Source organism: Mustelus asterias, chromosome 26 (genome assembly GCF_964213995.1).
Source record: "Mustelus asterias chromosome 26, sMusAst1.hap1.1, whole genome shotgun sequence".
Lineage (NCBI taxonomy): Eukaryota > Metazoa > Chordata > Chondrichthyes > Carcharhiniformes > Triakidae > Mustelus > Mustelus asterias.
In genome coordinates, this window is record NC_135826.1 from 24,793,535 (window position 1) to 24,865,623 (window position 72,089).

A 72,089-nucleotide genomic window follows, 5' to 3' on the forward strand; every position below is an offset into this window, starting at 1 on the left:
GGCACAGTTGTTCGATTTCCAGCTTGGGTCACTGTCTATGCGGAGTTTGCACATTCTCCCCATGTCTTCATGGGCTTCCTCCGGGTGCTCCGGTTTCCTCCCACATTTTGAAAGACGTGCTGGTTAGGGTGCATTGACCCGAACAGGCGTCGGACTGTGGGCGACTAGGGGAATTTCACAGTAACTTCATTGCAGTGTAAGCCTACTTGTTACACTAATAAATAAACTTTAAACATTATTATTGACAGCCAATTGCGCACAGTGAGATTTCACAAACAGCAACAGATAAATGATCAGTTAATGGTGTTGCAATGAATGAAGAGGGGGATAGATTTAAGATCAATATCAGACAGAGTTTGGGGTGGGGATTGAAGGGTGAGAACAGGTTGAAGATTTTTAGAAGGGGCAATGCTGTTAAGGGATTTAAACATGAGAAAGAAAGTTTCAAAAAGACAAACTGAAATATTGAGTTAATGTAGGACATCAAGCACAGTAGGACATCAACCATTGCCCATGGTTTGGGATTGGATAGAGGGTAAGAGGGAGGAAAACTGGTCAAGAGAGCATGAGAATAGTCAGGTCTTGCGGTGGACTTGGGCAGAATTTGTGATGGAGAATATATGGGTTTGAATTGTTCACCCGCTGGGTACATACGTTCAGTGGGCTTGGAATTGGTGTGCTCCCAGCAGGGATCAGCCCCGGAATGCAATTCCACGCTGACTGGCCAATTAACGGCCATCCAATGCGACATGCGCACTGTGAAAGGTTGAGCACTGCCAGGGAGGACGGGAAGAAGGCGGAAAGAGGGCAGGAATAGAGCATGATGATGGTGGGAAGAAGATAGGATGAGAGCGGGTGGGAAGAGAGCAGGAAGTGGAAGGGAAGAGGGTAGGAAGAAGGCAGGAAGAGAGCATGTTGATGGTCGGAAAGAGAGCGGGAAGAGGGCCAGCACTGAGAAAAGGGAGCTGTGGGCTGACACTTCGAATGTACTCCCTCAAGGGGACAGTCACTGCAGAGCAGTCTCAGGGAGATGCTGACCCATGAAAAATGAATATCAACTTTGAAAATGAATATTAAAATTTTGCCATGAGTGTCTGGGCAGTGCGAACATACACATTTGTTAATTTTATTTCAGCCTGGACATTTCATCCTGCCCTGGATCGAGGTTGCAGATTAAACGTAAAGGCCGTCTGGCCAATCGACCTGTCCGCCAGCCATAAAGGCAGGCAGGCCACATAAAATCCCAGCCAACTGATGCTTAATGCATTTAAACTGTCCTCTTGATTGTTGGCTGTCAATCTTTTACTTGCATGTGTGCCCACCGACTGAAATGTCACGCGAGGGCACGATGGCACCTGATGTCTTCTTGTGTGATTTTACATGCTTCCACATGGAGCACTGGCCCGGACTTCATACCTAACATTCTAACAACATGGAGTTGTATATTAATTGAAGGTCTGTATAAATGGCATTGGGGGGAGGAGGGTTAAGGTTAAATTACACCGCACCTGATCTAATCTGCCCTTATTCTTTGTCACTTCTGATAATATCTAAGAACAGATCATTTGTTTAAAATATTTATTTCTGGAAATGAAACTTCTATTCCTCTGTTTTGAGCTGGGTGGGGTCCAGATTCTGGTTGCTTTTTTAACTGAAAATGCAACTTCACCAGTTTCATGCTGGACTTGTGGCTGCAGGTGACAAATTGTCTCCGTCACCAGAACCATCGTTTCCTAATCAGTCCCACGTTAGACCTTCAGCTGACAATGAGGGAGTTTGAAGGTTATTTATTTATTAGTCACAAATAGTCTTACATTAACACTGCAATGAAGTTACTGTGAAAATCCCGTTGTCGCCATACTCCGGTGGCTGTTCGGGTTCACTGAGGGAGAATTTAGCATGGCCAATGCACCTAACCAGCACGTCTTTCAGACTGTGGAAGGAAACGTCCGGAGAAAACCCACACAGAGACAGGGAGAATGTGCAGACTCCACACAGACAGTGGCCCAAGTCGGGAATCGAACCCGGATCCCTGGCACTGTGAGGCAGCAGTGCTAACCACTGTCAAGGTGCTGCATTTCTGGAGATGCTGGGGCCTAAATCTATTCGCATGAGTTGTCCATCCTAACTAGGCTCTTGTCCTCAGTACCATAATACTGGGAGGCTGCAGATGTCAATCAGGTGACTCGATGCAGCTCGCTGGTTGGGGCCTAGCCAATTTCAGACATTGACTGAGGTCCACGTATGCCTTGATGTGTTTGGGTCAAATGGGAAGTGGGTATTAGCAATTGGGAGCCAGATGAACACGTGACAACAGTTCATAGAATCATCGAATCCCTACATTGCAAAAGATACATTCGGCCTTACAAGTCTGCACCAACTTGCTGACAGAGTTTCTTACCCAGGCCCACTTCCCCACCCTATTCCGTAACCCCACACATTTCTCAGGCTAATCCATCTAGCCTATACATCTTGGGACATTTAGCATGGCCAATCCACCTAACCTGCAGATCTAGAGGTGGCACCATAGCACAGTGGTTAGCACCACTGCCTCACAGCTCCAGGGACCTGGGTTCAATTCCCGGCTTGGGTCACTGTCTGTGTGGACTTTGCACGTTCTCCCCGTGTCTGTGTGGGTTTTCTCTGGACACTCCAGTTTCCTCCTACAGTCCAAAGATGTGCGGGTTAGATGGATTGGCCATGCCAAATTGCCCCTTAGTGTCCAAAGATGTGTAGGGTTGATGGATTGGCTATGTTAAATTGCTCCTTAATGTCCCGGGATGCGAGGGTTAGAGGGATTAGCAGGGTAAATATGTGGGGTTACGGGGATAGGGCCTAGAAGGGATTGGTGTCGATGCAGACTCGATGGGCCGAAAAGCCTCCTTCTGCACTGTAGGGATTCTATGAACTTTGGACTGTGGGAGGAAACTTGAACACCCGGAGGAAACCCGGGCAGAACATGCAGACTCTGCACAGACAGTGACCCAAGGCTGGAATTGAACCTGGATCCATGGAGCTGTGAGGCAGCAGTGCTAACCACTGTGCCACCGTGCCGCCTTAATATGGGGAAATCCTGCTCCTTCTGGTTCTACATTGAGGTAGGCCTCATTAAGGACTGATTAGGCTACTTTGATGCCTGAACAGGTTGATGCGAGTTATTGAACGGGTCTGGAACTGGGTGTGAATCTGTCATTTGCAACATTAAAATGTACATATTTCAGAAATGGCTAACGGTGCTGCCTCGCTAAATCCCTGCTGAATTTAGCAATGGTCTAGACGTTAAACCAAATCAGGAAGAGGTATTCTCATTGCTAAATTTGTCACTGCTGTGCCTGTTTCATATCTGTAAAATGGACACAACAGTGTTGAAATTCCACATGACTGGGCAGCACAGTGGCACAGTAGTTAGAGCTGCCCCATGGTGCCAGGGACCCGAGCTCGATTCCAGCCTCGGGTAACTGTGTGGAGTTTGCATGTTCTCCCCGTATCTGTGTGGGTTTCCTCCGGGTGCTCCAGTTTCCTCCCACAGTCCAAAGATGTGCGGGTTAGGTGGATTGGCCATGCTAAATTGCCCCTTAGTGTCCAAAGATGTGTAGGTTTGGTGGATTGGCCTTGCTAAATTGTCCCTTAATATACAAAGATGTGTAGATTTGGTGGATTGGCCATGCTAAATTGTCCCTTAATATACAAAGATGTGTAGATTTGGTGGATTGGCCATGCTAAATTGTCCCTTAATATCCAAAGATGTGTAGATTTTGTGGATTGGCCGTGATAAATTGTCCCTTAATATCCAAAGATGTGTAGGTTTGGAGGATTGGCCATGCTAAATTGCCCCTTAGTGTCCAAAGTTGTGCAGGTTAGGGGATATTAAGGTCTTTATATCTCCCCAAACTTCTGCAATCCACAATTCATCCAGCTTCAAATCCCACCAACCTGCAATCGCCGGCCCTCCAGTGCCTCAAATTTTAAATTCCTTACTTTCTTGTTTAAACCCATGACCTTGCAGCTGCCTGGCTCCCGAGGCTTGAACCTGTCACAAAACCAGTCCACGGACAGCCACCATGGAGCCTGATCTTGTCTCCACTTGACAAGACAAAGATGCAGGTTGTGGAATTAACATTATCTGCTGCTCTCAGGTAACTTACCGGAAATGCGTCAAGGAGGAAAGCCAGATTCTCATGTATGCACCGCTTAAAAACATCGACGCTTCAGAATGCATGTTACATGCAAAATAAAATGACCCTGAAATCTAGAGTCTCCAGTTATGTCGACAAACAAGGCATTTCGACAGAAATGACTAATTTGTGATATGAACATTCATAACGTCACTTTTGTGAGTGTTTCTCAGTAAATGAGTTGCTGAATCCAAATGTGGTAATCCTCAACTAGTTGCAATATTATTTTAACCAAATGTTGGTCAAAAGGCCACTAGCACATACGAGGTTCCCTCCTCTTGACTGTTGGAGCATTGAGCCATTACTAAAGCTTCCAAAGACTTATTATTATCGAATCCCTACAGTACAGATGGAGGCCATTCGACCCATCGAGTCTGTACCGAACACAATCCCACCCAGGCCCTATTGCCGTAATCCCATGCATTTACCCTGCCAATCCCCCTGACACTAAGGGTCAATTTAGCACGGCCAATCAACCTGACCTGCGCATCTTTGGACTGTGGGAGGAAACCGGAGCACCCGGAAGAAACCCATGCAGACACGGGGAGAATGTACAAACTCCACACAAACAGTGACCCGAGGCCGGAATTGAATCTGGGACCCTGGTGCTGTGAGGTAGCAGTGCTAACCACTGTGCCACCGTGCCACCCACTTCTTTTAAATCTATTCCGTATTTGAAAGTTTATCTGTCCTTTCCCTTTGAGTGATTTTGATTTGGGGTTCTCACTAAAAAGAAATCTTATATTTTACAAGCAAAGGGTAGCAAAAGGCAAATAAATAAAAACAGGCTTGCATTTATAAAGTATCTTTCCGAATCACAGGGAATCTCAAAGCACTTCTTATTCATAAAAGTACTTCTGGCATGGGGTGGGTAGGGATGGTGAGGTGCGGGAGAGAGTTGGGGGAGAAGGGGGGAGGGTGTGGGGTGGGGGGGCAGGGTTGAGGGGAGGTGGAGGGGGGCTGCAGGGCAGGGGAAAGTGTGGGAGACGGTGGATGGAGGATGCAGGGAGGGTGAAGAGGAGGGTGTATGCTGGAGGGGGGATGGGCGTGAGGTAGAAGAGGGGGGTGGTGTAGGATAGGGAGAAGGTGTGGGGGAGGGAGAGGGAGCCTGGGTGGAGGGGGGAGGCTGCAGGAAGGGTGAAGGGGAGGGTGCGAGGTGGAGGGAGAAAGGTGCGGGATGGAGGGGAGAGAGTGTGGGAGAGGGAAGTGGAAGTGGATGGAGAGGGTTGATGTGGGGAGGGGGAGGCTGTGGGGGGGGGGGAGTTTGGGGTGGAGGGGAGTGGGTGAGAGGGGGGGTTGGGTTCATTGTGGAGGATGCAGGGAAAGGTGTGGGGGAGGAGATGGTGCAGGGGACATTGTGGGGGAAGTTGGTGGTGGAGTGGTGAGGATGTGGGGAGGGTGTGATGAAGGGGGAGATTGCAGGGGAGGGTGTGGGGGAGGGTGTGGGTGGGGAGGGTGTGGGGAGGGGGAAGGTGTGGGGATGGTGTGGGGGACTGGGGAGGGTGTTGGGGAGGGTGTAGGGGAGGGGGAGGGTGTGGGTGGGGAGGGTGTGGGGGAGGGTGTGGGGGAGTGGGGAGAGTGTGGGGGAGTGGGGAGGGTGTTGGGGAGGGTGTGGGGGAGGGTGTGGGGAGGGGAAGGGGGAGGGTGTGCGGGAGGGGGAAGTTGTGCGTGAGGGGGAAGGTGTGGGGGAGTGGGGGAGGGGGAGGATGTGGGGGGTGGGTGTAGGGGAGGGTGTGGGGAGGGGGGAGGGTGTGGGGGAGGGAGGAGGGTGTGGGGGAGGGGAAGGTGTTGGGGAGGGTGTGGGGGAGTGGGGAGGGTGTGAGGGAGGGGGTGGGGAGAGGGAGAGTTTGGGGAGGGTATGGAGGAGGAGGAAGGTGTAGGGGAGTGGGGAGGGTGTGGGGGAGTGGGGAGGGTGTGGGGTGGGTGTGGGGGTGGTTGTGGGTGAGGGTGTGGGAGAAGGTGTGGGGAAGGGTGTGGGGGAGGAGGGAGGGTGTGGGGGAGGGGGGAGGATGTGGGGGAGGGGGAAGGTGTTGGGGAGGGTATGGGGCAGTGGGGAGGGTGTGGGGGAGGGTGTGGGGGAGGGAGGAGGGTGTGGGGGAGAGGGGATGTGAGGGAGGGGGAAGGTGTGGGGGAGTGGGGAGAGTGTGGGGGAGGGGGGAGGATGTGGGGGGGAGGATATGGGGGAGGGGGAAGGTGTGGGGCAGCGTGTGGGGGAGAAGGGAGGGTGTAGGGGAGGGTGTGGGGGATGGTGTGGTGGAGGGGGAGGGTGTGGGGGAGGGGGAGGGTGTTGAGAGAGTGCGGGAGAGAGGGAGGGTGTGTGGGAGGGTGTGGGGGAAGGGAGAGGGTGTGGGGGAGGGGGAAGGTGTGGGGGAGGAGGGAGGGTTTGGGGGCGAGGGAGAGGGAGAGTGTGGGGGAGGGGGAAGGATGTGGGGGAGGGTGTGGGGGAGGGTGAAAGTGTGGGGGAGGGGGGAGAGTGTGGGGGCAGGTGTGGGGGAGGGGCAGGGTGTGGGGAAGGGGGGAGGCGTGGGGGATGGGTTGCAAGGTGGAAGGGGTAGTCAATATTTGAATCTTAGAATACTCCAACTCAGGAGAAGGCCTTTCGAGTCCGTGCCTCAGGTGACATGAAACTCGCATTTGCATATCACCCTTCATGACCTCGAGATCTCCGAAAATGCTTCATTGCCAGTGATGTACTTTGTGAAGTGCATTCACTGAACATATGAGCACAGCTGGTGCCTGAAGTTCTGAAATATGTTGCTGACAGGGCCCAGGAGCAGCCTGAGTCAATAAAAAAACTCCTCCAGTGTCAACATTGAGCACTCATGGGTCAGGTATGGTGCACAGCTGAGGGAAAGTTCAACAACCAGTGCTCCCTTCAAAAGGGTACAACACTGGAGCATTGACTCTTGGTTACTCGATCCGCTCGCCATGGGGAAGACAATTAAAGTCACTTAATTTTGTCCCTGACGCGGAGTAATGTGGTTCTCAGTCTTGAATAGTGTCAATCTGACCAAAACATCACTGGGTAAGCAAAAGCAGAAGGTAGTCCTGTGTACAGACTTCCCGGCTCCCCAGCCACTTCATGCCCCACTCAAATTCCCCGAGCTGATTTTCCACATCCAGCACTCATATACAGTGTGAGGGTATACATAATACAGTGAAACGTAATTTAATTTTATCCTTGTTTCCTGCTCACTACCACCCATCGCCAAGTTAGCATTAGCAAGGCTATCATCAGCTAAGAAGGGATCATTCTAAATTGTCCCTTAGTGCCCAAAGGGGAGGTAGTGGTATTGTCGCTAGGCTAGTAAGCCAGATTCCCAGGGTAATATTGTGGGGACTCAGGTTCAAATCCCACCACGGCAGGTGGTGGAATTTGAATTCAATAAAAAAAAATCTGGAATTAAGAATCTGCTGGTGACAATGAAATCATTGTCGAGTTTTGGAAGAGCCCACCTGGTTCACTAATGTTTTTTAGGGAAGGAAATCATCCCGTCCTCACCCAGTCTGGCCTACATGTGACTCCAGAGCCATAGCAATGTGGTTGATTCTCAACTTCCCTTGAGCAACTAGGGAAGGGCAATAAATGCTGGCCAGCTATGTCCCATGAATGAACAAAAATAAAGTTGTGTAGGTTAGCCATGATAAGATTAGATGGTTAGACTGGCCATGGTTAGATTAGCCATGGTAAATGCCCAGGGTTTTAGGACGGACGGGAGGGCCTGGGTGGGCTGCTCTTTTAGAGCGCTGGTGCAGACTCGATGGGCCGAATGGCCTCTTCCCTCACTGTAGGGCTTCTATAGTTCTTCAGTCTGATTGTCCATTCCATTGCTCACGATGGAATTGCATTCAATGCTGCAAAACTGCAGGATTTCATTCACGAGGATAAAGAAGGATAGGAGATTAGCAGACACAGGGGGTGGGATTTTCCGGCCACACTCGCCCCAAAGCCGGAAAATTCCGCCCGAGGTCAACGGACCTGTGCATGGTCAAATGTCCCGCCTGCTGCGACGGGATGGTAAAATTCCGGTGCGAGTATCTGTTCCTATCACCAGCCTTATTTACAAGTCCAGATATACCTATTTACCATGATTGAGGTGTATAAGATTATGAGGGGTATGGACAGGTTGAGAGGTCAATCACAAGGGGGCATAGTTTTAGGGTAAGGGGCAGGAGATTCAGATGGGATTTGAGAAAACAAAATTCACTCAGAGGGTGATGGGAAACTGGAATGCGCTGCCTGGGAAAGTAGCGGAGGCCGGAAATCTTCCAACCTTTAAAAATTATTTGGATATACCTTTGAAATATCAAAATATTCAAGAATTTAAAGATTTAGACAGTTACATGGGTAAGATGGGTATAGAGGGATATGGGCCAAACGTGGACAATTGGTTCTAGCTTAGGGGTTAAAAACTGGGCACCGTTGACAAGTTGGGCCGAAGGGCTTGTTTCCATGCTGTAAACCTCGATGACTCTGTGACTTTAATATGGGACAAGTGCAGGAAAATGGGATTAACGCACCTTTAGTGGTAGCTTTCGTCGGTGCAGATTCGATGGGCCGAAGGGCCTTTTCTGCACTGTATGACTCTATGGATGGGATTTTCCAGCCACACCCGCTCCAAGACTGGAAAATGGACCTTTTCATGGTCTGCCCCTCACCCGCTCCTATTCCCATCGCGGGCGGGACGGTAAAATTCCAGCCAATGACTCTATGATCTGAAAATGGTAGAGGAAAGTCTGCCTTCACGGACACTGAAGCCAACAGGCAATCAATTGCAGAGCTGTGTCTTCTGGTGCAGCTAACACCAAGCAAAAGATCAGCCCTGCCAGTGACGGTCAAAGCCATGGCATCCTCTGTTAATATATCTCCACCTCCATTCAACATAGCACAGTGGACAGCTGTAGTACCAGTCAGATGGATCAGAACCATCACTTACTGTTCACACAAAAAACTGATGTAAGTATGATGGAACAACCCAGTTTCACCACAATGCTGGATTACCCCAAAGTACAGGAGTATGTTGATGCCACCAATCAGGTTATTAGTCCCCTTCTGGCATCATAACTGGCTTCTTCTCTTCTCTTGTGCCTCAAACAATATGTCATCCTCCAGTCCACGGTATTTCCCCCACTGTGTGTCTCTGGTCACAGAATCTCTACAGTGCAGAAGGTCATTGGGCCCATCATGTCTGTATCTGGTTCCCCGAATTAGCATTGTGAGTTAGAGCTCTTTCCCTGTCTTTTCCCCATACCCCTGCACATTGTTTCAGTGCAAATAATCATCTAATACCCTCTTGAATGCCTCGATTGATGGTGTTGTTGAGTGTTGGATGAGAAGGATACAATATCCTGGCTTGCTCAGGATCACTGGGTTGCTTTCCATTGGCTGTGTCTCCAAATCGGGCTTGTATTGCTATGCGTTGCATGTGATTACGTGATAGGCTATCAGACTGGAAAAAGAACAAGATAAAAAAGTGCAGGTTGGTACGAGTCCTGAGGTTGACTTTACTTTCCCCAAATTGTGTTGCTTTCAAGAGCAAGGCCCCCTCAAATGAAGTTAAGTGCTTGAAATCTGCTCCCTTTAATGTACACAATTTTTCTTGTACTGAATGGTGTACTCATAGTGCATACTGTGATCTACATATAACCAAACTACATGTGTATCATACTGCTATGTGGCTTCATGATTTGATTTGATTTATTATTGTCACATGTATCGGGATACAGTGAAAAGTATTGTTCCTTACACGTGATACAGAAAAAGCACACCATTCATCGAGTACATAGGGGAGAAGGAAAAGGATAGGGTGCAGGATATAGTGTTGCAGCTACAGGTAGGGTGAAGAGAAAGATCAGCTTAATATATGATAGGACCTTTCAAAAGTCTGATGGCAGCAGGAAAGAAGCTGTTCTTGAGACTGTTTGTACGTGTTTTCAGACTTTTGTATCTTTTTCCTGACGGAAGAAGGTGGAAGAGAATATGTCCGGGGTGTGTGGGGTCCTTGCTTATGCTGGCTGCTTTTCCAAGGCAGCAGGATGTGTAGACAGAATCAATGGATGGGAGGCTAGTTTGCGTGATGGATTGGGCTTAGTTCACAACCCTTTGTAGTTTCTTGCGGTCTTGGTCAGAGCAGGAGCCATACCAAGCTGTGATACAACCGGAAAGGATGCTTTCTATGCTGCATCTGTAAAAATTGATGGGAGCCATATTGGACTTGCCGAATTTCCTTAGCTTTCTGAGAAAGTAGAAGCGTTGGTGAGCTTCCTTAACTGTTGCGTCAGCGTGGAGGGTCCAGGACAGATTGTTGGTGATCTGAACACCTAGGAACTGGACGCTCTCGATATGAATTCAAAAGACTAAATGGTTATATAAAGGAATTGGCAGAGTGAGCAGTGGTAATCCTACTGGTTCTGAGGACACATTTCTTTGGCTCTCAACCAGAATTTTGCTGTAAAAATAAAACTGGTGACATTAACATCATGTCATCATTCCTCAGGGTTCCTATCTTCACCGACTGCGAGCTCCCACAGGCAAGCTCCCGCTGTGAGGGAAGTCAACCGTGAATATACAACTAGCGGCAGAAAAGACATGGATACCAAGATCAGCAAGATCTCCCCCCTCAGCCTTGCCGAGTGATGGCCAAAATAAAACAAGAGTTTAAGTTTACTTATTAATGCCACAAGTAGGCCCACACTAACACTGCAATAAAGTTACTGTGAAAATCCTCTAGTCGCCACACTCCGGGACCTGTTCAGGTACACCGAGGGAGAATTTAGCATGGCGAATGCACCTAACAAGCATGTCTTTCGGACAGTGGGAGGAAACCAGAGCACCCGGAGGAAACCCACGCAGACAACGTAAAGACCCCACGCAGATAGTGAGCCAAGCTGGGAATCGAACCCGGGTCCCTGGCGCTGTGAGGCAGCAGTGCTAACCACTGTGCCACCGTGCCGCCCAAGAGGCCAGGTGAAAGGCAGAAAGGAGAAACGCCACGCAACTGCAGCAATAGGGGAAAACCTCCTAATCTCGTGAGAAGGGTTGCATTTCTGTGGGTCACTCATGGCCTCTCAAAGTGCTTTACAGCTGTTGAAATACTTTCAAAGTCATCACTTTTGTAATACAGGAGATACTGCAGCTCATTTGTACAAAGCAAGTTTCCCCAAAATAGAAAAGTAAATAACCAGGTCATCAGTTGGTTGAGGAATGAATGTCGGCTAAAGACATCGGCAGAACGCGCCTGCTCTTCTTCACCGTGGTTTGATTTGATTTGATTTGATTTATTATTGTCACATGTATTGGGATACGGTGAAAAGTATTATTTCTTGCATACCATACAGAGAAAGCATACTACTCATAGAGTACATAGGGGAGAAGGAAAGGAGAGGGTGCGGAATGTAGTGTGAGGAATCTGTGACACTTAGCTGAGAGGGCAGATGGAGTCTTGGCTTCATCTGAAAGACAAATATGGGGTGACGATGGTCTAGTGGTATTATCGCTATACTATTAATCCAGAAACTCAGCTAATGTCCTGGAAACCCGGGTTCGAATCCTACCATGGTGGAATTTGAATTCAACAAAAAATATCTGGAATTAAGAATCTACTGATGACGTTGTCGATTGTTGGAAAAACCCACCTGGTTCACTCATGTCCTTAGGGGAAGGAAATCTGTTGTCCTTACCTGGTCTGGCCTACATGTGACTGCAGAGCCACAGCAATGTGGTTGTCTCTCAACTGCCCTCAGGCAGCTTGGAATGGACAATAAATGCTGGCCAGCCAGCGACGCCCGTGTCCCATGAAGGAATTTTTTAAAAACCCCATAGAATCCCTGCAGTGCAAAAGGAGACCATTCAGCCCATTGAGACTCTCTGAAAGAGCACTTTACCCAAGTCCATCCCCCTCCCCCTCCCCCCCCAACCTATTCCCATAACCCTGTGCATTTACCATGGCTAAACCACCTTACCGAGATACATCTGACAGTGCAGCACTCCCTCGATACTGAGCTGGGATGCCAGTCTAGATTGTGTGCTCAATGCACTGAAATGAGGCTCTAACTCGCAAACTCCCAACTCAGACGTGAGAGTTCAGTGGCTCAGTCAGTCACACTCGAGCCTACTGAGAATGTAATGCAGTGTTGGAAGTGCCGGCATGCGGATGGAATGTTAAACTCAGGCCCTGCCGGCCCTCTCAGCCACAAGCAAAAAAAAATCCCATTACACTATTTTAAAGAAGAACAAGGGAGTTATCCCTAATCATAGAATTGCAGAAAGAGGCTATTCAGCCCATCGAGCCTGTACCAACAACAATCCCACCTGTACCCTCTCCCCCACGTATCTACCTTCTAATTGACCCCGACATCAAGGGGCAATTTAGCATGGCCAATCAACCTAACTGCACAACTTTGGATCGTGGGGGGAAAGCAGAGCACCCGGAGGAAAGCCACGTAGACACAGAGGGAACTTGCAAACTCCACACAGACAGTCACCCGAAGCCGGAATTGAATCTGGGTCCCTGGCGCTGTGAGGCAGCAGTGCTAACCACTGTGTCACCGTGCTGCCCAATAGACAATACTTAATCCTCAATCAAGATCATAAAACAAATTATTGGAGCATGATCACTTTGTTCTGTATGGGAGCTTTCCGAGCACAAGTCCGCCACCATGTTTCCTACGTCGCTGCTCCTCAAAAATACTTCACTGGGTTTAATATTCTTTGGGAGATCCTGAGACTGTGAAAGGCACTGCAGAAATGCAACTTCTTCATTTCTTTGAGTTCAGGGTTAATTGGTGGGCCTGTCCACAATGGAGCTGACCACTGATGATTCACCCAGCTTACCATCCGGCAGGCTGAAGGAGACGGTGACATTTACTTCAGAATTAAGTAAAATGTCAAAATAAATAGGTTAGTCACAAAGCCAGGATATCCTGCACCCAAACTATTGTATTGTTGCTGTCTCTGTTACCCGTGGCAACTCAGCTAAAAGCCAGATGATGGCTTTGATTTCTCTAAGACAGGTACAACTGTTAAAATATGCATACCCTGAAGTAACAGCTGCAAAAGGGAGTCGTGGAGTCATTTCCTGATGCAGGAGGGGGCCATTTGGCCCATTGGGTCGATGTCAGCTCCTCATAGAGCAATTCCCACTCCCCTGCTCTGGCCCTGTACCCGTGCAAGTTCATCTCATAGTCAGACAGTGCAGAAGAGGCACATCGGCCCATCGAGCCTGCACCGACACGCGAGAAACACCTGACCTCCCACCTAATCCCAATTACCAGCACTTGGCCCATAGCCTTGAATGTTATGTCATGCCACATGCTCATCCGGGTTCTTTTAAAAGGATGTGGGGCAACCTGCCTCCGCCACCCTCCCAGGCAGCGCATTCCAGACCGTCACCACCCTCGGGGTGAAAACGTTTTTCCTCACATCTCCCATAAACCTCCTTCCTCTCAACTTGAACCTATGTCCCCTCATGACTGACCCTTCAACTAAGGGGAATGGCTGCTCCCTATCTACCCTGTCCATGCCCCTCATAATCCTGTATACCTCAATCAGATTGTCCCTCAGTCTTCTCTGCTCTAACGAAAACAACCCAAACCTACCCGACCTCTCTTTGTAACTTAAATTTTCCATCCCAGGCAGCATCCTGGTGAATCTCCTCTGCACACCCTCTACTGCAATCCCATCCTTCCGATAATGTGGCAACCAGAACTGCACGCAGTACTCTAACTGTGATCTCACCAAAGTTCTATACAACTCCAACATGAATTCCCTGCTTTTGTAATCTATGCCTCACTTGATAAAGATAAGTGTCCCATATGCTTTTTTCACCACTCTACTAACATGCCCTTCCATCTTCAGAGATCTACGGACAAACACGCCAAGGTCCCTTTGTTCCACAAAACCTCCTAGTATCCTACCATTCATTGAAGACTTTCTTGTCAAATTATCCCTTCCAAAGTGTATTACCTCACACTTTTCAGGGTTAAATTCCATCTGCTACTTATCTGCCCACTTGACCATTCCGTCTCTATCTTGTAACCCAAGACATTCAGCCTCATTGTTAATCACCCAATCTTTGTGTCATCCGCAAATTTACTAATCCTAACCCCCACATAGTCATCTATGTCATTTATATAAATGACGAATAACAGAGGGCCAACACAGATCCCTGTGGTATGCCACTGGACACTGGTTTCCAGTCACTAAAGCAGCCTTCTGTCATCACTCCTTTAAATGTCCATCCAATTTCCTTCTGGAATCATAAATCATCTCCACATCCAGCAGCCTCGTGGTCAGTGAGTTCCAGATCATCACCACATTCCCCCTGCGTCCCTTCCCCAAAGCCTGAACTCTGTCTGGGTTAGCTCTTGTGTTTCAGCGAATTGGGAAGAGTTTTTCCTCATCCATTTTGTCCAAACCCCCGGCACGGTGGCTGAGTGGTTAGCACTGCTGCTTCACAGCACCAGGGACCTGGGTTTGATTCTGGGCTTGGGTCACTGTCTGTGTGGAGTTTGCACGTTCTCCCCGTGTCTGCGTGGGTTTCCTCCGGGTGCTCCGGTTTCCTCCTACAGTCCGAAAGACGTGCTGGTTAAGTGCATTGGCCATGTTACATTCTCCCTCACTGTACCCAAACAGGCGCCAGAGTGTGGCGATTAGGGGATTTTCACAGTAACTTCGTTGCAGTGTTAATGTAAGCCTACTTGTGACACTAATAAATAAACTTTACTTTCATCTTGTACACCTCTGTCAAGGACCTCTACTTTCTCAGAAGATTAAGGAAATTTGGCATGTTAGCTATGACTCTCACCAATGTTTACAGATGCACCATAGGAAGCGTTCTTTCTGGTTGTATCACAGTTTGGTATGGCTCCTGCTCTGCCCAAGACCACGAGAAACTACAAAAAGTTGTGAATGTAGCTCAATCCATCATGCAAACCAGCCTCCCATCCATTGACTCTATCTACACTCCCCACTGCCTCGGCAAAGCAGCCAGCAAATCTCAGCTGGTCTGATAGCATCTGTGGAGAGAGAATAGAGCCAACGTTTCAAGTCTGGATGATAGGATGGAGTTAATGGGATGAATTTTATGGTCTCCCACCAGCATATTTGAAGGGGGAGTTGGGGGGGGGGGGTGCTGTAAAGTAAAACAAGTGATTTGCCCACTGCTTTCCCACCCACCTCAACCTGCCTCCCATAATATGATGGACAGGCAATGCGTTTGGCAGCCCACCCACCCTTGGGTCTATTGAGCCCCTTAAGTGGCCAATTGCTGGATACAATGGTCCTTACTCTGTCTCAGCCACACTTTTACCTGGGGCTGGGAAGAGTGGAGGAAAAGCCAGCAGCCTGGCAGCTTTCGCTGCCTGGGCTAATGTTGGGCAGGCAGAAGGGGGTTCCTCTTTAGGAGTGTGTCCCTTGTGCCTGTCAGGGACAACTCCCCCACCCCCGCAAATAATCATACCCTCTACATCCATCTGCAACCCCCCAACACCACCCCCTAAATCCTGACCACCCCGCCCCCGCCACTGCCTGAAACCCCCACCTCACCTCTTCAGCCAATCAGATTGGGTGGCAGCTCTCTGGGGAGGAGGGGCAAGGAGAATTTCATCCAAGATGGCGTTGGAAGTCCCACTCAGACCCAATTGATGATGCCCCCATCATACAGGATTAGATCCAAATGTGTCAATCAAATAACCTGGCAAAAGTCACGCTCTGGCCTCGCTCTTGACGAATGGTCACTTGGGTGAGGTGCCCAGCATGGCTGACATCCACCCAAATCCTCATTTCACTCTGGGTCCAGAATCAGGCACCCTAAACTTAACAAACTTCCCTCCATCATTCCTTTCTCTGGCTTACAGTTATGAAAGAGATTGGAAGCCATCTTACTGGCCATTCATGCCGTGTTCCCGCTGCAGCAAGGTCGGAGAATTTGGCGCCCAGCCAAATCTCCATTCACTGCAGTCGGATGGGAAAAATCCCGTCGGTGTGAACGGTGGTAACATTCCACCCGTAGTGTTTGCCAGAATCTTCCGAGAGAGAAGGGACTCCAATTATGAGGAGAGGCTGGACATTTAAGCTGCTCAAGGTGGGAGTTAGACAGATATGAGAATGAGTTACTTTCAGGCTTACGGGTAAAAAAGTGGGGATTTGGGACCAGGTATGGCTGCTGTTTCGAGGAATCAGCACAGGCACGATGGGCCAAATGGCTTCCTTTTTTTACTGTTGGTTTCTATAGGCTGGAATTTACAGAACACTCTCCCACTCTCCCAGTTGCCCCGCAGCCATCTTACGCTGGGAGCAGCCTAGATTATTTCAAGGTTTGGCTCAGATCAAGCGTCAGATCAAGCCCAAGATGGGGGTGCAATGGCTTATCCTATCAGCTTGGATCTTGGATATGGCAGCCCGGTGTCACAGTGGTTAGCACTGCTGCCTCACAGCACCAGGGACCCAGGTTCAATTCCCGGCTTGGGTCACTGTCGGTGCGGAGTCTGCACATTCTCCCCATGTCTGTGTGGGTTTCCTCCGGGTGCTCTGGCTTCCTCCCACAGTCGGAAAGATGTACTGGTTAGGTGCATTGGCCATGATAATTCTCCCTCAGTGTACCCACACAGGCGCCAGAGTGTGGCGACTAGGGGATTTTCACAGTAACTTCATTGCCTACTTGTGACACTAAAAAATAAACTTTGTTCGTCTGTCTTGTGGGGACCCTGAATTGGATTTTGAATTTCTTTTTAAAGCAAGCAAGGAATGGATTTGGGTTTCCCCCGTCCGTTCTAAGCATTATCTTTGTAACTTCAAGGATGGACTAAAAAATTTTTTAAAAACTCTGATAGAAAGTCTCCCTTATAGGAGCTTTGTATAGGGCCCCTGTAGGAGCTTGGTGTTAGGTTCAAACAACGGCCACTGCTGGGACTACAGGCCTTCTCCGAGAAGAAGGTGATAGAGCCTGAACTTCCAGGTAAGTCCAAGGTTTTGGACAGGCCTGACAGGCTGACCCCAGCAAGGGGACTGAGGGAGGTATGGAGGTGGGGGAAGATTAGAGAGATAAAAGCGGGAGGGTTGAAGGGAGGATATGAACTTGGAAGGATGAAGGGGTGCCACAAAGGAGGTACCCAACCCCTACCTCCCCATCCTTCTTGCCTAACAGCAGTGAAAACAACTAGGCTACCCTACCCTTCCCACCCTGAGACCCCAAAACTTACCTGGTGCTGGACGCTGGAACTTAGACACTGGGGACTGCTTGCAGTCCCAGTCCTGTCCACTGCAGCTTCTGGCACTGCAGGGGCAAGAGAGCTTTTTTTTAAATCATTCGTGGGACATGGGCGTCACTGGCTGACCAGCATTTATTGCCCATCCCTAGTTGCTAGAGGGCAGTTGAGAGTCAACTACATTGCTGTGGCTCTGGAGTCATATGTAGGCCAGACCAGGTAAGGACGGCAGATTTCCTTCCCTAAAGGACATTAGTGAAGCAGATGTTTTTTTTTGACAATCGACAATGGTTTCATGGTCATCAGTAGATTCTTAATTCCGGATATTTTTTATTGAATTCAAATTCCACCATCTGCCGTGGCGGAATTCGAACCCGGGTCCCCAGAACATTAGCTGAGTTTTGGGATTAATAGTGAAGTGATAATACCACTCGGCTATTGCCAGATTGGCAGCTCACTCAGATGGGACGTCCTACAGAGTAAGGAGTGGAAGCCCCACCTGCAACTAATTAACGCTGGCCGGAGGATGAAATGGCTGGAGGGCAGGTCTGTCAGGGTGATGGGATGGCAAATCTCGCGATCCTAACAAACCCTGGCCTATTATGGGAGGCGTGGTTGCACAGTGGTTAGCACTGCTGCCTCAGCGCCAGGGACCCAGGTTCAATTCCAGCCTCGGGTCACTGTCTCTATGGAATGTGCACTTTCTCCCCGTGTCTGCGTGGCTTTTCTCCGGGTGCTCCGGTTTCCTCCTACGGACCAAAGATGTGCAGGTTAGGTTTATTGGCCATGCTAAATTGACCCTAGTGTCAGGTGGATCAACAGGGTAAATGAGAGTTGCGGGAATAGGACCTGGGTGGGATTGTGGTCGGTACAGACTCGATGGGCCGAATGGCCTCCTTCTCTTCAGTAGGTTTTCTCTGATTCTATTTCTTTCCCACATCATAAGCTTAAAATCTTGCGTTCCAACTGAATCAAGTCAGTGTGCGGTGGCATACGTTACGTTACGACCAGGTTACGAGTCTATTCATTTGTATTAACATAACATAAAGCAAGCCCTTTGAAGTCATCAGAAAGGACTGATTCTAAACCAAAAGTGGGGTTATGCCCCCAAGGCGGGGAGTTTTCAGGTAGATTCAGTTCTGGGAACAGAGCGCTTTGAAAATTCCGCTCAGTAACTGCCACTCGGTGCTGTCTGGGTGGAAATTCTCAGTGTCGCACGTGCTGTGTCTGCTATTCTGTGAACTTCAGCATTGTGGTTTTTTTACACTTTCATAGATGTGTTTGTACTTAACTATTACACATAGTAGCAATTGTTGCATTCATAAGCATGACAAAGAATCTCGTTAAGCAACAACTGCCTGCCAGTGTCTCACGTAAGTGGCCATTCTCCACGTGTAAGTCTGGGCAGCAAACATTGAGGACCTACATCGCTATAAAACCCAATCCTGCCTTCACCTGGAATCCATCGCACAGACTTTCAGTGCAGAAGGAGACCTTTTGGCCCATTGAGTCTACACCGACAACAATCCCACCCAGGCCCTGTCCCCGTAACCCCATATATTTACCCTCCTAGTTCCCCTGACACCAAGGGGCAATTTATCATGGCCAATCAACCTGACCCACACACCTTTGGAGTGTGAGAGGAAACTGGAGCACCCGGAGGAAACCCACGCAGACACGGGGAGAACATGCAAACTCCGCACAGACAATGACTCAAGGCCGGAATTGAACCCAGGTTCTTGGCGCAGGGAGGCAGCAGTGCTAACCACTGTGCCACTGTGCTGCCATCAACAAGGATCATTTGATATCCATCAGCAGTTGAGGCACTGGCATTCACCAATTGTAGTTTTTTACACCATTTACCTACTGAGGTCATGCAGCCAAGTTAACGCTCAGGATTGAATCTTCTGGATTTGTGTAACTGAGTAGCATTTACCCATAGGTCAATTCATCAGTAAGTTAAGCCATTATTTGCAAAAGTTGCATCCCTTACACTCTTCTTATTCATTCGTGGGACATGGGCACCGTTGGCTGGCCAGCATTTATCGCCCATCCCTAGTTGCCCCGGGGAAGGTGGTGATGAGCCGCCTTCTTGAATCGCTGCAGCCTTCGTGCTGTGGGTTGACCCACAATGCCGTTAGGGAGGGAATTCCAGGATTTTGACCCAGTGACTGCGAAGGAACAGTGATATATTTCCAAGTCAAGATGGTGAGTGGCTTGAAGGAAACTCGCAGGTGATGGTGTTCCCATATATCTGCTGTTCTTGTCCTTCTAGATAGAAGTGGTTTGGAAAGTGCTGTTTAAGGATCTTTGGTGAATTTCTGCAATGCATCTTGTAGATGGTACACACTGCCGCTACTGAGCATCAGTGGTGGAAGGAGTGGGTGTTTGCAGATATGGTGCCAATCAAGGGGGCTGCTTTGTCCTTGTGTCGAGCTTCTTGAGTGTTGTTGGAGCTGCACCCATCCAGGCAAGTGGGGAGTATTCCATCACACTCCTGACTTGTGCCTTGTAGATGGTAGACAGGTTTTGGGGAGTCAGGAGGTGAGTCACTCGCCTCTGACCTGTTCCTGTAGACACTGTGTTTATGTGGTGAGTCCAGTTGAGTTTCTGATCAATGGTAACCCCAAGGTGTTGACACTGGTGGATTCAGTGATAATAACACCAGTGAATGTTAAGGGATGGTGGTTAGCGTGTCTTGTATTGGCGATAGTCATTGCCTGGCATTTGTGTGGCGCAAATGTTACTTGCCACTTGTCGGCCCAAGCCTGGATATTGTCCAGGTCTTGTGTGCTGCTCACACTGAGGTGCCTATTGTCCTAGTCATTATTTATGTGGATCATTAGAGGTGCTGCATGGAGAGTGCACCAGGTGACTGACAGTTAACTGCCAAGCATTGTTTGAAATTTAAACCAGGCAGTTTGACGCTGATTGGTAAAGTCATCTTCCTGAAGAATGAATCAGCAAGCAGCTGTCACTTATTTTGTTTAGCTGAAACAGGTGCAATGTGTGTATATGTTCTTTCTGTCGACCAAGAATAGGGCCCCATGTATTAATACATGGAGCTTCCAGTACATGCAAATACTCACACTGTGAACCTGACTGGCAATCTTAAATTGGTTGTTCGTGTAATTCTTAGCACACTGAGGATTATTTAACAAATGTTGTCCAATCATGGAATCATATCTAATATTGAACACTATGTTTTTAGTTTTGCATGCATGGGCTAGTTGTAATGCAGCTGCATGTAATAATTTATTTATATGTCTAAATGGGCTCCATCCTGCATTCAAAGTCACCTTTGAACTGGGGCAGTCAAATGAACTCGAGGGCTACAAGTTTCCAGGTGTTCAGATCACCAACAATCTGTCCTAGTCTGTCCATGCCGATACTATAGTTAAGAAAGCCCACCAATGCCACTACTTTTTCAGGAGGCTAAGGAAATTTGGCATGTCCGCTACAACTCTCACCAACTTTTACAGATGCACTATAGAAAGCATTCTTGCTGGTTGTATCAAAGCTTGCTATTGCTCCTGGTCTATCCAAGACTGCAAGAAACTACAAAGGGTCCTAAACAAAGCCCAGTCCCATCATGCAAACCAGTCTCCTATCCATTGACACTGTCTACACTTCCCGCTGCCTCAGAAAAGCAGCCAGCATAATCAAGGACCTCACGCAGCCCGGACATTCTCTCTTCCACCTTCTTCCGTCATGAGAAAGATACAAAAATCTGAGGACACGTATCAACCGACTCAAGAACAGCTTCTTCCCTGCTGCTGTCAGACTTTTGAATGGACCTACCTCGCATTAAGTTGATCTTTCTCTACACCCTAGCTATGACTGTGACACTATATTCTGCACCCTTTTCTTTCCTCCTTTATGAACGGTATGTTTTGTTGATGTGGCGTGCAAGAAACAATACCAATACATGTGACAATAATAAATCAAATCAAATCAAGTCAAAGCTCACTTTCCAGACATACTAGTTGGGAAATCTGCCAAGGTGTTAAATACCACGGTCTACCGCAAGTCTCCTTTCACTGGTCAGTATATACTTTGAGATTCTTATAGCTCCACATGCCAAGAGGTTGGTCTTGTAAATACAATCCAAACCATTTGCTCACCATGCAAGCTTGATGTTGAAGTAGGGCCATCAAAGACACTCTATGGGATAATGACTTCCCATTTCAGATTGTTTCTCGATGTATATCAGACAAACTCATGGGCCGGTCAAAGGCCATCACTTTCAGTCCTGCAAAGAGCCTGATCCACCTCAGATTACCCTGCAAGGGCAAGGTTTCCAGAAACACTTGAGCAACAGGTGAAGCTTGCTGTTTCACACTGCCAGCCAGAGGTGGCAAAGCGAGTGGTATTTACCACTAACAGGATGCTGCCGTCAAGCCAGAAAGACATTCTGTCTATCACACAAATGAGTAAGTTGCTAAATGAACTTCAGTGCCAGTGTGATGCCAGGTATGTAGGCTGTATGTCCCAAGGACTGGTGATTATATCAAACCGCATGCACCAGCTGCTGTTCCCAATGGGCAAGGTGCAGACTGTACCCTACCAGCCCAAAGGGGCAAAACTCAAAATGCCCCAGTCCAATATTAGATGTGATTCCACAATTGGACAGCATCTGCTAAACAATCCTCAAGTGTGATAAGCATTACGCTGACAATCAATTTAAGATTGTCAGTCGGGTTCGCAAGGTGGCGCATTTGCATGTACTGGAAGCTGCCCATGTTAATACTCAGGGATCTGCTCCTTGCAGACAGAAAGGTCGTGTGTACTTGTTTCAGCCAAACAAAATAAGTCACAGCCATTCGCTGACTCATTCCTCAGGAGGTCAAACATGGTTAAATTTCAAACTATGCTTGAAAGTTAACTGTCAATCACCTGGTGTATTCTCCATGGCAATGCCTCTACCAACTAGAGTCTACTTGCCTATCAATCAGCCCTTTCTTCTCATACAGTATAAATTGTTGTTTTCCTTTCATTCTTGTGGTGTCCTGATGAGTGTAAAACAAAAACCTTCAATGTGTTTCTTTATTTACAACAATACTCAAGTTCTGTATTACCAAAGGATTATTATTGGCCTTGTCTCTCGGTATATTTTCCAGTTACTATGTCTTGGATCAGCAGAAGATTCTACCCTTCCCTCTCAGGAGTGTTAAGCAAACTATGAATATCACCCTGATTAAGATTAGCAAAACTCCTTGATAGGCTAAGGGTCAGACCAGCTACCATTCCGATTGGTGAGGTGGTTAGCAGAGATTACTTCCGCTTGGAAGTGACAAGGAGATATGAATCCATCAGATTTTGTGCAATTCTCTGCAGCCAATTTGAGAGGGAGCTTGACGGAAAGCAGTAGAAAGATAAACTGCCTACTCACTACTCTAAGGACAACAAGAATTGCTCCACCCTTGGTGGCCATGGTTTCAGCTGTATAGGCCCAAGGCCCTAGAATTCCCTCCCTCAACCTCTCAATGTCCCCTTGTCTGCCTTTAAAAATGTGATTGACTCTTAAATGTCCTCTCTAATAGTTTTACTTCAGAGAACATTTGAGAGTGAACCACATTTTCTAAGGCAAAGAAGTGGATATTGAGTTCAAAGACAATTGGGGATGGACAATAAATGTTGGCCCAGCCATGAACGAATAAAAGAATTACTCCTGAAAACGTGCTTTTTGGACCAAACAGTTGGTCATCTGACTTATTATTGACTGATTGTTCAATTTTCTTTCTCCTCTGAGGCACACTGTGACCTTGTACAATGTTAAAGGTACTTTATTGTGCAAGGTTGGTGATGGCGGTGCGTTGGTTAGAATCTGGAGAAGAAAGGAAGTAATACGAATGAAAAATCCAAAATTGCGATTCTATTTAAATCTTTATCAAATGGAGCTGAACATTTGACAGTGGATTATTCCCCATAATCTGAAAGAAGTGATCGAGTTTAACCAGCGCTGCTTAAGATTTTTCCTTCCCAGCTGAGGGCCCCTGAAGCTTTAGAGAGTTAGCCAATGTTTATTTGATAGGACTCTCACCAAAGTCACAATGTTCCTAGTTCAATCCAGGATTTATAAATTCATAAAATATAGGAGAAGAATGGGCCCATCAAGTCTGATCCGCCATTCGATCATGGCTGATATGCTCCTCATCCCCAGTTTCGTGACTTCTCCCCATAATCCTTCAGCCCATTACCAATTAAAAATCTGTCTAACTCCTCCTTAAACTTACTCACTGTCTCAACATCCACCGTAATTTGGGGTAGCGAATTCCACAGATTCACAACCCTTTGGGAGAAGTAGTTTCTCCTCAACTGCTTTAAATTTGCTACCCCTTATCCTAAGACTATGACCCCTTGTCCCAGAATGCCCCACACGAGGAAGCATCGACTCCACCTCTACTTTAGCCATACCTTTTATCATCTTGTATACCTCAAATTGATCTCCCCCTCATTCTTCTAAATTCTAAAGAGTATGGGCCTAAACTGTTCAATCTCTCCTCATACGACAAAACCCTCATCTCTGGAATCAGTCTAGTGAACCTGAGCACAAAACAAATCAAAGCTGAGGCTCCAGTGCAGTACTGAGGGAGTGCTGTGCTGTTGGAGGTGCTGTCTTCAGGATGACATATTAAACCCCTTTTCCCTGATTGAATACTTCAGGAGTGCAGCATGTGCACACTTTCCAAGAAAAGTAGGGAGGTTAATTCGGCCGGCCTGGTCAATGTTTATCCCTGAATCTACATCACAAAGACCGATGATCTGATAATCATCACATTGGCTGTTTGTGGGAGTTGCTGTGCACAATTTAGATGCCACATTTCCTGCCTTACCAGCAGTGACTACGCAAGCACTTCATTGGTTGCAAAGCAATTTGAGACATTTGGAGGTCATGAAAAGCATGACACGAACACTTTCTGACTGTAATACGGTCATCAGACTCGGCATAATCAGTGAATTAACCCAAGACCACAAAGCATCAGCCAATTCTTCAATCGATAGTGATAATGGTAGGACCCACTTGTTTCCTTTCGCTTTCTGGAACATCACTCCTTTTCTTGAATCAGCATCATTTTTCTCCTTTGTTCTGCACCTTTCTTCTGCCACTTACACATTCCAATCTCTTAATGGACGCTCTTAGCACCATTCTCAGCCTTTATCATCAGCATTTACAATCCATTTGTCTTTCTATCTATGCCATTCCTATCAATTACCGCCCCTTCTCCTCCCGCCCTCATAGAATAAATCTTGTCCAATTTTCCTGTCTTCAGCTCTGATGAAGGGTCGTCCAGACTTGAAAGTTGGCACTATTCTCTCCCCACAGGTGCTGTCCAACCTGCTGAGCTTTTCCTGCATTTTTTATTTTTGTTTCAGATTCCAGCATCCGCAGTATTTTGCTTTCGTCATTTTTCTCTCCTTGGTTATTATTTCTCCTCTCCGGACTTCTTTTCGTAGAGTCATGGAGGTTTACAGCATGGAAACAGGCCTTGGGCCCAACTTACCCATGCAGCCCTTTTTTTAACCACTAAGCCAGGGCCAGTTGCCCGCATTTGGCCCATATCCCTCCATACCCATCTTACCCATGATGTGTTGTTACCCATAACCTGGTGTTGTGAGACTTCCGACCATCTTACCCATGTAATTGTCTAAACGCTTTTTAAAAGGCAAAATTGTGCCTGCCTCTACTACTACCTCTGGCAGCTCATTCCAGACACTCACCATCCTCTATATGAAAAAATTGCCCCTCTGGACACTTTTGTATCTCTTCCCTCTCGCCTTAAACCTATGCCCTCTAGTTTTAGACTCCCCGACCTTTGGGAAAAGATGTCTCTCCCCTTCCCTGGGCTGTGTCATTTCTTTTCTACTTACCCTCTCGGCCTGGGCCTCTTCTTCCCCCTTTGGGTGTAATTTTTCATCTTCCCTGTGCTGCCATTCCTAAGGCGATGGGGCTGCCTATCGCCCTCTCTGATCATCAGCCTTCAGTCCACATTCAGGAGTTGCTGCTGTTGTTTTTGGATCACCCAGCCTCATAGTCTGACTAGGATCAACCATTCTTCTCTGTGCGTTGTTTTTACAGAATGCCAGTTTGTTAATCTGGGCTCACAGTTCAAATTCACAATTCCTGATTCAATACGACACCACAACTAAATCGTTCAAGTTTTGTGTGTGCCTGTGCGTGTGTGTTTGCATGTGTGTATGTTTGTGTATGTGTACAAAAGGAGAGGGTGCCTGCACCCAGCATCATTGTAGTATATGTGGGATCTTGTTAGCATTAGCGCTGAGTGTGGGAATGAGGCAAGGTTCAATTCAGGGTAAACCTGTCTGTCAGGTTTACACTCTACTGTGTCCATGGCATGTCCAGTCCAGGCATGAAATCTATCCCGAGGGGATTTACTTTGTGAGTGGACTGAGATGGATAGTGGGAGGACCAATTTTTTTTTTCAGCAGGCTTCATAGTTGTTCCAATTTCCAAAGCAACTTGAATATTATAGTTCAGAAAAAAAAGCAATGTTCTGGAACAGAGCCGTCAATTAGGTATGTGATACCCAGCCCCCTTCTGTAATGAGAGATACGGATAAAGCTTGTTGTTCCCTTGGAAAAATGCCATGGTTCTGTCACTCACTCCTCGTTGACCTCCTTGGAAGATATATGATGCTGATTAAATCCTAACTCTGAACCAAAGGATAGAATTACATATTCCAACTCTCTGCCACCGCATAAAATTCCTTCTACATAGGATATGGGATATGGGCCAAATGTGGGCAATTGGGACTTGCTTAGTAGTTAAAAAAAAGGTGGCATGGACAAATTGGGCCGAAGGGCCTGTTTCTCTGCTGTAAACTTCTATGACTCTCTGACTCTATGAGATGTACAAGGACTCTTTAGTTTTTTAAAGTTTAAAGTTTATTTTTTAGTTTCACAAGTAAGCTTACATTAACACTGCAATGAAGCTACTGTGAAAATCTCCTAGATGCCACACTCTGGCGCATGTTCGGGTACACTGTGGGAGAATTTAGCATGACCACTGCCCCTAACCAGCACGTTTTTCGGACCGTGGGAGGAACCAGGAGCACCCAGAGGAAACCCTTGCAGACACGGGGAGATCGTGCAGATCCACACAGTGACCCAAGCCCAGAATCGAACCTGGGTCCCAGGCGCTGTGAGGCAGCAGTGCTAACCATTGTGCCACCGTGCTGCCCACAAATCCCATCAGTGACTTTTTTTCATGCATCTATTATATCTCCAGCAGTATGCGGGCCAAAAGACGTCAAGAATGGTTCATAACAATGCCGTTTTTATTTACAGTAAATAATAAGGCTGTTTAGGATTATTTAAACAGCTTAGAGTAAGATATTTTAACTGGCTAGACTCTGGTATGCAAATTAACAATCAGTGGATTAGCATTTGGAATACATTGAGAATGAATTGGAGACTGTGGAAATTATGATACATTTTGATTAGGTTTTAAAGATTCCCCCCAATTATTTGTGGATAGTGTCCTGAAAGTTGAACTGTGTAGGACTGTGTAGGCAAAATGCAGCCTCCTGTAACTGTCCAGTATGGTGAGTAGGAAGAGTGTGTGCATTTTTGACCAGAGGAATACTGCCCACCATATTGGTTAAAGACCATTAGGGACCAGATCGGAAACTCAAAAGTATATTATGAAGTCAGCCTAGATCCCAGCTTTTTTGAATTTGGCATTAGGGTGAGCATAAAGTATTTCACTCCAGGTATGATTCAATTGACCCACTAGGAAGTGTAATAACTTCAATGAGACCCATGAGGTTGGCCTTTTAGAGTATGAGCTCCCTGATTAAGGTCATACTTGCCTGCCCAATCAGGGGGTCTCATCTACATTTAGATATGGGAATGTCAGGTCTGGCGCTCCTGATTCTGATTTTGTACCTGAAGCACTCTTAGGAATGGAATAGAGTTAGTAAATAAAGAGAATCTTGTGACGGGACACCAGCCTCTAAGAGTTATTAGGAAGTTTTATTAAAACAAACTTTATTTAAGAACGCATTTAGAATATAACAAAAATAATTAGCACAGCTTTTAGCAATTGGAAATACCTAAATTTGACAAAATAGAATTCTGAATAGCTATCCATCTCTATAGCTCCAATTTAAGAAATATCTCCATAGACACAAATCCTACTTCAGAGCTGATTATCAGCAAAAAACAGATTTGTTCATGTGAATGTTAGATTTCCAATTTTTTAACCCCTCTGGACAGAAAGACACCTGTCTTCTAACTCCCTTCAGCAGTTTTCACTAAAAGAGCTAACTTTAAACCGCAGAACTTCAGAGAAAGAAACCTATTTTCTGCAGGTCCCAGTCTCCAATCTCCAGAGAGAGAAAAAAGGCTATTTCTGCTCTTCACAGTTCCCAAAAACCAACTGAACTGGGTTTCTCTCTGTGAGCCGAGCCCTGCCCAATCACATGACCGGACTACATGACCGTCAGTCAACCTAATCAAGCCCCACTCTGAAAAATCCCAGGGGTAAACATTAAAACAACAACCCTGCATTAGTCCAGATTAAAACAAACATTCCAGCCATTAAAATTAATTATGCCACTGCAATAATAAAAGAGACTGCTGTGTACAGGCAAAACGGCCCCGATAATAAAACAAACTGCTAAACAAATCCTGCACAAGAAACATGACCCAAGTACATTTCTTAAAGGCATAGTATTGTCACAGGACAAACAAGTGGCATTTTTTACCCAATGTGAAGGAGGCATTAAGCCCTCTTGGGATTAACACATGCTCTAAGTCCTTGCTGCAAGATTGCTTTACCCTGAGGTAACATCATTGCTGGCTGCATTCAGAGAAATCAACCTTGCAGAATGCCGGGAGCATAGGATGTAGTAGGCCATTCAGCCCTTCAAGCATGCTGCTCCATTCAATAAGTACATGGCTGATCCGGCGTTGTCTCAACTCCACTTTGCTGTTCCTTGTGTAACAAAAATCTATTTAACTCAGACTTCAATGAGTTCAATGACCCCCACCTCCACTGCTTTCAAGGGAAGAGAATTTCACAGGCTCACAACCTTGTGGAAAAAAATGTGAGAGACAAAAAGATTCTCCTAAGAAAAATTCTAGGCCAATGATAGTCATCACAGACTAGGAAAGCTCTAGGTTTGATCTGTGGTCTGTACTGTGACAGCTAATCTTTGGTGGAATTATACAAATGGATATTGGACACTGTCTTACAAATTAGAGGAAGGAAATCAGGCAGCAACCTGGTTACATGGGTAAGATGGGTATAGAGGGATATGGGCCAAATGTGGGCAATTGGGACTAGCTTAGTGGTTAAAAAAAAGGGTGGCACGGACAGGTTGGGCCGAAGAGCCTGTTTCCATGCTGTAAACCCCTATGATTTGATTTGATTTGATTTTGATTTGATTTATTATTGTCACCTATTAACATACAGTGAAAAGTATTGTTTCTTGCACGCTATACAGACAAAGCATACCGTTCATAGAGAAGGAAACAAGAGAGTGTAGAATGTAGTGTTACAGTCATAGCTAGGGTGTAGAGAAAGATCAATTTATTGCGAGGTAGGTCCATTCAAAAGTCTGACAGCAGCAGGGAAGAAGCTGTTCTTGAGTCGGTTGGTACGTGACCTCAGACTTTTGTATCTTTTTCCTGACGGAAGAAGGAGAATGTCCGGGGTGTGTGGAGTCCTTCATTATGCTGGCTGCTTTGCCTCGTCCTACCTATCAAAACTCATAGACTCTATGAGTCTATAACCTCCCTCTGATCTCTGGAGTAACCCACTCTGGAGGAGTGTTTAAGTTTAAGCTTAAGTTTATTTATTAGTGGCACAAGTAGGCTTACATTAACATTGCAATGAAGTTATTGTGAAAATCCCCTAGTCGCCAGACTCCAGCGCCTGTACGGGTAATCTGAGGGAGAATTTAGCGTGGCCAATGCACCTAACCAGTACATTTTTTGGACTGTGGGAGGAAACTGGAGCACCCAGAGGAAACCCATGCAGACACGGGGAGAACGTGCAGACTCCGCACAGTCAGTGACCCAAGCCGGGAATCGAACCCGGGTCCCTGGCGCTGTGAGGCAGCAGTGCTAACCAAGTGTTTGGTACAGACGGAATGGTGTTTTGCTATCCAAAGATATCAAGGGGTACAGGGCAAAGGCAGGTACATGGAGATAGGTCAGAGAGCAACCGTGAGCAGTCACTATCAATAAAAGCACACATGGATGTAGCCGACTTAGGGAGGCGATGGCCTCGTGGTATTATCGCAAGACTATTAATCCAGCAACTCCGCTAATGTTCTGGGGACCCGGGTTCGAATCGCACCACGACAGATGATGGAATTTGAATTCAATAAAAAATATCTGGAATTAAGAATCTACTGATGACATGAAACCATTGTTGATTGTGGGAAAAACCCATCTGGTTCACTAATGTCCTTTAGGAAATGAAATCTGGATCTTATCTGGTCTGAGCTACAGAGCCACAGCAATGTGGTTGACTCTCAACTGCCCCCTAAACAAGGGCAATGAGGGATGGGCAATAAATGTTGGCCAGCCAGTGACGCCCATGTCCCATGAATGAAATGAATGAATAAATAAAATATCTCATTGAATAATGAAGCAAGTACAGGTGGCTATTTCTGTTCTTAGGTTCCTATGTTGCTATAATTTGCCTGTAATATCGTAGGGATGGCTAGCCTATCAGCACTCACCATCAATAAAAGCACATGTGAAAAATGACTACTTGAAAAAGCTACCAGCAACCATGCTTAGGGGAGACATTAGTATAGTGGCATGGTCACTGGACTAGGCATTCAGAGACCCAGCATATTGCGCAGGAGACCTGGGTTCGAATCCCACCACAGCAGATAGTGGAATTTGAATTCCATATAAAAAAAGTCTTTCTTGATGACCATGAAAAAGCCATTGTCCAGTATTTAAAACCAATCTGGTTCACTAATGTGCTTCAGGGAAGGAAATCTGCCATCCTGACCTGATCTGTGACTTCAGATCCACAGCAATCTGAAATGCAACTCAGTTAAAGGGCAATTAGGGATGGGCAATAAATGTTGGTCCAACCAGCGACGCCCATATCCCATATCTATTTTTTTTTAAAAACAAACTCAACAAGAGAGTCAACAGCTTCATAAGAAATGGGACGGCACAGTGGCACAGTGGTTAGCCAAACTGCCTCACAGTGCCAGGGACCCGGGTTCAATTCCGGCCTCGGGTCACTGTCTGTGTGGAGTTTGCACATTCTCCCCGTGTCTGCATGGGTTTACTCTGGGTGCTCTGGTTATCACCCACAGTCCACAGTGTCTGAAACAAAAACAGAAAAATGCTGGAAAATCCCAGCAGGCCTGGCAGCATCTGTGGAGAGAGAATAGAGCCAACGTTTCAAAGATGTGTGGGTTAGGTGGATTGGCCATGCTAAATTGCCCCTTAGTGTGAAGGGGACTAGCTAGGGTAAATACATGCAGTTATGGGAATAGGGCCTGGGTGGGATTATGTTCAGTGCAGACTTCAATGGGCCGAATGGCCTCCTTTTGCACTGTTGGGATTCTCTGATTCTATGAAAAGCAGAAGGAGCAGGAAAATTGTAGAGAAAGTAAGCAGATTTTTTTCTTTCGGTTTTCCTGAAAGCTGCGACTTGGAACACTCCGCTGCCTTCAGCAGCCCTCTGTTCCCTTTCCAAACTGACCTTTCTTCACTCAGCATTAACAGTTGTTTAACCATGAGCGCTATCACAACTGAGATTGATGTTGTCCTCACCTGACACCTGCAGACTCTCCTCAGGGTCAATGAATAACACAAAGCAGCAGGAATGTTGACAGATGTTTTATTTTCCCTCATGTAACATCCCCTATCCCCCTTTCCGGTGGCATGAACGGCACAGTGGCACAGTGGTTAGCACTGCTGCCTCACAGCGCCAGGGACCCAGGTTCGATTCCCGGCTTGGGTCAATGTCTGTGCGGAGTCTGCACATTCTCCCCGTTTCTGTGTGGGTTTCCTTCGGGTGCTCCGGTTTCCTCCCACAGTCCGAAAGACATGCTGGTTAGGCGCATTGACCGTACTAAATTCTCCCTCAGTGTACCCGAACAGGCGCCGGAGTGTGGCGACTCGGAGATTTTCACAGTAACTTAATTGCAGTGTTAATGTGACACTAATAAATATACTATATAAACAATTCTTCCATTCAGGCTGAGGTAAAGGAACATGGTGTGGAGATGCCAGCGTTGGACTGGGATAAGCACAGTACGAAGTCTCATAACATCAGGTTACAGTCCAACAGGTCCAACCTGTTGGACTTTAACCTGGTATTGTGAGACTTCTAACTGTAAAGGAACATAGCAGGAAACATTTGAACCTTGCATGTCAGCATAAATTTGTATGCCATTCATATGTTGATAACGTAAAAGGGTTAATATCTCCACTAAGAAAAAGTCCCAAACCTTCCTATACAATTGACAGCAGTAAATTCATAGAAACCATAGAATGCCTACAGTGCAGAAGGAAGCCATTTGGCCCCTCGGGTCTGCACCCACTCTTCCAAAGAGCTTCTCCAAAAGAAATTCTTGGCTTTAGTCCTTTTTTGCAAAGCAATATACTCTGAAGAGATTTTCCAATTCAGAAAAGCGCAGCAAGGCTAATTAAGAGATTACTAATTACCGTTCAGAAAGCAAGAGTTGTTCACTTGCACTGACAATAAGAGAAAGGAAACGTGAATCATTAAGTCCATAAATGCTGGAAATATGCAAAAGCCTCGCCCTACCTATCAGCAACAAGTCACTGCTAGGCCCCGACAGGCCTCTACTTTATCTTGTTCCTGAGGTATTCTTTCATAGTTCTTGGTGAGCTGGGAATCGAAGATTGATACAAGTGTGGGATGTCCTCATCCAAAAGCTTCTGTTCTTCTAACAGCTGTTGTGCAAACCTTCTCGAGAGGGAATGAACTTATCACAATTGCAGATCCTTTTGATTAGGTCTTCTAGCCCAGTCCATCACACAAACCAGCCTCCCATCCACTGACTCCGTCTACAATTTCCGCTGCTTTGGAACAGCGGCCAGCATAATCAAGGACCCCACGCACCCCGGACATACCTTCTTCCACCTTTTTCCATCGGGAAAAAGATACAGATCTGAGAATATGTATAAACCGACTCAAGAATAGTCTCTTCCCTGATGCCAGCAGACCTTTGAATGGACCTACCTTAGATTAAGTTGATCTTTCTATGACTATAACACCATGTGCTGCATCCTCACCTTTCCTTCTCCCCTATGTGCTCTATGAACAGTATGCTTTGTCTGCATAGCGTGCAAAAAACAATACCAATTGAAACTGTATACCAATACATGTGACAATAATAAATCAAATCAAATGAAATCTTGTGGGCAAGGGGTGGCATTGGTTTGGTGCTATTGTCACTGGAGTAGTAATGCAGAGACCCAGGGAAATGCTCTGGGGACTGGGTTCAAATCCCACCTGGCAGATGGTGAAACCTGAACTGAATAAAAATCTGGAATTAAAAGTCTAACAATGACCATGAAACCATTGTCAATTGGTTCACTAATGTCCTTCGGGGAAGGGAATCTGCCACCCTTACCTGGTCTGGACTACATGTGACCATTGATCCACATCAGCATGGTTGACTCTTAAATGCCCTCAGGGATGGGCAATAAATGCTGACCCAGCCAGTGACGCCCACATTGAAGGGCCAAATGGCCTCCTCCTGCTTCTATCTTCTATGTTTCTATGTTTCTATCTCATGAACATTTTTTTTAAATAGTCACATGTAGGCCATACCAGGTAAGGATGGCAGATTTCCTTCCCTGATGAATATTAGTGGGCCAGGTGGGTTTTTACAGCAATGGTTCTATGGTCATCATTTGACTTTTACTTACAGATTTTTATCGAATTCAAATTTCACCATCTGCTGTGGCGGGATTCAAACCCAGGTCCCAGAACTCAGTACCCTGGGTCTCTGGATTACTAGTCTAGCGACAATACCACTGCACCACTGCCCCTCCAATATGCCAAAACAACACTTGATAGATAACACTCACAAACTGCTTCTGAGTCAAAATAAGTAAAAACATTCTTATTCCACGCTTCTTGTTTAGGAGCCATTAGATTCAACAATTGTATAAATTCTAATGTTCCTGGAGTTTGGATTCAACCCAATTATGAGCATTTACCAAGTCTGCACCCAATGTTTTAATGTCAAAACTGGAGAAATTAAAATAATGGCAGTATACATATCATTGCTTCCTAGCATAGCGAGCATAAAAGTGTTTACGATCAGTCGAGACTTGAGTAGCCAGCAGAGGAGGATGAGCAAGCAACAGGATTGAAGATTATGCCCATAGTGGGAGACCTGCGACACTATACGGAAGACTTGAAGAATCTTTTCAATGCTAGTTCCAATGTTGCAAGCTGATGACCAGATTAACTCTGCAAATCCTATTAGATCCGACTGGCATCGCAGAGTGAAACTATTCTCAGGACATTGTAACATGGAAACCTTCAGAGGAATGCTTCACAGTAATCCAGAGACCCAGGGTAATTCTCTGGGGACCCGGGTTCGAATTCCACCACAGCAGATAGTGAAATTTCAATTCAGTAATAAACCTGGAATTGAAAGTCCAATGCTGACCTTGAAACCATTGTCAATTGTCGTAAAAACCCATCTGGTTCACTCATGTCCTTCAAGGACAAGTCCAAAGATGTGCTGGTTAGGTTGATTGGCCATGCTAAAATTGCTCCTTAGTGTCCTGAGATGCGTAGGTTAGAGGGATTAGCGGGTAAATGTGTAGGGATACAGGAATAGGGCCTGGGTGGGATTGTGGTCGGTGCAGACTCGATGGGCCGAATGGCCTCTTTCTGCACTGTAGGGATTCTATGATTCTATGATTCTAAGGAAGGGAATCTGCCATCCTTAAATGGTCTGGCCTCCAGACCCACAGCAAGTTTAAGTTTATTTATTCGTCTCACAAGTAGGCTTACTTAGCACTTCAATGAAGTTACTGTGAAAATCCCCTGGTTGCCACACTCCGGTGCCTGTTTGGGTAACTGAGGGAGAATTTAGCATGGCCAATGCACCTAACCAGCATGTCTTTCGGACTGTGGGGTGAAACTGGAGCATCCGAAGGAAACCCACACAGACAGAGAGAGAATGTCCAGACACTGCACAGACAGTGACCCAAGCCCGGAATCGAACCTGGGTCCCTGGCGCTGTGAGGCAGCAGAGCTAACCACTGTGCCACCATGATGCCCCTGTAGTTGGCTCTCAAATGCCCTCTAAGAGGGGAGTTAGGGAGAGGCAATAAATGCTAGCCCAGCAAGCGATGCTCATGTCCCATAAAATGTATTAAAAAAAAGATGCCACACACCCAGATTTTTCTCAGCAACAGTCACTGATTAGGTATTAACAACAAGGTTCCTGGCTGATTTCTTCCCCCACTCCCCTCCATTTCTATTGAGCCCAGAGGCAGTGAAGACAATGATCACACCCTGCAACACTGCCACCTGTGATTGATTTGATAACTCTGAATATGTTCACACATGAAGAATGACAACCAAAGAACCACACCCCAACATGAATCAGAAGGATAAAAACACTTCCAACAGCCTTGCAACATTTATTACGTGCTGTAGGAAACTTGGATCAAACTTTTACGTCCAGAGGCTGCACAATGAAATTGATCCCAAATTCCTTTCCCCCGCCTATTTTACTGAGTACATGAAGCTAAATGATGGCACGGTGGCATGGTGGTTAGCACTGTTGCCTCACAGTGCCAGGGACAAGGGTTCGATTCCAGCCTTGGGTGACTGTCGGTGTGGAGTTTGCACATTCTCTCCGTGTCTCCGTGGGTTTCCTTTGAGTGCTCCAGTTTCCTCCCACAGTCCAAAGACATGCGGGTTAGGTTGATTTACCATGCTATATTGTCCCTTAGTGTCCCAAGATGTGTAGGTTAGATGGATTAGCTGTGGTAAATGTGTGAGGTTGCAGGGATAGGGCGGTAGAGAGGGCCTGGGTAAGATGCTCTGTCAGAGAGTCAGTGCCAAATGGCCTCTTCTGCACTGTAGGGATTCTATGATTCTATGATAAATGGGTTCATTCCCCAATGAGAGCAATGAAGGGCACAATTTCAGACTAGTGTGTAAAGCATCCGTTCACTTACATCCCGTGTTGCAAACTCCTGCTAATGGCCCTTAGCTTCTTAATATGATTCTTATTCCTCTTCTTGTCCTGGATTCTCCATAAAATGATGACACATTGCTCACCCGATTCCGAAAAACTGGATGAAATTCGCCACACGCTGCTAACTGCCAGTGACGATCAATACAAACACTCTGGAGAAAAAGATCAAAGGCGTTATTTATACTTGTAATTTTTGATCCCAGACTCAAAAAAAACATTCATCTGGGTAAACGGGATAAAGATCACAAGGCCGATGTAAAGAGAAAACAGTCTGAGTTGATCAATGTACAGATTGAAACGAGCTGAGTTGCTGTTGCTTCTGTAGAGGGCACAGGGTAATGCCACTTTAGCAGCATCAGATCGATACTTCTGGGTTTGTATCTGCATAAAGTGGCAGCGTGGTGCAGACTCTACAACCTAGAAATTCAACCGCATACTGGTGACCAGCCTTCAGATGGTTCCAGAATGGTAGGTAGGAACCATTACAGGTGGGAACATGAACCACCCACCATTTTGGCAAAGTGGTTACACTGGCGCACCTTGGCACCATTCAAATGCAAGATTTCAAATTAGGTTTCAACAAAGAACAAAGGAAAGTACAGCACAGGAACAGGCTCTTCAGCCCTCCAATCCCGTGCCGATCATGATGCCCTAACTAAACTACAAAAAGAACCTTCTGCCCTTACTCGGTCCATAACCCTTTATTCCCTCCCTATTCATAAGTACATAAGAACATAAGAAATAGGAGCAGGAGTAGGCCATCTAGCCCCTCAAGCCTGCTCTGCCATTCAATAAGATCATGGCTGATCTGATAGTGGGTTCAGTTCCATTTACCCACCCGCTCCCCATAATCCTTGATTCCCTTAATGGTTAAAAATCTATCTATCTGTGACTTAAACACATTTAATGAGGTAGCCTCTACTGCTTCATTGGGCAGAGAATTCCAAAGATTCACTACCCTCTGGGAGAAGAAGTTCCTCCTCAACTCTGTTCTAAGTTGACTCCCCCGTATTTTGAGGCTATGCCCTCGAGTTCTTGTTTCCATTGTAAGTGGAAATAACCTCACTGCTTCTACCCTGACTAGCCCCTTCTCTATGTCTCTATATATGTCTTATATGTCTCTATAAGATCTCCCCTCAACCTTCTAAATTCCAATGAGTACAGGCCCAGTCTACTCAATCTCTCCTCATAAGCTAATCCCCTCATCTCCGGAATCAACCTGGTGAACCTTCTCTGTACCCCTTCCAAAGCTAATATATCCTTTCTTAAATAAGGGGACCAAAATTGTACACAGTACTCTAGGTGCGGCCTCACCAGTACAGTTGCAGCAAGACCTCCCTGCTTTTATACTCCATCCCTCTCGTGATAAAGGCCAACATTCCATTTGCCTTCTTGATTACCTGCTGCACCTGCAAAATGAGTTTTTGTGATTCATGCACAAGGACCCCCAGGTCCCTCTGCACAGTAGTATGCTGTAATTTTTCACCATTTAAATAATAGTCCATTTTACTATTATTCCTTCCAAAGTGGATAACCTCACACTTACCAACGTTATACTCCATCTGCCAGATCCTTGCCCACTCACTTAGCCTATCCAAATCTCTCTGCAGACTCTCTGTGTCCTCCAAGCAATTTGCTTTCCCACTCATCTTTGTGTCATCCGCAAACTTTGTTACCCTACACTCGATCCCCTCCTCCAGATCGTCTATGTATATGGTAAATAGTTGAGGCCCCAGCACCGACCCCTACAGCACGCCACTAGTCACTGATTGCCAACCGGAAAAGCACCCATTTATTCCGACTCTCTGCTTTCTGTTCGATAGCCAATCCTCAATCCACGCTAACACTTTACCCCCAACTCCGTGTACCTTTATCTTATGCAGCAACCTTTTGTGAGGCACCATATCGAATGCCTTCTGGAAATCTAAATACACCACATCCACCGGTTCCCCTCTGTCAACCGCACTCGTTATATCCTCAAAGGATTCCAGTAGGTTCGTCAAACATGACTTTCCCTTCATGAATCCATGCTGCGTCTTGTACCCATCCAGATTCCTCTTAAATGTTGCTAATGTGCCTGCTTCCACCACCTCCTCTGGCAGCGTGTTCCAGGCACCCACTCTCTGCGTGAAAAATTTTCCCCGCACATCTCCCGTAAACTTTCCTCCTCTCACCTGTATTCCCTTGTAATTGACATTTCCACCCTTGGAAAAAGCCTCTGACTATCCACTCTGTCCATGCCTCCCATAATTTTGTAGACCTCTATCAGGTCTCCCCCCAGCCTCCATCTTTCCAGTGAAAACAATCCTAGTTTATTCAACCTCTCCTCATAGCCAACGCCCTTGAGACCAGGCAACATCCTGGTGAACCTTCTTTGTACTCTCTCCAAAGCTTCCACAACCTTCTGGTAGCGTGGTGACCAGAACTGTACACAATACTCCAAATGCGGCCTAAACAAGGTTTTATATAGCTGCAACATGATTTGCCAACTCTTGTACTCAATGCCCCAGTTGATGAAGGTAAGCATGCCATGTGCCTTCTTAATCACCTTGGCCACCTGTGTTATCACTTTTAGGGAACTGTGGACCTGCATGCCCAGATCCCTCTGTATGTGGTTCTTGCACAGCTAAGAGGTAGCAAAGTCCCCCTCACCGGAGGTACCCAGATTGTACGAGATACTTTGATCTACTGGTTAACATCTGGATAATTTTTAGATTGTTGTGTCACTCTGGAAAATAGTTTAGACAGGGCAAGATTTTTCCGGTCTTGTTCCGTGATCAGCTGGCACAAAGATACTTTGACTGCGGTCATGGACTGATCTCATCGGACTGCTTACTGGGCTGGGATGTCTGTAAAGGGGATGAGGAGGAAGAGAGGCTTGCACAGGTGGTCACAGATGTTCTTCAAGGAGCACTTATCCTCCTTGAGCCTCATTCAGGGGCAATATCTTGAGCACCTTTGCTTCACCAAGGAGGCTGTTGCTGAACTTCAGCGCTTGGTGCAATCTGATCTTGGGCCTCAGGCCAACACCTCGCCAGCACTGCCTATAGCCATCAAGGTCACAGTGGTCCTTAACCTTTGTGCCACGGACTCCTTTCAGGTTGAACACATGACATCGGCGACATCTGACTTTTTAGTGTATTAGAAATGTCAATGTGCCTCTCTGTGCCAGGAGAAACATTTGTATCTCCTTTTCTGTGGAGTTGGCAAAAGAAGACAAGAGAGCACTAGGCTTATCCTGAATGGCAGGCTTGCCCGGGGTGCCAGGTAGACTGCATACACATCGCCTTGAGTGCTCCTTATCATCAGGCTGGCATATTTATCAATTGATAGTGTGGCGGCATAGCACCTATTAAGGGGCGATCCCTGAGGGCCATGATATTGGGCTGGACAATGGCACAAGGGTGACACGGTGGCACAATGGTTAGCACTCTTGCCTCACAGTGCCAGGGACCCAGGTTCGATTCCGGCCTTGGGTGACTATCTGTGTGGAGTTTGCACATTCTCTCCGTGTCTGCGTGGGTTTCCTCCGGGTGCTCAGGTTTCCTCCCACAGTCAAAAGATGTGCGGGTTAGGTTGATTGACCATGGTAAATTGCCCCTTAGTGTCAGGAGGATTAGAGGGGTAAATATTTGGGGTTACAGGGATAGGACCTGGGTAGGATAGTGTCGATGCAGACTCGATGGGCCAAATGGCCTCCTTCTGCACTATGATTCTATGGAGTGCCGTGGCTGGAAGCTGAACCAATCGGGTACAAGGGTGTGTGTTCCTGAGGATCCTCATTTGGAGCCAGGGAGGGGAGGAGAATAGTCACATATTTCTGTCAAACCCTTGTTTGTAAATAACTATTTATCGTTGGGAATAAACTCCTTTGTACTTTGATCCACATCGAGTTGCCCTCAATTTATTACAGATTAGGTTTTCCACTCCCACAACATCCAGTATGTTTGCAGCATCAGGCAGTCAATGAAGCTGGTCTGTGTCCACTATCCCGACAGTAGTCAGGACTCTTTCATCCAACACAAGTCTTTGCGCTGCCTTTATTTCCACTAGAACATCATGTTACAGATTGTCATTGCACGACAAGGGCTGGTGATTGCTGTCAGGATCTGTGCACTACTGCAGAGCAGGCCGGCAGTGAGAACTGTGCTGTCACGAGAAACATCATTGAGCATAAAGACACTATGCTGAAGCAAAGCTTGTGCTGCCTTAGCTCTTCCACTGAAGCTTTGCAGAACCCCCCTCAGCTGCCATCCAGATTGGCGACGGTCTGCTTCACATCTTACCCAACCTGACACTGACAGCTGAGAGGAAACAGGAAGAGGAAGAAGAAGAAGGAGATGAGGAGAGGGGAGAGAGACAGTCATCACCTTAGCTCTTGAGGCCAGCCCATTCAGCAATGCTTCATCCAAACCAGCCCCCACATTCCCAAAAGCATTATCCAGCGCTTGCTGACTTTATTTTAGATTTTCAACATCCACAGTATCTTGCTTTTATTAAAACTATAATCCCACAGTCCTTATCTCTGTCATTGGATGGTCCACCTTCAGTTCAAATTCTTGGTCTTTTTCTTACATCACTTGTGGGCGGCACGATGGCACAGTGGTTAGCACTGCTGCCTCACAGTGCCAGCGACCCAGGTTCGATTCCTGGCTCAGGTGACTGTCTGTGAGGAGTCTGCACATTTCCCTGGTGTCTGCGTGGGTTTCCTCCGGTTTCCTCCCACAGTCTGAACGATGTGCTGGTTAGGTGGATTGGCCATGCTAAAATTCCCCCTTAGTGTACCCGAATAGGTGCTGGAGTGTGGCAACTAGGGGATTTTCACACTAACGTCATTGCAGTTTTAATATAAGCCTACTTGTCGTAGAATCCCTGCAGTGCGGAAGGGGGCCATTCAGCCCATCGAAAATGCACCAACCGCAATCCCACCCAGACCCTATTCCCATTATCCCACACACTTGTTTTCCCTGCTAATCCCCTGACACTAGGGTCAATTTAGCATGGCCAATCAACTTAACCCACACAACTTTGGAGTGTGAGAGGAAACCGGAGCACCTGGAGGAAACCCACACCGACACGGGGAAGGTGTGACCTCTATGAGAAGGATGGTCTACACCTTAATCAGAAGGGGACCAATATCCTGGGGGGTAAATTTGCTAAGGCCATGCAGGGAGGTTTAAACTGATTCGGGGGGGGGGAGGGATCCTGAGTAGTGGGGCTGAAAGTGAGGGATGCATGGATGGGGACTGCAATGCACGGCATTGCAGAGGTGGGGTGGAGCAGGGTTTGAAATGTGTATACTTCAATGCCAGGAGTATTCGCAATAAAGTGGGTGAACTTGCAGCGTGGATCAGTACCTGGGACTTCGATGTTGTGGCTATTTCAGAGACATGGATAGAGCAGGGGCAGGAATGGATGCTGCAGGTCCCGGGGTTCAAATGTTTTTGTCGAAGTAGGGAAGGAGGTAGAAGAGGGGGAGGGGTAGCATTATTGGTCAGAGATTGTATCACAGTGTCAGAGAGGAGGTTTGATGAGGACTTATCTGTTGAGGTAGTATGGGCGGAGATTAGAAATAGGAGAGGAGAGGTCACCCTGTTGGGAGTCTTTTATAGACCTCCTAAAAGTTCTAGAGAGGTTGAGGAAAGGATTGCGGAGTCAATCCTGCTTAGGAGTGAAAGTAATAGGGCAATTGTTATGGGGGATTTTAACTTGACTAATATTGACTGGAATTGTTATAGCTCTAGCTCGTTAGAGGGGTCAGTTTTTGTTCAAAGCGTGCAGGAAGGTTTTTTGACTCAGTATGTAGACAGGCCAACTAGAGGTGAGGCTATATTGGATCTGGTGCTGGGAAATGAGCCAGACCAGGTGCTAGACTTGGAAGTTGGTGTGCATTTTGGTGATAGTGACCACAATTCGGTTACGTTCACCTTAGTGATGGAAAGGGATAGGCATGAACCTCGGGCCAGTGGTTTTAGCTGGGGGAAGGGTAATTATGAGGCTATTAGGAGAGAATTAGGAAACATAGGTTGGACTAGGAGATTACAGGGACTGGGAACGTCCGACATGTGGAGTTTTTTCAAGGAGCAGCTACTGCGAGTCTGTGATAGGTATGTCCCTGTCAGGCAAGGAGGAATTGGTAGGGCTAGGGAACCGTGGTGCACCAAAAAAGTTTCTTTGTTGGTTAAAAAGAAAAAGGAGGCTTATGTTCGGATGAGACGTGAGCACTCGGGTAGTGCACTAGAAAGCTTTAGATTGGCTAAGAGGGAGTTGAAGAGCGAGCTTAGAAGGGCTAAAAGGGGACATGAGAAGACTTTGGCGGATAGGGTTAAAGAGAATCCTAAGGCGTTCTATAGGTATGTCAAGAACAGAAGGTTGGTTAGGGCAAGTTTAGGGCCAGTTATAGATGGCAGAGGGAAGTTATGTGTGGAACCGGAGGAGATTGGTGAAGCATTGAACCAATATTTCTCTTCGGTGTTCACGCAAGGGGACATGAATATAGCTGAGGAGGACACTGGGTTGCAAGGGAGTAGAATAGACAGTATTACAGTTGATAAGGAGGATGTGCAGGATATTCTGGAGGGTCTGAAAATAGATAAATCCCCTGGTCCGGATGGGATTTATCCAAGGATTCTCTGGGAGGCAAGAGAAGTGATTGCAGAGCCTCTGGCTCTGATCTTCAGGTCGTCGTTGGCCTCTGGTATAGTACCAGAAGATTGGAGGTTAGCGAATGTTGTCCCATTGTTTAAGAAGGGGAACAGAGACTTCCCCGGGAATTATAGACCGGTGAGTCTCACTTCTGTTGTCGGCAAGATGTTGGAAAAAATTATAAGGGATAGGATTTATAGTTATTTGGAGAGTAATGAATTGATAGGTGATAGTCAGCATGGTTTTGTGGCAGGTAGGTCGTGCCTTACTAACCTTATTGAGTTTTTTGAGAAAGTGACCAAGGAGGTGGATGGGGGCAAGGCAGTGGACGTGGTATATATGGATTTTAGTAAGGCGTTTGATAAGGTTCACCATGGTAGGTTTCTGCAGAAAATGCAGATGTATGGGATTGGGGGTGATCTAGGAAATTGGATCAGGAATTGGCTAGCGGATAGGAAACAGAGGGTGGTGGTTGATAGTAAATATTCATCATGGAGTGCGGTTACAAGTGGTGTACCTCAGGGATCTGTTTTGGGGCCACTGCTGTTTGTAATATTTATTAATGATCTGGATGAGGGTATAGTTGGGTGGATTAGCAAATTTGCTGATGACACCAAAGTCGGTGGTGTGGTAGACAGTGAGGAAGGGTGTCGTAGTTTGCAGGAAGACTTAGACAGGTTGCAAAGTTGGGCCGAGAGGTGGCGGATGGAGTTTAATGCGGAGAAGTGTGAGGTAATTCACTTTGGTAGGAATAACAGATGTGTTGAGTATAGGGCTAACGGGAGGACTTTGAATAGTGTGGAGGAGCAGAGGGATCTAGGTGTATGTGTGCATAGATCCCTGAAAGTTGGGAATCAAGTAGATAAGGTTGTTAAGAAGGCATATGGTGTCTTGGCGTTTATTGGTAGGGGGATTGAATTTAGGAGTCGTAGCGTTATGTTGCAACTGTACACAACTCTGGTGCGGCCGCACTTGGAGTACTGTGTGCAGTTCTGGTCCCCACATTACAGGAAGGATGTGGAGGCTTTGGAGAGGGTGCAGAGGAGGTTTACCAGGATGTTGCCTGGTATGGAGGGGAGATCCTATGAGGAGAGGCTGAGGGATTTGGGATTGTTTTCGCTGGAAAGGCGGCGGCTAAGAGGGGATCTTATTGAAACATATAAGATGATTAGAGGTTTAGATAGGGTGGATAGTGATAGCCTTTTTCCTCTGATGGAGAAATCCAGCACGAGGGGGCATGGCTTTAAATTGAGGGGGGGTAGTTATAGAACCGATGTCAGGGGTAGGTTCTTTACCCAGAGGGTGGTGAGGGATTGGAATGCCCTGCCAGCATCAGTAGTAAATGCGCCTAGTTTGGGGGCGTTTAAGAGATCCGTAGATAGGTTCATGGACGAAAAGAAATTGGTTTAGGTTGGAGGGTCACAGTTTGTTTTTTTTTTTAACTGGTCGGTGCAACATCGTGGGCCGAAGGGCCTGTTCTGCGCTGTAATGTTCTATGTTCTATGACACGGGAAGAATGTGTAAATTCCACACAGACAGTGACCCGAGGCCGGAATTGAACCCAGGTCCCTGGCACTGTGAGGCAGCAGTGCTAACCACTGTGCCACCGTGCCGCCCCTTGTGACACTAATAAATAAACTTAATCTCTGTCACTACTAACTCACCACCCTCTGTGTGAAAAGATTGCCCCTCTGGACAATTTTGTATCTCTCCCCTCTCATCTTAAACCTATCACCTCTAGTTTTAGACTCCCCTGCCCTTGGGAAAAGATATTGACGATCTAGCTGATCTGTGCCTCTCATTATTTTATAGACCTCTATAAGGTCACCCCTCAGCCTTCTACGCTCCAGAGAAAAAAGTCCCAGTCTATTCAGCCTCTCCTTATAACTCAAACCGTGTGGTCCACTTTCAGTTCAAATTTGTCTTGTTGTTCACTCCTTTTTGCATCCATTTTTATCTGAATACAGTGTCGTGCCTGGATTTCATTCCATGTCAAAGGTGAAAAGTCTCTCAGTGTGAACTTTCTTCACTCCGATGAAAGCAGCAGTGAAAATGTAAACAAAGTACAAAATTCATCTCGGAAGACAGATTTGCAGAAAAAGCGTCAACGTTATCTGAATCTTTACTGGAACCAACGATAATCACTCTGCCTTTGATCCCTACACTGTCTTCCTGACTGATACCGAAACACTTCATGGGTCAGTGTGTTTTCAACGCTGGCCCATCTATGTATCCTGCAGCTAATATGCGAATTTAAAATTAACTTCTATATGAGTCTGTCGGTGCTTTGCAAGAAAAGCCACAATAATCGCTCTCAGTATCTTTGGCCCAGCATTGAGGAATCGAAACATAAGCAACTTGTCAGATAAGCAAACGGTTTGACGTCAAGCAGCGAGACCAGAATGTGAGCTTCCCTTCTCGAATATGAAGAGAAGCTGATTTCAAAATAAGTTTCTAGGGTTGGCAGGCTAACCACATCAGTGTCTTGAAATATTCAGTGCATGAGGAAGTATGAGGTGGGTTTTTTTTTCAAAGATTTTCTCATCTCTGTAACCTTCCTATGCCTGACAGGCAAATGCAGTGAAATGCTATCAGAATAGATCCAGCAGAAAACTATACGCCCTGCACTGTGAATTGTGCTGGACTCAGGGTGGATCTACCCAAGATGTTGGCTCCATGCTGAAAAGATTTCTTTGGGATGCAAGGGGTAAAAGAGCCAGTTTATAAAATTTATACCTCATTCATTTGACCTCTAAATCATAGAATCCCTATAGAAGGGGGCCATTCAGCCCATCGAGTCTGCACCAACTCTCCGACGGAACATCCCAACCAGGCCCGCGCCTCCACCCTATCCCCGTAACCCCAAGCATTTTCCATGGCTCATCCACCGAACCTGCACATCTTGGAACACTAAGGGCAATTTAGCATGACCAATCCAATTAACCTACACATATTTGGACACTAAGGACTAATCTAGCCTGGCCAATCCAACTAGCCTGTACATCTTTGGACACTAAGGGACAATTTAGCATAGCCAATCCAACTAACCTGCACATCTTTGGACACTAAGGGACAATTTATCATGGCCAATCCAACTAAACTGCACATCTTTGGACACTAAGGGACAATTTAGCATAGCCGATCCAACTAAACTGCACATCTTTGGGCACTAAGGGGCAATTTATCATGGCCAATCCCCACCGAACCTACACATCTTTGGACACTAAGGGACAATTTAGCATAGCCAATCCAACTAACTTGCACATCTTTGGACACTAAGGGGCAATTTATCATGGCCAGTCCACCTGACCGACACACCTTTGGGCTGTGGGAGGAAACCGGAGCACCCGGAGGAAACCCACGCAGACACGGGGGCGAATGTGCAAACTCCACATGAACAGTCAGCAAGGCCGGAATTGAACCGGGTCCCGGGTGCTGTGAGGCAGCAGGACTAACCACTGCGTCGATGTGGAAATTTAAATTTAACAATGCTACTATACAGAATATGATCTTCATAGAATTATGCAGCTTCAAAGGAGGCTATTCAGCCCACCTTGTTGGAACTAGCTCTTTGAAAAATGAATCCAATTGGTTCCTCTCCCCACCCCACCAGGCGCTTACCCCACAGCCCTATCATTTTTTTTTCTTTTAGATATGTATCCAATTCTCTCTTAAAAGTTTTTATTGAATCCACTTTCAATACGACTTCAGGCAGTGCACTGCAGATCATGACTTGCTATGTAAAAACATTTCTCCTTATCTCTATTCTGGTTCTATTATCAGTTACATGTGATGCATCATGCAAAATGTTTGTGGTGTTGGACGGTGAGCGGAAGTGGAAATCTTGGCCCAATTGTCAACTTTCTGTACTAATGGAACTGCAGCCCAGGGTGAATGTGGTAGTGTGGCCCCTTTAAGGGACGAGCGAACGTGTGTCATGTGGCCCGGAGAGCCTATAGCAACGGAGCGTGCCAATCTGGGCCAATTGCGGCGGAGAGTGGGGTCCAGGAGTGGGCTGCCCCTGTGTTTCGAGTCTGGATGATCCTTTGTCAGGGCGTCAGCTCTGCGTCAGCTCTGACAAAGATTCCTGCAGACTCGAGACATTGGCTTTATTCTCTCTCCACAGATGCTGTCAGACCTGTTGAGATTTTCCAGTATTTCCTGTCCAATGTTCCTAAGTTCTTCCTTCGCTGATTCAGAAGCAAAATATTGAGGCTTCCTAAATCCAGAGATTAAAAGAGTCACTGTGAAACTGTACTCTGGCCTACGCATATGAACCTCTCAAGTAAAGCAAGGAACACATTTAGCAATTGTCCTGTCAAGGTTAAACCAAGTTCATGTGCCTGTGTGAATGGAGATTTACTGATGGATAAGTCACTGGAATCAATGCACAAGCCCCACGTGAAGATCAAATCAAATGCAACTTGCAGTGTGCAGCCCCGCTTCCTATTTTTGGGTGGGACGGCAGTTCTCTTAACCACAAGCTAAGATACAGAACACCCTCCCTACCTCCTCCACACAACACCCCACCCCCACCCCACCCTCTGCTTCAGCTGCGGGGAGAGTGTCCCACAGAGCAGCTGAATGAAATGCCTCACAATGTCACACCAACCAGCTCCATGTTACTTACAAACTCGACAAAAGCTGCATTCATATTGCGCCTTTCACCTAGTAAAACTTCGCAGGAGCATTTAGGTAAGCTTGATCGAAGATAGATCCTTTAGGCAGAGTATTAAAATGAGGAAAGAGAGGCAGAGAGGATTAGGGAGGGAAATCCTGGATTTAGGGTCCTGGCAGCTGAAGACACAGCGACTCATTGTGGAGCAATTAAAATCCGAAAATGAATTAGTGATCACAAGAGGGTGGTGGGTCTGGAGGAGATTACTGAGGTAGGGAGAGATGAGGCCACAGAGGGATTGGAAAATAAGGATGGGAATTTTAAAATTGAGGCATTGCCAGAGCCGAGGGGCACGATGGCACAGTGGTTAGCACTGCTGCCTCGCAGTGCCAAGGACCTGTGTTCGATTCCGGCCTCAGGTGACTGTCTGTGTGGAGTTTGCACTTTCTCCCCGTGTCTGCGTGGGTTTCCTCCGGGTGCTCTGGTTTCCCCCCACAGTCCAAAACTGAGCGGATTAGGTGGATTGGTCATGCTTAATCATCCCTTAGCATCCCAAAGGAAATTTTGGCCATGCTAAATTGCATATCATTTCCCGGGATGTGTAGGTTAGAGGGGATTAGCGGGGTAAATGTGTGGGGTTGTGAGGATAGGTTCTGGGGTGGGATTGTTGTCGGTGCAGGCTCGATGGGCCAAATGGTCTCCTTCTGTACTGTAGGGTTTCTATGAAAATGTGTAGGTTAGGGGGATTAGTGGTGTAAATACGTGGAGTTACGGGGATAGGGCAAGATGGTGGGCCTGGGTAAGATGCTCTGTCGGAGAGTCAGTGCATACTCGATGGGCTGACTGGCCTCCTTCTGTACTGCAGGGATTCCATGAGAAGCCAATTTCCTTCAGTGAACCCAGAAGTGATGGCGAACAAAGCTTGGGAGTGGGTTTTGGATGAGTTTTTTTCTGGAGAGTGGAAGCAGGGCCTGGGAGAAATGATTGGGATACAGATGGTGCTAATCACTCAGGATCCATTCTTGAGGCGGCTGGGGTGGGGTGGGGGGAGGGGAGTTGGTTCGGGCCCATTGGCCAAGTAGCCTGAAATTCTGGATGGTCAGTGGCCAAAAAAGCCAATTAGGCATGCAGAGAGTCTTGGTTGACAGGCTTTTGGCCATTGATTGCTGTATTCTGAACAGCTGCAATCTTTGACCCATAGGACCCACCAGATTCCCCAGTCCTTTCCTTTTCATGCCTGCCTCCTGGTGGACTTCTGTTTGGGTGCTGTCGGGCTTGTGTGCAGCTTTCTTCCCTGACTAGAACATGGAGGCTTCTAGAGCACCAAGTAGGTGCCTCTACATTTACCTCAGCACCAACCCCGCTCCCCCCCCACCCCCCAACCTACCCCCCTCCAAAGATCCCTTCCCTTCCAACATCTTCTCTGAGCCCTGAAGCCCTCCCCAAGACCAGTCCCTCGATGCCTTCAATGATGGTATCTGTGGCCTGTGACCGCTTCCTGCCCACCTTTTTGAGGTTAATGAATCATCAGAATCTGATGGAATTCTTATGGGAAATAACTTACACAGTAAAGGTAACACAGTGAAGTGCAGTTTGCACTGTCATGCTAGGTTACCTATAAAACCACATTGAGTAGATGGGTCAATCTCCCAGTCCAGGCCAGAGACAAACCTTTTGAGAGAATTCAATACTTGTCTTCCTGTCCTTCCAAACCGTTTGAGAGAATTCAATACTTGTCTTCCTGTCCTTCCATGAAATAAAACATTGCAATATTCTGAGTTTCCCAACGCTATCTTGAACCCAAATTCTTTAGTTCCCTGAACAACTCCAAGCTCTTCTTCAGAAGATGGAAACTATTCCTTTCCTCTCAAGAATTCATTCCCATGACATTAAGGAGTAGTCTGTAGAAGTAAAACTGTGCCCAAGAGTCATGATGAATTGATTATTTTGACTTGGCTGCATTCATGCAGTGATCTCTGCTCCATTGATGAATGTATTCCTCCTCTGATGATAATGATGATAGCACCTCTTCACGAGGTCAGGACAGGCAATGCCCTCGGCCACACACACCATGGTCAAGGGTCTGAATTGGGGAGGGGAAGAGCCCTCAGCCACCCACGGCCCTTTCCCTTCTCTCGAGTTGGACACCATCTCTAGAGGGCAGAACTCCAGCTGAAAGGTTTGGCTCACCACCAAGTCATAGGAGGGAAATCCCAGCTGTTATTGAGTGAGTGAGTGTGAGAGTGAGTCTGTGTGTGTGAAACTGTGAGTGAGTGTGTGTGAGATAGGGGGAGTGTGTGTGAGAGTGAGTGTGTGAAACCGTGAGTGAGTGTGTGTGAGACTGAGTGAGTGAGTGTGAGAGTGAGTGACTGTGTGCGAAACCGTGAGTGAGTGTGTGTGAGGCTGAGTGTGTGTATGCGAGAGCGAGTGCGTGTGAGATCACCGTGAATGAGTGTGAGACTGCCTGCGAGGAAGTGTGAGACCGCCCGCGAATGAGTGTGAGATTGAGTGTGTGTGAGATCACCGTGAGTGTGAGACGGCCATGAGTGAGTGTGAGAGCACTGCAAGTGAGGCTGAGACTGGGTGGAATTACTCGGCTCTTCCCACCAGTGAGATCTTCTGGTCCCTTCGATGGGGATCCCCTGTGGTGGGGAACCTGGCGAGCCACGCAAAACACCATAGACATTTTCCCGCTCTCGGTGGCATGTTTTCTGTAGGCGGAGGCGGCTCACCATTGTCCTCTGGTGGGATTTTCCAGTCCTGCCGATGTCATAGAAACGTAAAATGGCGGAGCAGGCCCGAGGGGCCAAATGGCCTACTCCTGCTTCTAGTTTCTATGTTTCTATGACATTGGCGGGACTGGAAAATCCCACCAGAGGACAATGGTTGAGCTATCTCTGCCACCAGAAAACATGATGTGGAGATGCTGGCATTGGACTGGGGTGAACACAGTAAGAGTTTTAACAACACCAGGTTAAAGTCCAACAGGTTGGACTTTAACCTGGTGCTGTTAAAACTCTTACCAGAAAACATGCCACTGAGAGTGTGAAAATCATTGCTTGGAACGTCAGAATGGTCATTTGTATTCATTATTCTTTTCTCAGTTATCAATGTATTACTTTGACATTTTTGCTCAGAGAGTTGTTTATGTTTTCTTCATGCATTAACTATTTTTTGAAATTCATGCTTAATTTCATAGAATCATAGAATCCTACAGTGCAGAAAGAGGCCATTCGGCCCATCATGCCTGCACCGACAACATTCCCTCCCAGGCCCTATTCCCATAGCCTCACGTATTTACCCTGACACTAAGGGGCAATTTAGCCTGGCCAATTAACCTAATCTGCATATCTTTGGACTGGATTTGGTGCCAAATTTGGTGCCAAACCAGATCTCAGGCAGAATTTGCTGGGTTTCTTGCTGAGGGGGAATGAGATGCTCGTAAGAGTCCGATTGCTTTTTGAAGGGGCTGGCAACAGAAAGTGTTGAAAATGCTCAACAGATCTGGTGGTATGTGGGCAGAGAGGAATGGATACCAGTAATCCTGCGTCAGAACTTGTGCAGATCGTGGTCCTGAAACATTGACTGTTTTCTTTCTCTACAGATGCTGTCTGGCCTGCCGAGCATCACCTGTTTGTATTTCAGATTTCCACCACCTCGGTACTTTGTGTTCCTGTTGCATGCCCCTCGCTGGGCATGTGGTTAGGTTCAATTTAAAATAAAATAGTCATCACTCGGTGCAAAGTGCAATTATTTTGTTAACAAATCCCAATTGTGTGGATAGAAATTGCAGATTATTATAGGTGAAATGGTTGGTGCTAATCTACCAGAAGGTTTTGCCATTTTTAAACACGTTAGTGAAACCAGGAGTCATGCACTCTTAGAATGTGCACGGGATTGTTGTTTGTGGTGCTTGTGAAGTTCAAGGGTGTGATCTTACCGGCCGTTCACGCCACGCTCCCGTTGCAATGAGGTCGGAGAATTTGGCGCCCAGCCAAATCTCTGTTCACTGCAGCAGGATGAGAAAATCCTGCCGGTGTGAGTGGTGGTAACATTCCAGCCCAAGTCTTTTAAAGTTAAAGTTTATTTATCAGTCAGAAGTAGGCTTACATTAGCACCGTAATGAAGTTACTGTGAAAATCCCCTCGTCGCCACACTCCAGCGCCTCTTCGGAGAATTTAGTATGGCCAGTACACTCAACTAGCACTGTGGGAGGAAACCGGAGCAAACCCATGCAGACATGAGGAGAACGTGCAGACTCCGCACAGACAGTGACCCAAGCTAGGAATCGAACCCGGGTCCCTGGCGCTGTGAGGCAGCAGTGCTAACCACTATGCCAGCAAATGTTGCTGTCCGGATATGGCATCAGGTCAGGTTTTAAAGAAGTGGATAGCTGGCTGCACAATGTGCATGACCAAGTTATGTGCAATTGTCTGACAAGGTAATGGCTATAAAGTTTGTCACACTGAAACCTGACCTTTCAATGAGCTTTATGTATAGATGCATTTCTAAAGCTATATAAAACAGTTTCACCCCACTGTGACAATGGTTACTAATTAAGGGTACTGAAGGATGTGATCGGGAGGTTTAAAGGGGATGGGGGTGCAGACTTAGGGAGCCCAGAACCATGATTTCTCTCTCTGGCCCTGGGAGGAAGCCTGGAGACTGGCGAGGAGAGCATTGGAACAGTTACGTCAAGAGGTAACAAAGGCCTGAATGATTTTGATTTGATTTGATTTATTATTGTCACTGTATTAACATACAGTGAAAAATATTGTTCCTTGCACGCTATGCAGACAAAGCATACCGTTGATAGAGAACAAAAGGAGAGAGTGCAGAATGTGTTGTTCCAGTCATTGCTAGGGTGTAGAGAAAGATCTACTTAATGCGAGATATGTCCATTCAAAGATCTGATGGCAGCAGGGAAGAAGTTGTTTTTGAATCAGTTGGTACATTATCTCAGACTTTTGTATCTTTTTCCCGACGGAAGAAAGTGGAAGAGAGAATGTCCGGGGTGCATGGGGTCCTTGATTCTGCTGGCTGCTTTTCTGAGGCAGCGGGAAGTGTAGACGGAGTCAATGGGTGGGAGGCTGGTTTGCGTGATGGACTGGGCTGCGTTCACGATCCTTTGTAGTTCCTTGCGGTCTTGGGCAGAGCAGGAGCCATACCAAGCTGTGATGCAATCAGAAAGGATACTTTCTATGGTGCATCTGTCGAAGTTGGTGGGAGTCGTAGCTGACATGCCAAGTTTCCTTAGTCTCATGAGAAAGTGGAGGCGTTGGTGGGACTTTCTTAACTATAAGGAGGAGAGTGAGGATTTCAACAAGAAATGAGCTGGAACTGGGTTGGACTTTGGCAATGTTATTGAGATTGAAGTAAATGGTCTGAGTGAAGATGCAAATATGTGTCTGAAAGCTCATTGTGGGCTCAGATACAACACTGAGGCTGCAAACAGCCGAGCTCGGCCTCAGAGAGTTGCCAGTGAGAGGGCTCTGGAATCAGTGGCTGTGGAACAGAGTTAGTGGTGTCAGTGAAAGACTATGGATGTGATCTTACCGGCCGTTCAGGCACCTGCTCCCGCTGCAGTGAGGGTGGAGAATTTGGCAGCCAGCCAAATCTCTGTTCACTGCAGCAAGATGGGAAAATCCCGCCGGTGTGAGTGGTGGTAAGATTCCGACCAATGTCAAGTCAGTTAAATTTATTTATTAGTCACAAGGAGGCTTCCATTCACACTGCAATGAAGTTACTGTGAAAATCCCCTCGTCGCCACACTCTGGCGCCTGTTTGGGTACACTGAGGGAGAATTTAGCATGGCCAATGCACCTAACTTGCACATATTTTGGATTGTGGGAGGAAACCGGAGCACCCGGAGGAAATGCACGCAGACACAAGGAGAATGTGCAAACTCTACACAGACAGTGACCCAAGTTGGGAATCGAACCTGGGTCCCTGGCGCTGCGAGGCAGCAGTGCTAACCACTGTGCCACCGTGCCTCCTTTATATACTTCAGTCTTCTCAATATTAATTTGGAGGAAAAGCCCTTTGGACAGTGCACAGATCCATTACAGAATCTAGGCTGGAATTCTCCAATGTTATACTCAATGTCCCACTTCATCACTGCCAGTGAGAAAGAACTTTTGTACCTGTTAAATCACTTAGTACTGAGGGCTCTCCTCAAGACCTACTCCACAGCCAGGCGACAGGGAACACGGATCTTTATTCAGAGTACTCGCTCCACACTCCAACCGTTGATTGCCGCTTAGGGCAGTAGCCAAGCAGCTCACCCCACGGCCAAAATCTCCATTCATAGCAGCGGCGGGACTGGGGAATCCCAGCCGGGGGGCGAGGTCGAAGAATCCCGGCCCGAATGTCACATGGTCCTCAGCAGGGGCAATGCAGCAGACCAAACAAGGCCACGGAATGAATACAATGGAAAACACATTTCAGTCAAAGATAGTACTGCAGGATTTGCTTCTCGTCAGCTTCACTTACCCTGGTAAACAGCAGTCACTTGATACTTGCCAATATTCAGCTTGAGTTACAAAATCAACCTTTTGGACGGGATTCACACAAGCACTGATGTATTTCGAATGCACTAATGTCTAAAAATATTCTAGTTGTCAGGCCTGTTTAGATACATGCACCTTTGGATATATTCTTGTCGTATTACAAATATGCTTGAGCAATGGATATTTGAGCTACGAAGAGGCCTCATTAGAATTCAACACTGCAAGCAGGTATTTTGGTTTCAATGAACCCAGTATTTTTTTTTAACATCAATGCTGAACGCAGTCAATATTATTTGACTGCTTGACAAAATTTCCCTGCCTTTCCTTTGCTGAATCGCCCTGAAGCAGTCGTCACTCACAGCGTGGGGAATGGATCAAAAGGGCAAAGGAAACAATATCTTCAGGAAGGATGGGGAAAGGAACGGCACGGTGGCACTGTGGTTATCCCTGCTGCCTCACAGCGCAAGGGCCCTGGTTTCGATTCCAGCCTTGGGTGATTGTCTGTGTGGAGTTTGTGTCAAAGGCAAAGGGTCATCTGGACTCGAAACGTCAGTTCTTTTCTCTCCTTACAGATGCTGCCAGAGCTGCTGAGATTTTCCAGCATTTTCTCTTTTGGTTTCAGATTCCAACATCCGCAGTAATTTGCTTTTATCTTCTTTCAATCCGTTTTGAATACCTCGATTGAACCTGCTTCCCCCGTGCATTCCAACCCTTAACCACTCGTTGTGTGAAAAGGTTCTTCTCACATGGCTTGGGTTGCCAGTCCAGTCTGCGAAAAACAGGCTTTCCTGGCAGGGACAACCTTAGGAAGCCCCGTCAGTTATAAGGTCTTTCTTTGCCCACAGGCAAAAGCAAATTACTGCTGCTGCTCGGATCTGAAACAAAGGGCTGGAAAATCTCAGCAGGTCTGACAGCATCTCTGGAGAGAGAATAGAGCCAACGATTCGAGTCTGGATGACCCTTCATCAGAGTTGACCAAGAGTCTGGGCTCCAATGTGGGGTCATCCGGAAAGTTGGTGCTATTCTCTCTCTGTTGTCGGACTTTTGTACCTGTTAAATCTTTGAGTATTGAGGTGTCTCCTCAGTAACTACTCCACAGCCACACGTCAGGGAATACAGATCTTTATTCAATCTACTTGCTCCACACTCCAAACATTGACTGGCCACTCAGGGTGGTCCCAACCAGCTCACCCCACACCCCAGCTCACCTGACCCATTCCCTTAAAGGGGCTATGCCCCAACACACATAACTATACCCACCGTGCTTCGAGATGAATTCTGGCAGATGTTGCACTGGTACTTGCCCGCTTTGCATAAAAAGGCAAGGAACAGCAGCGTAAATGCCAGCTGCCACCTGGAATCCAGTTTAAAAGAAGATCACTATCACAGGCTGTGGTGAACCATTGTTGGTTCCCACCAGGTAGGCTGAGCCATGGTCTGGCCAGGACTATGAGTCTGTAGATATGTTACTGTTGGGGTTAGGGTTGGGTTGTTCTACCTGTTAATATAGTCCTATGGTACACCCCAGTTGGCTCCGCCTCCTGGGAGAGGTATAAAGGTCACTGCTCTGCCTGGTGACCCTTTAGTCTGGGATCGTGTACTGTATATGGTAGCTCTGTTATTGTTGGCAATAAAAGCCTTTATTTCCCGAGTACATCCAGCCTCTCGTGTGTTATATCGCGCATCAATTTTATTGCCAACAAGTAAATTCTTTTTTTTTGAAAAAAAACGACAAAAGAAAACATGGAGCAAATGCTTAAACCCGAACGGCTTACGTTGGACCCACGTGCGGCGGGAGCATCGAACACTTTCGACCACTGGTTGAAGTGTTTCCAAGATTACCTCGACGCCTCCACAGCGGTCACCGACGACGCCGACAGACTCCGGGTCCTCCACGCGAGGGTAAGCGACGCTGTATACTTAGCGATCCGTGAGGCCCCCGACTACAAAGGGGCCCTCGGGCTTCTCAAGAAGCGATACAACAAACCGCCGAATGAGATCCATGCTCGATACCTTCTAGCCACTCGACGTCGGCAGCCCGGCAAAACGACAGAACAGTACGCGTGCGAGCTTCAGCAGCTAGCCAGAGCCTGCAACTGCAAGTCAGTGTCGGCAGACCAGTACATGAACGACCTAGCTCGAGATGCGTTCGTGGCGGGAATCGGCTCGTCGTACATTCGCCTTAGGCTGTTGGAGCAAGGTAACCTCAATCTCACTAAAACCATAGAGTTAGCTGACGCTCTAGAAACGGCCTCCAAAAGTCTGGCGATGTACCCCGACAACCACGTGGAGACAGGGTGGCAGGGGCAGTCTCAGACTCCACTTCATTCAGCGGGACCGAAAAACTGCGCGATTGCGTTCCCAGCCTCGGACCTGACGACGGCAGCAGCTCCAGGTGGCCCGCGGTGTTACTTCTGTGGGGGGGTGAAACACCCTCAGCAGCGATGTCCAGCTAAAGTGGTGTTGTGCTCGGCCTGCGGCAAGAAGGGGCATTATTCCAAAGTATGCCGGTCCAAACCTCCATCCAAGAACAGCAGTGCGGCGTGTGACTCCCCGGAGCCGGCCTCCTTGTCTTCTGCGTCTTCAAGGTCTTCTACCACGTGCGATTCCAGGACGTCGCCATTCTGAACGACGGAGTCGCAAGACACGTGCGACCTGCAGGGGCCGCAGGTTTTGGCGCCATCGTCCACGTGCGACCTATGGGGGCAGCCATTTTGGTCGGCACTGACCGCGAATGACCAGCAGGGGTCGTCATCAACCATCTCAGCTGCCTGCAGTTGCACCCACGAACCAACGGTGGCGTCGATCATCCTGGACCAGGCCAAGCCTCACAGACTCGACAAGTCCATGATGGACATACAGGTAAACAGACGCCCGATTTATTGTTTGTTTGACAGTGGGAGCGGTGTGGTCTCCAGATTCGGACTGTCAAGCAGACAATTTCGATGGCGTCAAGGTCCCGGTCTGTCACCGTGCTAGGGAGCTGCGTGATTAATCTGACAGTGCAGGGCACGGTTTACGAGAACTTCAGGCTCCTTGTGTTACCGCACCTTTGCGCGCCAATACTCCTAGGACTAGATTTTATGGTCCACTTGAAGAGTGTAACCCCGCAGTACGATGGGCCACTCCCTCCGCTTTCAGTGGGAAACCCGCAGCCTCTAAATTGCCCAACGCGCTCCACATGTAGTCTCTCAACGCTTAGGATTACCACATCCTCACTATTCCAGAATCTCGTGCCAGGCTGCAAGCCCATCGCAACAAAGAGCAGGCGTTACAGTGCTGAGGATCGGATCTTCATTCGATCTGAAGTTCAGCGGCTCCTCAAGGAAGGGATCATCCAACCTAGCGCTAGTCCTTGGAGAGCGCAAGTCGTGGTGGTTAAGAATGGGAACAAACCCCGGATGGTCATAGACTATAGTTAGACCATTAACAGATACACGCAGCTGGATGCGTATCCCCTCCCGCGCATATCTGACATGGTCAACTAGATTGCGCAGTACCGGGTGTTCTCCACCATCGACTTAAAATCTGCTTATCACCAGCTCCCCATTCGCCCAGAGGACCGACAATACACGGCCTTTGAGGCAGATGGTCGCCTGTACCATTTTTTAAGGGTTCCTTTTGGTGTCACGAATGGGGTCTCGGTCTTCCAGCGTGCTATGGGCCGAATGGTGGACCAGAACAGGCTGTGGGCTACCTTCCCGTACCTGGATAACGTCAGAATCTGCGGCCATGACCAGCAGGATCACGATGCCAACCTTCTTAGATTCTTACGCACTGCATCTCGCCTGAATCTGACCTACAACAGGGAGAAGTGTGTATTTCGCACGCGCCGCCTCGCTATCCTCGGATACATGGTGGAAAACGGGGTCCTTGGCCCTGATCCAGACCGTATGCGTCCTCTCCTCGAACTTCCCCTGCCCACTAGCGTCAAAGCAGGGGAAGATGTTTAGGCTTCTTCTCATACTATGCACAGTGGGTTCCCAAGTACGCGGACAAAGCCCGTCCGCTCATCAAGTCTACTTCTTTTCCCCGAGCAACAGAGGCTCGCTTAGCCTTTGCAAGAATAAAAGCCGCCATCGCGAAAGCCACGATGCACGCTATCGATGAGTCCATCCCCTTCCAGGTGGAGAGTGATGCATCTGATTTCGCCCTGGCCGCCACACTTAACCAGGCGGGCAGGCCCATCGCCTTTTTCTCTCGCACCCTCCAAGGTGCTGAAATTCGACATTCGGTGGTGGAAAAGGAGGCCCAGGCCATTGTGGAGGCTGTTCGGCATTGGCGCCATTACTTGGCGGGAAAACGGTTCACTCTACTCACGGACCAGTGGTCCGTGGCATTCATGTTCAACAACATGTTACGGGGTAAGATCAAGAATGATAAAATCTTGAGGTGGAGAATCGAACTCTCCACCTACAATTATGATATCATGTACTGTCCAGGGAAGCTCAACGAGCCCTCGGATGCCCTGTCGCGTGGAACATGCGCTAGTATGCAGGAGAATCGATTGCAGGCTCTCCACAATGACCTCTGCCATCCGGGGGTCACTCGGCTCTTCCACTTCATAAAGGCCCGGAATCTACCCTACTCGGTGGAGGATGTCAGGTCCATAACCAGAAGCTGCCGGGTATGCGCGGAATGCAAACCGCACTTCTACCGACCTGACAGGGCACACCTCGTTAAGGCCACTCGTCCCTTCGAAAGACTGAGTGTGGACTTTAAGGGCCCCCTTCCCTCGACAGATCGGAACGTGTACTTCCTCAATGTGGTTGATGAGTACTCACGATTCCCTTTTGTCATTCCCTGTTCTGATATGACCGCTGCCACGGTTATCAAGGCATTTCGTGATCTTTTCACCCTGTTCGGTTACCCCTGTTATATCCACAGCGATAGGGACTCGTCGTTCATGAGCGATGACTTGAGGCAATACCTGCTCTCATATGGGATTGCCTCTAGTAGAACCACGAGCTACAACCCAAGGGGTAACGGACAGGTCGAATGAGAGAATGCTACAGTCTGGAAGGCTGTCTTACTGGCGTTGAGGTCTAAAGGTCTTCCAGTCTCCCGTTGGCGAGAGGTACTCCCTGATGCGCTCCACTCCATACGCTCACTCCTGTGTACGGCAACCAACGCTACTCCTCATGAGAGAATGTTTTCATTCCCTAGGAAGTCTTCCTCTGGGACCTCATTACCGTCTTGGTTGACGTACTCAGGACCTGTCCTCCTGCGGCGGCATGTTAGGACCCACAATTCCGACCCTTTGGTTGAACAGGTCCATCTCCTCCACACCAACCCTCAGTATGCCTGCGTGGCATATCCTGATGGGCGAGAGGACACGGTCTCGATTCGAGATCTGGCGCCAGCAGGGGGCTTGGAAACCCCTGTCGCTCCCACACCTCCTGTTAGGGACCCCCCAACCATTATTTCCCCTCCTGACACGGTGCAGGCAGTATTGGGTCCACCACTTAACCCTCTTACTCCCGTGTACAGCTTGCCTGAGTCCAGGAGATGGTCGCCACTTCAAGGCGTGCCCGAGTTCAGCGGATTGTCACCACCTTGTGGTCTACTGGCCCGTGAGGCACTGGAGGAGTCGCTGGACACCGCCTTGGAGAGAACGTCACCGCGATTGCCTGAACCGGTGTCATCGCCGGTGTTGAGGAGGTCACAGCGACGGTGCGGTCCCCCAGACCGTTTGAACTTATAGACAGATGAACAATTGTTCTGTGTTTTGTACCCCGCCGGCCTTTGTTTTCAAAGGAGGGGTGAATGTGGTGAACCATTGTTGGTTCCCACCAGGTAGGCTGAGCCATGGTCTGGCCAGTACTATGAGTCTGTAGATATGTTACTGTTGTGGTTAGGGTTGGGCTGTTCTACCTGTTGATATAGTCCTATGGTACACCCCAGTTGGCTCCACCTCCTGGGAGAGGTATAAAGGTCACTGCTCTGCCTGGTGACCCTTTAGTCTGGGATCGTATACTGTATATAGTAGCTCTGTTATTGTTGGCAATAAAAGCCTTTATTTCCAGAGTACATCCAGCCTCTCGTGTGTTATATCACGCATCACAGGCCCCCTCAATTCAGCTTGCAACCTGCCTCATCCATTGTTACCTTGGATGCCTCATGTAGCATTAAGTACGCTCAAGGCAATGGAACGGCATGGTGGCACAGTGGTTAGCACTGCTGCCTCACAGCGCCAGGAACCCGGGTTTGATTCCTGGCTTGGATGACTATCCATGCAGAGTCTGCATATTCTCCCCATGTCTGCGTGTGTTTCCTCTGGGCGCTCCGGTTTCATCCCACAATCCGAAAGACGTGCTGGTTAGGTGCATTGGCCGTGCTAAAATCTCCCTCTGTGTACCTGAACTGGCGCCAGAGCGTGGCAACTAGGGGATTTTCAAGTAACTTCATTGCAGTGTTAATGTAAGCCTGCTTGTGACACTAATAAATAAATAAATAAAGATGGAGGCGGATTACCACATTTCAGAGTTTTGGATTGGCACACTTGTGAAAAACCTTTCCGATTTTGCCCTGGAGGCAAGGTACAGAGATTAACGCAAAATACTACAGATGCTGGAATCTGAAACGATAAAAGAAAATGCTGGAATATCTCAGCAGGTCTGACAACATCTGCGGAGAGAGAATAGAGCCAATGTTTCAAAGATTTTGATTTTATTTTATTATTGTCACATGTATTAATATACAGTAAAAAGTATTGTTTCTTGTGCGCTATACAGACAAAACATACCATTCATAGAGAAGGAAACGAGAGAGTGCAGAATGTCGTGTTACAGTCATAGCTAGGGTGTAGAGAAAGATCAACTTAATGCAAGGCAAGTCCATTCAAAAGTCTGACAGCAGCAGGGAAGAAGCTGTTCTTGAGTCGGTTGGTACGTGACCTCAGACCTTTGTCTGTGTGTGGGGTCCTTAATTAATTATGCGATTTAGGTGGATTGGCCATGCAAAATTGCCCCTGGGTGTCAGGGAGACTAGCTAGGGTAAATGCTAGGGGTTGTGGGGATAGGGTCTGGGTGGGATTGTGGTCGGTGCAGACTCGATGGGCCGAATGGCCTCCTTCTGCACTGTGGGATTCTATGATGTTTTGAGTCTAGATGACTCTTCACACAGAGATTGTTCATTCTCATTTCAGTGTAAGTTTTCCCTATTCACATCATAGTGGAAGTATCTCATCTGATAACGCTTTCTAGTTATCAACCCCACTGCAAACCACAAAGACCAGCTGTGCTGTAAATGCAAGTGTGACTCGTCCTTTTCGCACCTCTCCTAGGGGGAAGCATCCAGTCATCAGGAACTGCTCGGGTACATCAACGTGTAATTCGCCCAAAGTAATCCTATATTGCAGAGGTGTCCGAGAGGTTGGCTGAATGGGTGTTAACTACTGAGTCTTTGTACACACATACAAATCTTGAAGCCGTGTTACTTTGAGGAGAGCTGTTCTTAACATTATCTGGTTTTGGTGAAAACCAGATGGTATATCTCCCACTTTCTATACCTTTTAGCTTTGACAAAGGGTCATCTGGACTCGAAACGTCAGCTCTTTTCTCTCCTTACAGATGCTGCCAGACCTGCTGAGATTTTCCAGCATTTTTTCTTTTGTTATCCGATTTTGGTGTTCTCATTCAGGATTATTCATAAACGAGATAAGAACAGTGACCGCATCTCACTCCAAACCTTGCAAAATTTAGACAGGAAATTTTTAAAAAACAGCAAGCAAAAAAATCTAAATACAAGAAGAGTCATAATTCCTGGGTCTTTCAAATAGATTGACTCATTCTGCGTCATAGTTCTACACATGCCCTGTGCCATCACCAGCCTTCGAGGGTAGCCCCAGGTCGGGAGTGTGGGGAGATTATTCAATCACAGAGAAGGGAGAAGTTAGTAAGAATCTCATTCTGTACTGAGTATGGGTACGTTGCATGTGGAAGTTCACACAGTCACTGACACCAAAAGGAAGACAAATGAAAGAGATACAAACCACTTAGTACCATTCCAAAATATAATTTCCAATTCTCTTCCCACAGCTAGTGATGCACGAAGACAGACTTTTGTCTGTTTCTATCGCTGGTAGAGGCGGGTTGCCTCACATCCATTGAAAAGTACCAGGATGAGCACTTGGCACATCATAACATTCAAGGCTACAGGCCAAGTGCTAGTAAATGGAATTAGTTTAAGTTTATTTTTTAGTGTCACAAGCAAAATCCCCTAGTCACCACACTCCGGTGCCTGTTCAGGTACACTGAAGGAGAATTTAGCATGGCCAATGCACCTAACCAGCATGTCTTTCAGATTGGGGGAGGAAACCGGAGCACCCGGAGGTAACCCACACAGACACGAGGAGAACGTGCAGACTCGACACAGTGTCCCAAGCCGGGAATCGAACCTGGGTCCCTGGCACTGTGAGGCAGCAATGCTAACCATTGTGCCACCATGCTGCCCCACTTAAAAACTTAAGGTTACGGTTTTACTAGAGAGGTTTGCAACATAATGCATACAACAAGCCAAATAAGGATCAAATGCATTAATCTTTCAAATGCACCACAGAATACACCGTCTTCGACAGCGAGCACAGGCACGTCTTCACAATCTCCTCAACTCAACTATTTCTAACTATTCATAGCCAGAAATCTGTTCCACATGCAGCACCCAGTTCAGGAAACTGAAAGGCACCTTTTTACGTTATGAATTAAATAAGCGGAAGAAGCAAACTTATCCATTTATTTCTTAGATCGGAGATGTAAAATAGATCCAGCAAAAAAAAATGTGGTTACGGTCAATTTAACTGCGTCTGCTAACTTGTTTTGTCTTGTTTTACTATCAATAAGAAAACACACAAACGCCGTCACTTGGTTTCTATGGTGACTCGTAAAAACTATCACCTCATCTCAATTTCACCCTTTGGCCACCTGCCTTTAGAATCTTCATGTTTTAGAATCGAAAGGCTGATGTCTCACTTTTGAAGTCTTTAACGGTTACTTTTCATGAGGTTTATGAGTTGTAATTTTGGTTGGATTGAATATCGTTTAATGGCCGGGATTCTCCGATATCATTCGCCCCGTCACCGCTGCCAGACGGGAATGGAGAATCTGGCGCTCAGCCAAAACTCCGTTCGCTGCAGCAGGACCGGAGAATCCCAGCCACGGGAGAGACTGGAGAATTCTGGCCAATATGTTCGTTTCACATTATTTTAATTACCTTTGTACAAAATTTGCCGGCACACTTGAACAGTTCTCACGGCACACCAGACTTGGTGACCCTTTCCGGAAATACGCACAGGTGGATATTCGGTGAGAACTGTAAAGGGTTCAGTTTTGGGTCTTCTCATGATTAAATTCCTTGAATGTTGCTGAGAAGAGAGACATGTTGCCGAAGTTTCCATCTGGCACTCATCAAGACAAATGCAAGTTTGCCAAATTTCAAAGGCGGCACGTTGGCACAGCGGTTAGCACTGCTGCCTCACAGCACCAGGGACCCGGGCTCACTTCCAGCCTCTGGTCACTGTCTGTGTAGAGTCGGCACATTCTCTGCATGGATTTCCTCCGGGTGCTCCTCCCACAGTCCAAAGATGTGCGGGTTAGGTTGATTGGCTGTGCTAAATTGACCCTAGTGTCAGGGGGATTAGCAGAGTAAATATGTGGGGTTACGGGAATAGGGTCTGGGTGGGATTGTGGTCGGTGCAGGCTCGATGGGCCGAATGGCCTCCTTCTGCACTGTAGGGATTCTATGATGCTATGATTCAAATGATCACAATTTATGCCATAGGAGAAAAGGATTGATTGACAAGTTGACTCAAACAACCTGAGATGTTGGCATGGAGAAAGTTATAGGGAACTATTGGCTCCTGGGGAGTTCAAAACGTTGCAAGGCTTGAACATATCCCATTTAGTTTGCAGAGAATGGGTCCGTGAATATGAACGTATGTCACTGCTAGCAAGCACAAATGAACCAAATGAGACTAATTCCTGCTGGCACCCAATGTTCAAGACCTCAATACTGGTTACTTCAGTGAGATTGTGGAGGCCAATTGGCGTCTGGAATATTCTATCTTCATAAGTGGTGAGAAGGGGAGAAAATTGGAGAAAGTGAAACAAATCTATATTCAATTGTGAGCACACATTTGGAGAACATCCACATTTAAAGTTTATTTATTAGTGTCACAAGTAGGCTTACCTTAACACTGCAATGAAGTTACTGTGAAAATCCCCTAGTCGCCACACTCCGGCGCCTGTTCGGGTACACTGAGGGAGAATTTAGCGTGGCCAATGCACCTAACCAGCATGCCTTTCAGACTATGGGAGGAAACTGGAGCACCTGGAAAAAATTTACGCAGAAACAGGGAGAAGGTGCAGACTCCACATAGCCAGTGACCCAAGCCGGGAATCGAACCCAGGTCCCTGGCACTATGAGGCAGCAGTACTAACCACCGGGGACAATTTGAAATGCTAAGATTTGAACTCAGCTTCACCTGATGCCTTTGTAATAAAAAGGTTTCTATGCATGCAGTTGCCAACTGTTTGCCTACACATATCACAGCCAACATCCTCGGACAATTTCCATAGCACATATTTATCAACAGGACCAAAATACTTCCCCCGACATTTCTTCCACTGAGGTCTTCCATCCATGTCCTCAATTATTATTGAAGTGAAAAGTTACTGCAATAAGGTGGGCTGTAAATGGAGTTCAGTTCTTTGAGAGTGGGGAAAGCAGCGGGTAAGGGTGTTGTCAGTTAGAACAGTTGTTCAGATTCAAATCTATCTGTATTCTAATCCCCAAATCTGATCTGCAGCAGAAATAAACAACCAATTCTGATATTGCTGTAGATCAAACAGTATCCGAACCAAAAATGTAGATTAATGTCTTGGGTGTGATCCTTTATCAGAACTCTAGCAAAGTCTATAGGTATATGGCACAATCAGATAAAGCGTTGATAAACCCAAGGATTCATTTTGGGGCCCAGGCCAGTGCGGGCATGGAGGTGGGCTGATGGGTAGATTTACATTGCCAGCCCGCGTGCCAGTTCTCCGGGAACCGGTCCCACCCTAGGCCACTTTTCCTCAACGCGGGAAGTTTGTTAATGGCTTATTAAGACACATTGCCAAGTTGGTGGGGGGAGTGGGGGGGTGGTAGGGCTGGGAGGGGCGCAGGAATTCTGCTATCAGCCTCCATGTCCGTTGGGGTGTCAGGGAAGAGTGTGGCTGCCGCAAGGTGGCCTCCAGGCAACAGACCAGGGCAGCAGTGTCCCAAGGAAGATTTAGAGGCTTGTCCATACCCGCCTTGCTTTCAGCGTAAACTGTAGGCCATCCTGCAGAAAGGCTCCCCTCTTCGTCAGAATGGTGGCCCCTCTGTACAGAGCGCTTTTGTTAGTTTAAAATTTAAAATATTGTAGTGGAGACTCTTCCATTTAGGGGCCCCCATACTCGCACTTACCTCATGGTGACTCCCCCCCCCCCCCCCCCCCCCACCCCCCCTGCCAGCTTCAAGAGCCACCTGCTGTCCTAACTGAACGCATGGTGGCATAGTGGTTAGCACTGCTGCCTCACAGCGTCAGGGATCTACATTCAATTCTGACCTCGGGTCACTGTCTGTGTGGAGTTTGCACGTTCTTCCCGTGTTTGTGTGGGTTTCCTTCGGGGAACCCGGGGTTTCCTCCCACACTCCAAAGATGTGCAGCTTCATAGAATCCCTCCACTGGAGAAGGAGGCCATTCGGCCCATCGAGTCTGCATTGACAACAATCCCATCCTGGCCCTATCCCCATAACCCCACTCATTTATCCTGCTAGTCCCCCAGTACTAAGGGGCGATTCTGTGTGGCCAATTCACCTAACCCGCACATTTTCGGAGTGGAGGTTTTGTGCATTGGCCATGCTAAATTGCCCCTTGATGTCCAAAGATGTGTAGATTAGGTGCATTAGCCATGGTAAATGTGCAGGGTTAAAGGGATTGGGCGGGATGGGGGGGTGGGGAGTGTGGGTTTGGTGGGCCTAGGTAAGATGGTCTTTCGGAGAGTCAGTGCAGACTTGATGAGCTGAATGGCCTCCTTTTGCACCATAAGGATTCTATAATTAAACAACAAGACCATCCTCTTTGCTATTAATTGGCCAATTCAGGGCAAATCACAGCTGGATGACTGTTTCCCACATAAGGTGGGCCTTTGGCTAATGGTGGCATCTTGAAGCCTGTGGGAAAAGTCCTGTCCCTTTATTTCTATTGTACGGATTCTATTAAAGATATTATGCAATAGGAAGCTTCCAGCTTCTATCCCCAGTGGGTGCAGTGTTCGCTGATACTATCTTGGAGGATCATAGAGACGTTAGGAGTCGTGAGATAATGTTGTAGCTATATAGGACCCTGGTCAAACCCCACTTGGAGTACTGTGCTCAGTTCTGGTCGCCTCATTACAGGAAGGATGTGGAAGCCATAGAAAGGGTGCAGAGGAGATGTACAAGGATGTTGCCTGGGTTGAGGAGCATGCCTTATGAGGATAGGTTGAGTGAGCTCGGCCTTTTCTCCTTGGGGAGACGAAGGATGAGGGGTGACCTGATAGAGGTGTATAAGATGTTGAGAGGTATTGATCGAGTGGACAGTCAGAGGCTTTATCCTAGGGCTGAAATGGTTGCCACAAGAGGACACAGGTTTAAGGTGCTGTGGAGTAGGTACAGAGGAGATGTCAGGGGTACGTTTTTCACTCAGAGGGTGGTGGGTGCGTGGAATGGGCTGCCAGTAACGGTGGTGGAGGCGGATTCGATAGGGTCTTTTAAGAGACTTTTAGATAAGTACATGGAACTTAGTAAGATAGAGGGTTATAGGTAAGCCTAGTAATCGCTAAGGTAGGGACATGTTCGGCACAACTTTGTGGGCTGAAGGGCCTGTATTGTGCTATAGTTTTTCTATGTTTCTGTGTTACAATTGGCTGAGTGTCCCTCGACTTAAGGAAATGAGAAATTGGGCCAGATTCTCACTTCTCTGAAAGTGTGATGTCAGATGAGGATGAGATCAGCTGGAATGGGCCCTGGGGTGAAATTGCCAACTTGACATTCATTATGAAGGTTCGTGTATTAATGGTCACTTGTGCTCGATGCTGGAAGGCCCAGCAAGGTGTCAGTGCTTTCAGGAGAGGAGGAGTAAAGAGATAATAGTGAGAAAAGATGCTTTCATTCAAAGCAGGTTTCCACGTGGAGCTTGCTAATGGGGCAAAACCTTGTTAATGAAAAGAAACATATGACAGAACGTGTTTTGGCAAAGAGTATGCTTCACAGAAGTCTGCGTTTCTTTGTCTGTCAGTATGTAATATAATATCAGTGATTCTGGCATATCAAAAAGGCTACTTTATATCTGAATCTTGGCTGACAGTAACATAAAAGTGGCCAAGAATAATAGGTGACTAATCATTCTCAACCATAGGTTTGCATTAGATGCTGAGAGGCTGGAAACCTGGTCTTATTGAATCAAGATTGAATCTAATTATGGAATAGCAGGATGATGTGCAAAAGTCACAAACAATGACAATTCCAGATAGGTGTTATCTGTTTGTCAGCACTTTCCGCCAAGGATTATAGTTTTTACGGGTACCTCATGCAAATGAAGTTAATTCGGTATTCCTGTTCAAAGTGCTGGACTTTGACTTAATACAACAATGGACTCATTGACCAGCAAGTCAAAATCACAGTGGTGGGGGGGGAATCTCCAGTATGTGACACACATCACAAGATCTTATGCCTGTTCCCGATAAATAGGTTGATGATTTTACGGTACATATATCAGAGTACAAACCTTCCCCTCACCCCATTGTCTTTAAAGGTAGCACATTTAACCTAAAGAATTGCTATAAACCAACAGTTTACTTTTCAGTCCAAAGATTAGAAAATACCTTGAACACGTAAGTTGCAAAAATTAATTGGGGTAGGGTTATTGAGCAAAATAAACCAATCTTTTTTTTAGGTTTATAGGTTTATATATTACTGTCACAAGTAGGCTTACATTAACACTGCATTGAAGTTACTGTGAAAATCCCCTAGTCGCCACACTCTGGCACCTGTTCGGGTACACTGAGGGAGAATTTATCCTGGCCAATGCACCTAACCAGCACATCTTTCAGACTGTGAGAGGAAACCGGAGCACCCAGAGGAAACCCACGCAGACACAGGGAGAACATGCAAACTCTGCACAGACAGTGACCCAAGCCGGGAATCGAACCGAAGTGCCTGGCGCTGTGAGGCAGATACAGGTTCAGGTACACTGAGGGAGAATTTAGCATGGCCAATGCACCTAACCAGCACATCTATTTTTGTCACAAAAACGGAAAATGCTGGAAAATCTCGGCAGGTCTGACAGCATCCATGGAGGGAGAATAGAGCCAATGTTTCGAGTTTGGGTGAGCCGAATGAAACGTTAGCATCAATGATGCCTTTGGGACTCGATGTGAAATTGTATTGGGTGGCATGTTCCACTTGGTTTCAGAGTGTGGGAGTCTGACCACATTTCCACTGTTGGTTTATATGGACTGTGTGCTTACTGAGAATATTACAGTCCTGCACTAGAGTGTTAGCCCACATTTTTTGAGTGGGATTTGCACCAACAATCTTCTGACCCAGGACTACCAACTGAATGGATGTCAATAGCACTGCATGATTTATCCAAATGACCATTTTTCACTTATAATCTTGGATAATTAATATCCAGAGACCATTCCACCAGGGGAACATCATGGTTAAAGTGTAAAGTTTATTATTTATTAGTCACAAGTAGGCTTACATTAACATTGCAATGAAGTTACTGTGAAAATCCCCTAGTCGCCACACTCCGGCGCCTGTTCAGGTACACTGAGGGAGAATTTAGCATGACCAATGCGCCTGACCAGTACGTCTTTCGGACTGTGGGAAGAAACCGGAGCACCCGGAGGAAACCCACGCAGACACGGGGAGAACGTGCAGACTCCTCACAGACAGTGACCCAAGCCGGGAATCGAATCCGGGTCCCTGCGCTGTTAGGCAGCAGTACTAACCACTGTGCCAACCTGAACCGCATCCTTACCCACTTATAAACTGCTTTTCATTTGGAACCATTTAACTCCTTCGTTAACAACACTCTGGGAGTATCTTTGCCACAAGGACGTCCGCAGTTCATGAAAAAGGCTGACTGCCACTTTCTGAACCGCAACTGGAGATGGGCAGTAAGTCCTCGGGTGAGACACCCATAGTCCAAGAATGACTTAAATAGAAACTGATTTTCCCCACCATGTCACCGAGGTTAATAAAGCAGTTATGTTTGTGTAAAATCAGCAAGGCATCGCAACAACTGATGATCAAGTCGGAGACTATGCTGATATCTGTACCTTTTGGAACCTCAGAAGGCAGCTCCGGCATTTGGACGGACAAGTCCATTTATTGACTGAGCAGAAAAGGATGAAAGATTATTTCCAGCACTGAAATGCAATCTGACGTTCACGATTATTTATTTTTTGGGGCTTTTTTTTCCCTCAAACCTGTTTTAGCTGAGATCATCGAAGAGGAAAACTCTGCACAAATTGAGACTTGCGCCAGAACCTACAAAAAGGGGAACCTTTTAACCTTCTCACACATCCAGCAAGTTACAGCGAATGCTTGATGCAGCAGAAACTCTGCACTGTTAGGTTATAGGACTGGAATTCAAAACTAAATATAGACGGATAAGATTGTGCCGGTAAAGAGATTCAACATTTGTGAACATGCAATGAAATCAGTTCCTCATTGGACAATTGTTCTTGGACAGAATTGGTGATGGATATAAATTAATAGTTTCCTGAAAATGATTTATAATTCAACTGAATACTCAGATTTGTGTTCTTAGAAGGAACGAGCCTTTAACATGTATGACCAAGGAGTCTGCACAGTGCTATTGGCCAGTCATAACTTTGAATACTGTGTTCGGTCTGGTCACCATAACACAAGGCATGAGGTCAAGTTCTAGATGCAGTAGAGAGGAATCACAGGAATTGAACTGATTTATTGAATTGAATTATTATTGTCCATTGTATTGGGATACAGTGAAAAGTATTGTTTCTTGTGCGCTATACAGACAAATCATACCATTCACAGAGTACAAAGGGGAGAAGGAAAGGATAGGGTGCAGAACATAGTGTTGCAGTTACCGATAGGGTTTGGAGAAAGATGACCTTAATATGTGAAAAAACCATTCAAAAGCATGATGGCAGCAGGGAAGAAGCTGTTTTTGAGTCGGTCGGTACATGTCCTCAGAGTTTTGTATCTTTTTCCCAATAGAAGAAGGTGGAAGAGAGAATGTCTGGGGCATGTGGGGTCCTTGATTATGCTGGCTGCTTTTCCGAGGCAGCGGGAAGTGTAGACAGAGTCAACGGAAGGAGGCTGATTTGCATGAAGGACTGGGCTACGCTCACAATTTTTTGTAGTTTCTTGCGGTCTTGGGCAGAGCAGGAGCCATACCAAGCTGTGATACAACTGGAAAGGGTGCTTTCTATGGTCCATCTGCAAACGTTGGTGAGAGTTGTGGCGGACATGCCAAATTTCCTTAGCCCCCTGAATAAGTAAAGGCATTGGTGGGCTTTCGTAACGAGGGCATCGATGTGATCACCCCTGATGATCACATCATCCCTGGTGCCAATATGTCTGATTATTAAAAAAGATCACAGAAACGAGGATCTTTTTCTTGAACAGAAGGAAGGCAAGTGAACTCAACTCCAAATCAATAAACAGTGAAGTTAAGACAGAGAAGGGTCAAGCAGCCAGAGGTCATTGTCCACTTTGGTACCAATGACATAGGTAGAAACAGGGATGAGATGCTGCAAAGTGAATATAGGGAGTTAGGAAAAAAGCTGAAAAGCAGGACCTCGAGGGTAGTAACCTATGGATTTCTACCAGTGCCACGTGCTAGTGAGGCAAGGAATAGTAAGTTAGGATAGATGAATGTGCGGCTAAGGAGCTGGTGCAGGGGGCAGGTTTTCAGGTTCTTGGATCATTGGGAACTCTTCTGGGGCAGGGGTGATCTGTATAAGAGGGATGGTTTGCACCTAAACTGGGCAGCATGCTGGCACAGTGGTTAGCACTGCTGCCTCACAGCACCAGGGACCCGGGTTTAATTCCAGCCTCGGGTGATTGTCTGAGTGGAGTTTGCGTGTTCTCCCTGTGTCTGTGTGGGTTTCCTCCCGCAGTCCCAAAGTCCCGGGTTAGGCTGAGTGGCCATGCTAAATTGCCCCTTAGCATCAGGGGACGAACAGGGTAAATATGTGGAGTTCCGGGGATAGGGCCTGGGCGGGATTGTGTTCGGTGCAGGCTCAATGGGCTGAATGGCCCCCTTCTACACTGTAGGGATTCTCTGATTCTATGTGATGCGCGACAATTAAGCACGTGGAACCAAGGCTTCGATATTGAAGGCTTTTATTGTGTAACAATGGAACTACTAACACGAATACACCAGTTCAGACTGAAGGGGTCCTGCCGGAGCAGAGGGTCTTATACCTCGCCACCGGAGGCGGGGCCCCACTGGGATGTGCCATGATAACACTTATAACAGGTAAACACCCTAACCCAACAACATTGTACAACCCCCACAGTAACAACACCCTAGCCCAACAGTAACATAATAACAACCCCCAGTGGTAACCAACGATGGTTCACCACATTCACCCCTCCTTTAAAAACAAAAGGCGGCGGGGTGCAAGAAAAAACAGGTCATATATATAGAATTCACAAGTCCAGACGGTCTGGAGGACCGCACCGACGCTGTGATCTCCTCAACACCGGTTGCGAAACCGGAGCAGGTGCTTGCGGTGGCGTTCTCTCCAAAACAACGTCCGGCTGTCCCCTCAAGGACTCCCGGGCCGGTTGGCCCTGGTGAGGCGATGGTGCAGGGGATCCTGGAACCTTCGGTGGTGGCGCCGATCTCCGAGTCTCAGGCAAGCTGTACATGGGAGTAAAACTGTTATGCCCTGGTCCCGGTGCTGACCGCGCCACGTCTGGGGAAGCAATGAGGAGTAGTGGATTCGTGACTGGGGGAATAGGAGTGACAGGAGTTGCTACGTCCCCTGCGGGCGCCAGGTCTCGAATCGAGACTGTGTCCTCTCGCCCGTCAGGATATGCCACATAGGCATACTGAGGGTTGGCGTGGAGGAGTTGGACCGGTTCGACCAAGGGGTCGGACCTGCGAGCCCTCACATGTCGCCGCAGAAGGACGGGTCCTGGGTACGTCAACCAGGCTGGCAATGAGATCCCCGAGGACGACTTCCGAGGGAATGAGAACATCCTCTCGTGGGGAGTAGCATTGGTTGCCGTACACAGGAGGGAGCGGATAGAATGGAGCGCATTTGGAAGGACCTCCTGCCAACGGGAGACTGGAAGGCCCCTGGATTTCAGTGCCAGTAGGACAGCCTTCCAGACTGTAGCATTCTCCCTTTCCACCTGTCCGTTACCCCTAGGGTTGTAGCTCGTGGTTCTACTAGAGGCAATCCCGAATGAGAGCAGGAATTGCCTCAAGTCGTTGCTCATGAACGACGAGCCCCTGTCGCTATGAATGTAGCAGGGGTACCCGAACAGGGTAAAAAGCTCACTGAATGCCTTGATGACGGTGGCAGTCGACGTGTCCGCACAGGGGACAACAAACGGGAACCGGGAGTACTCGTCTATTATGTTGAGGAAATAGACGTTCCGGTCCATTGAGGGAAGGGGGCCCTTAAAATCCACACTCAGCCTCTCAAAAGGGCGA